Source organism: Urocampus carinirostris, chromosome 5 (genome assembly GCF_059441175.1).
Source record: "Urocampus carinirostris isolate Australia breed hairy pipefish chromosome 5, RoL_Ucar_1.0, whole genome shotgun sequence".
Classification (NCBI taxonomy): domain Eukaryota; kingdom Metazoa; phylum Chordata; class Actinopteri; order Syngnathiformes; family Syngnathidae; genus Urocampus; species Urocampus carinirostris.
In genome coordinates, this window is record NC_142353.1 from 34,379,931 (window position 1) to 34,452,019 (window position 72,089).

The 72,089-nt window shown below is 39.4% G+C and overlaps 2 protein-coding genes across 3 annotated transcripts in view; one reads left to right on the forward strand and one right to left on the reverse strand.

Moving 5' to 3' along the window:
• Positions 1 to 5,309: 5,309 nt before the first annotated feature.
• On the forward strand, positions 5,310 to 41,197 carry scarb2a (scavenger receptor class B, member 2a). Its single transcript, XM_088336550.1, has 13 exons — positions 5,310 to 6,068; positions 16,284 to 16,441; positions 17,784 to 17,931; positions 18,267 to 18,461; positions 21,181 to 21,272; positions 23,550 to 23,669; positions 24,386 to 24,564; positions 26,787 to 26,905; positions 28,180 to 28,253; positions 28,331 to 28,382; positions 28,462 to 28,614; positions 30,786 to 30,833; positions 37,205 to 41,197. Exons 1-13 carry the CDS (start codon positions 5,946 to 5,948, stop codon positions 37,334 to 37,336), a joined length of 1,593 nt encoding a protein of 530 aa, XP_088192676.1. The 5' UTR covers positions 5,310 to 5,945; the 3' UTR covers positions 37,337 to 41,197.
• An 8,403-nt stretch (positions 41,198 to 49,600) lies between these two features.
• The window catches only part of ppef2a (protein phosphatase with EF-hand domain 2a), a 26,701-nt gene continuing 4,212 nt past the window's right edge, over positions 49,601 to 72,089 (reverse strand). The window contains exons 3-17 of one of the 2 annotated variants that reach the window (XM_088336552.1): positions 71,160 to 71,287; positions 71,043 to 71,097; positions 70,800 to 70,975; positions 70,613 to 70,727; positions 70,464 to 70,510; positions 67,764 to 67,930; positions 67,662 to 67,698; positions 66,125 to 66,274; positions 65,719 to 66,054; positions 60,209 to 60,394; positions 59,983 to 60,125; positions 58,416 to 58,522; positions 55,117 to 55,283; positions 54,953 to 55,040; positions 49,601 to 51,821 (exon numbers count right to left, since the gene is read on the reverse strand). In XM_088336552.1, the coding sequence (XP_088192678.1) occupies positions 51,568 to 51,821; positions 54,953 to 55,040; positions 55,117 to 55,283; positions 58,416 to 58,522; positions 59,983 to 60,125; positions 60,209 to 60,394; positions 65,719 to 66,054; positions 66,125 to 66,274; positions 67,662 to 67,698; positions 67,764 to 67,930; positions 70,464 to 70,510; positions 70,613 to 70,727; positions 70,800 to 70,975; positions 71,043 to 71,097; positions 71,160 to 71,287 (2,156 nt within the window). In that variant the 3' untranslated portion in view covers positions 49,601 to 51,567. Of the gene's footprint in view, positions 51,822 to 54,952; positions 55,041 to 55,116; positions 55,284 to 58,415; positions 58,523 to 59,982; positions 60,126 to 60,208; positions 60,395 to 65,718; positions 66,055 to 66,124; positions 66,275 to 67,661; positions 67,699 to 67,763; positions 67,931 to 70,463; positions 70,511 to 70,612; positions 70,728 to 70,799; positions 70,976 to 71,042; positions 71,098 to 71,159; positions 71,288 to 72,089 lie in introns of those variants that run through there. The other variant, XM_088336551.1, reaches the window with a different exon arrangement.

Here is a 72,089-nt window from a genome sequence, read left to right on the forward strand (position 1 = left end):
CCTTGAATCGGCAATCATGACAATAGGTCCTAACAGAGACCTTGGACAGACACCACAGCTAAAGCTCATAAGACTTGGGTTACTGTCACCAATCTGTACATATTAAGATCTCTTTGAGAAATATGATTTTACCTAGTGATGAGCATTCTTTACATTTCATATTGCAGTAACTTTTGATGTATTGTGTCAATCCCTTTCCCCTAAATCTATGAAAACACCGACAGAATATAGCTTGTTGTCTATTTATGGATTATATGTTCTAAAACAGTGTTTCTGGACTGGTGGGTCAGGACCCAAAAGTCGGTTGCAGACCCCTTTTCAGTGGGTCGCGGGCCTTTGCTCTGGCAAACCAATGCCAAGAAGACTGAGGGTCAATGACAATTCTTAACAATAGATGCCTTGCTCAATCTCTTCTTCCTGTTCAGTCAATCGGCGCTGTCCAGATTGTGTTTGAGAAGGACAACATCTCATTTAATTGTGATTTGCTTTTTTTGCCCATTATAATGGGTCCCAAAAATGTTAGTGACAAGGGAAAGAAAGGTAAAAAATAGTGACAACAATTAAGTCAAAGAAGGATATTATAGCAAACTATGAACATGGTGTACGGGTGTCTGCTTTTAGGAACAGTGAATGGTTTCAAAATGTTTTATCTGATCTTTTTTATCTTCATAAATTATTATCGTTGTTTATTACTATTTTGGGTCAACTTTTATTTTAGTGTGTGGCTTTTTTAAAGCAGTTTAAGGGGTCTGCTTTTATGTGATGTGGTATTATATGCTGCAACCACAGAACCATCAGTCTCATCAGTCATGCAAGTTATGGTAAAGGTCCTACTGAACAGACTAAAACCACAGGCTGAAAACATCCTAGCCAAAGAACACGAAGGTTTTAGGGAGGGAAGGAGCACCGCAGAACAGATATTTAATCTGAGCATCCTATGTGAGAAGTTTCAACAACACCAGAGAAACCTCTATCACGTCTTTGTTGATTTCAAGAAAGTATTTGTCAGAGTATGGCAAGTTGCTTTATGGGCCACCAAAGTACCCAAATGGGCCAGACACTTGTTCAGACCATTGCACAACTGTATGCAAATGCCAACAGTGCGGCACTTATCAATGGTACCATTGGCGCGTGGTTTCGAACCCCAGTCGGTAGAAGACAAGGCTGCATTCTCTCTCCAACTTTTTTCAATATCTTCCTGGAGAGACTCACGTCCGAAGATAGGGAGAAACAGGAAGGTACAGTCAGTATTGGGGGAAACAACATCACTTTCCTCGGTTTTGCTGATGATATTGCCGTATTGTTAGGAAACAAACATGAACTCAGAGATCTGGTCAAATGCCTGGACAAATTATCAAGCCAGTATGGGATTAAAATAAGCACAGAAAAAATAATAATAATAATAATCCCCTAAATGGGGCGGCACAGCAGCTGAGTGGTTAGCTCTTCCGCAGCACAGTTCTCAAGTTATGGGTTCTAATCCAGCTACCAGCCTTTCTGTGCAGAGTTTGCATGTTCTTCCCGCGCTTGTGTGGGTTTTCTCCAGGCGCTCCGGTTTCCTTCCACATTCCCAGATGAATTGGCCGGTCCAAATTGTCCCTAAATGTGAATGAGCGAGTAAGTTGTCTGTCACTGTGTGCCCTGCGACTGGCTGGCAACCAGTTCAGGGTGTCCCCTGCACACTGCCGAAGACAGTGGGGATGGGCTCCAGCACCCTGCGACCCTACTGAGGATAAGTGGTGCAGATAACGGATGAATGAATAATCCCCAAGGTATCAACTCAAAGATCACCATCAACCAGAGAACTAGAACCTATCATCAGATTCAAATATATTGGAGCTGTCATATCAAAAGGGGAGTTTAAACCAGAAATCATGGCCAGGATAGCTCAAACCACAGCCGCACTTGCCAAACTCAAACCCATCTGGAGGTACAAGAACATAGCAGTGAAATCAAAGATCAGACTCATACGAGCGCTGGTTACAACCATCTTCCTGTACATTTGCAAGACATGGACTCTCACAGAAAAACTGGAAACGAAAATCCAGGCCATGGAGATGGGATGCTGCAGAAAACTTCTACTTAGCCGATGTGATAAACGAAACGAGAGGACACATTGGACCCTATGGAGAACTGTTGGAAACTGTGGGCAGACGGAAACTTCAGTGGTATGGTAACATCACAAGATCATCAGTATTGACCAAGATGATTCCCCAGGGCACAGTCCAAGGGGGCAGGAGGAGACAAAGACCGATAAAGAACTGGGCCGGCAACATTAAGGAAAAAAACAGACCAGGAACTGTCAACAGTGGAGAAAGCGGTCCAGAGTTGTGTCCTCATTGGTGCCCCCACGAGCCATGCTGTTATAGGATCTGTGAACCGCTTGTATGAGAGTATTTTCAGTACTTAAGGTCGTTTTGATTTTGCTGGTCATTTCATCTACAATCTACTGTCCCTGCTTTAAATTGCATAGTCCTTTCCTTTGATCTATTTTAGAAGTGAAAATGTATTCTTGAATAAATAAAAGTAAATAGGTTTGCATGACTGGCCCTTAAGTCAGACCAGTTGAGAACCACTGTTTTAAAGAGCCGTTGTTATGCCGAGAAATGCATCCCTGCCGAGATTTCCATCCCCTGGCTACTATAACCACTTTTACCTCATTTTATCTCACTTTTATATCACTTTTCGGGAATGTAATGGATAGAGATAGAGAGAGAGATAGTTAGATACTTTATTCATCCTCGTAGGGAAATTCACACTCCAGCAGTCTACCCTGGTGCTTGTAGCGGAGTGGATGACGTCACACGCTAGTCCAAATGTTCGACATCCCTGCGGCAGATGGAAATCTTTTCTTTGTGTCCAGGGATACACCGCCTCGTGTTAGCGAGTCCGCCTCCTCTCCGATTCCCGCAGGCTTTCGTGTCTCTGTATAGCAGCGCTGAAGGCGGATAGCTCCGGGTGGCTACACGTTAGCGTCCGGGGTGCTAAACGTGAGCCACGTTTCCGCAAAACACAGCAACTGCGCTCCCTGTGCGCTTCGATGTTTTCCACCAGCACTCATTGGTCTTATTTGGTAGTGAGTTCACATTTACCATGATTACGGACGGTACCGAAGACTTATAACACCGCTAACCGCTTCGCTAGCTCCGGCTCTTCTTCCACGATAGGCCCCTCATCACGCCGGCACGAGAATTCTTCAGGGCAAGGAGTTGAATCCTCGAATAACTGCATTTTTGTGCGCTAAAACCCATGTCCATAGGATAGAAAGTAATCCAAATGTTTAGTTGTCAAACGGGAAGAAAAACACCGAAGATAGAAGCAGACAATGAAACAATAAATCACAAAAAGTGAGAGATAACAGGGCGAGCTGCTGGAAAGGCAGCCGCTCAGTGGCAGCGCCGCTTTGATCTCAAACATTTTACCAAAACCACTTCGTCTTGCATTTGTTGGGAATGTAATACAACTTAAAGACTGAATCTTTGTATTTGTTGTGAATGTAATCGAACGGTAATGCACACCGTATATAAATCACTTTTGAGCAGCTGACATGTTTATTTTGCCTTTTTCTACTCAAATCACTCGTATTAAAACTGTTGTGCACTCTACCATAAAGCTTATTTCAGCATAATGAGCTTTATGGTAGTGTGCATAACAGTTCTCAAAAGATTACATTCACCACAAATACAAAGATTCCGTCGTTAAGTTGTATTACATTCCCAACAAATGCAAGACAAAGTGGTTTTGGTTAGATGTTCGCCATTACATTCCCGAAAAATGATATAAAAGTGAGATAAAACGAGGTACAAGTGGTTATAGTAGCTAGGGGATGCAAATCTCGGCATAACACCGAACTGTTTATCTCTGAAGCCATAGCCACCAGCTATGAAGCCTTCTAATCATCGTTGATCGTATTTGTTCAAACATTTGGGCGTCATTTTTCAGGGACAAAATAGTTTAGGCCAAATTCACCAACGTGTTTGATGCTTTACAACACGTCGCCACACGTATCGACCAAACTGCAGCTTCCCCTCCCCATCCTCCTCCAGCATCCTCCTCGCAGTTTCCCATTTATTCACTTCCCATACAAGCCGGCGGCCGGATCTTCCCTTTAAATAGCAGCCCCGCCCCGAAATCAGTCGATCAAATTCGACATCGTGCCCACCTGCGTTTAACCAATCAGCGAACCGAGGGGCTGGTGTCGAGACGGTGGTCCGTGCGGACGTCGACAAATGGGGAGCCGAGCTTGGCGCATGCGCGTGTAAAGGACAAAAAGGGGGGTGACGGATGACTGGCGTCAGAAACGTTCGCAGCGAGTGAGGGGAATTTCGGTTCTTTTTAGGAAAACGGCTTTTTTAGCTAGCTCACTAAAAAGAGTCGACTCTTTCGGCTCACAAACGATTCTTCAGATTTTTGTTTGTTTTTAATAAAATATTACTAATAATAATGAAACAGTATGAACCAAATTACTTAATTTCAAAAATGTAACGTGCTACTGTGTCTTACCTTTTATTGTTTGAATATTAAGTACCTAATGTAAACTTTCTAATTATACGAAACAAGCAACACAGAGATGATGCCGCTTATATTGATCAGTCAGTCAAGATAGTGAGAGAGAGAGAGAAAGAGGGAAGAGAGAGAGAGAAGAGAGAGAGAGAAAGTAAAAAAGGCAGTGAGATGTAAAGAGTGAGGGTTAAAGAATGATAAAGAGAGAGAAAGGGTGATGGAGAAAGACAGTGAAAGAGTGGGAGAAAGAGAAAGAGAGAGAACAACAGTGAGAGAAAGAAAGAGCAAGGGAGAGAACGAGAGAGAAAACAAAAAGAGAGGGAAAAAGAGTGAAATATAGAGAAAGATAATGAAAGAAAAAGAAGTAATGGAGGAAGATAGATAGAAAGAAAGAAAGAAGAAAAAAAGAAAGACAGAACGAGGGAAGGAGGGAGGGAGAGAAAGAAAGTGAGAGGAAACAAGATGAAGAAATCGAGAAAGAGAGTGAAAGGTAGAAAGAGAAAAAGAGGGGGAGTGAAGTCAAGTCAAGAAAGAAGGAAAAAAAGAAGGACTTAGGGAGAGAGAAAGGAAAATAGAGAGAAAAGGGGGAGAGAGTAACTGAAGGAGAGAAAAAGAGAAAGACGGGGAGCGTTTTAAAGGAAGCCCTCTTCCTTATTGATGGAGAGTCAGCTCCCGTCGCTTCTCTTCAAAGAGCCGGCTTAAAAAGCCGTTTTGTCCGCGAACGACCTATCACTATGGCCACACAGAACGCAACTCATAATAATCCTAATTTTTCATTGTTTTTCATATGGGGGGCTTTTGTTGATGATAACTTTTTTATACGTAAAATCGGAACGTTAAAGATGTAAAATGTCACCCGTCAACGACTAAGACCCGGCTCTACAGACGAAATTTGACTAAAAGCTTAGCGGGAAGTTTTTTTTAACACTGCCAATTCGCGCAGAATCAAATGATTAATGACTAAAAGAGTGGAATATGTGTGAGTAGTAAAACTCGTTTCGAAGCGTTTATCAATAGTACGACGAGCATCCTTTTTATAAAGAAATTAGTGGGTGTGGGTTTTCTTTTTCTCCAACGGGACGCCCCGCCCCGCTCAACCTCCGAAAACGCGGCGCTCCGCCTCGCCGGCTTCATTCCACTGGAGAGGAACCAAGAGGGGCAGGGAAGCGACCACGGCGGCTCCTCCTCGTCATTAGTCCGCTTCAAAAACTCACTCCAGCCGGCAAAAATCGCCACCTTCTTCCCGGAGCCTTACACGCTACCATTCGGACGAGGGAAACGGAGCAAAAAACAAAGAAAACCGCTCCCTAAAGTAGCTCCTCGGACACTAATCGAACGCACCTCGCTTCAGGGACGTCCTCTCATCTCCGGCACAAGCTTTAAAATCCACCTTTTTTGGTTGTTTTTCCATTTTTCTACAGTTCAGCGTAATTTTTGTCACCATGACCCGGAGATCGTGTGCCATTTACGCCACCGGCATCGTGTGTGCCCACCTCCTCATTGTGGGGATCGCGCTGGTCGTGGCTCAAGTCTTTCAGACCACCATATACAATCGTTTGAAAAAGGTAAGTTTGCATTTATATTTTTTGTAAATGCTGCAAAAAAATCAATGCTTCCATGGTAATTCTTGCACATGGGATCAGACCGGCTGATGCAGAATGACCCACTGACACATTCCCTCGTACTATGACCCTGTCCTCGCTTTTAGATCCTAAAAACATCCCCCATTCAGTTTTCCTCATTGTCCCAAGTTCTCTTAATGAACTTTCATGTTTCCACTCCCTTTTATCCACATATTTGCTCTAGGTACTCGCCTTGGAAATAGGAACTTGTTTTGCAAAATCCTCAGTTTTAACATGACCCCTCAAAGCAAAAGATCCGTTCTGGGGGGTCCAAAGTGGGTGGTAAGACATTTAGCCCACTTATGGTGAGGTTCAAGCCTTTTCAGGGATGCTTAAAATCCTCAAAAGCTCGAATTTTGGTGAAGTAAATAGTAAAATGGTATACGGTCTGCATTTATATAGCGCTTTTCAAGTCAATGAAGACTTCCCAAAGCGCTTCACACTTACCCATTAACACACACACTCACACACCAATAGGGAGTCAGCCATGCAAGGCGCCTACCTTCTTATTGGAGGCATTAGGGTTTCAGTGTCTTGCCCAAGGACACTTCGACATATAATACAGAGGGGCCGGGAATCGAACCTGAAGTGTTTACCAAATGCTAGAAAATGTTGACATTGTACACAACAAGTTTGCTTGAAAATGACACCAACACTGGTCTCTGGTGGCTTTGCTTTGCCATTGCATTTTTCCCTTTTGTTAAACTGCAGCTGGCATTAGTTTGTGCAGCGCTGTCCTAGGAAGCGTCATCGCCCTCTACGGGTCGCACCCAAGAGGACAAGTGCTTGTTACACTTACATAGGGCATTATAAAATGTGTCTTGCGTATCACATCTGAACATTTATTATATGCCATGCAAAAAATTAAGGTAGCATTTCCCAGTGTTAAATTATAACGAGAAGAACTTTCTGCAACGGAAAATATAAGACACAAATTATTACCAAACACTTTTACGGGGTAAAGATTTGTCACAAAAATGTTTACACATGTATTGTTCAGATCCATAAATATATTGGCGATTTACTCAATATCTCAAAATCACATGTCTAGAATATTTTGACGCGCAAGATTAAAAATTGCAGATATATTTGTAGATCCGCAGTAATTCACACCGAATTTCTTCTCTTACTGGTACTGGAGAAATTGAGGAATTTCTTTGAAAAGTGCTTAAATTTGGACCTTGTTTTTTCATTCATTCGCAGTGCTTTTCTTCTGCAACACAAATCAACCTGACGGTGAATTTGTGAAAAATTGTGCTTTTAAAGATATCTGCAAGGAGTTTTTTGTGCATTAAAAAATAGGAACTGGGACACGCACAAGAAAGCTTAGTTTTAGGGTATCAAGTATTTACAGTCTCAGAAAATTTAGAATATTGTGATAAAGTTATATGTTGTAATGTATTAAAAAAAGGAAAATTTATAAATTTTGGGTTTATTATGTAACACTGCAAGTCTTTTATTGTTTTGACATTGCCGATAATGGCAGAAACGGAAATATTCAATCTCAAAATGGTAGAATATCAATAAATGGTATACTAGTAAGCTGTAAGTCAAAAGATAGCAGTTTTGTATAAGGCTTACAGTCCTATGTTATCAGGGTTGTCTCAAATTAGGTATCTTTTTGGTAAAGTTACTTATTTTTCTGTAATGCAATTTAAAAAAAAATGCACCTTGAATGTCATACATTCTGGTTTCATCCATTAACGGAAATACAGCAAGTCTTTTATTGTTGAAATATTGCAAATGATGTAATATAGCTCAAAATATCTGAAAATCGACTAATAACCTATTCTCATTTTTCAAAAAACAAAAGGCTTGCTATATTTGAGTTGATTTCTAATGAATCCAGAATGTATGTACGTTCTTTTTTGTAAATATTTTTAATTTTATTATTAAATTGTAAAATACCCTGTATTTTTAATATTTGTTTTAATTTGTATTCAGTTTTTTAATGATTATTTCATTAGTTTTTTATTTTTTTGTTTATTCCTGATTTTTCAAAAATACGTTGCTTTTTATGTTATTACTTTTGTTTGATTTGCTTTTTTTCTGAGTATTGTAAATTAAAAATATATATTTCTTTCATTTAAAATATATATTTATTTATTTTTAATATTTGATTACTTCATTTTTCAAAATATTTCTGAATGGGTAAGTGTGAAGCACATTGTAAAGTGCTTTGGGAGGTCTTCAAGCGCTATATAAATGCACACCATCTACCATTTATAAATTGAATTACAAAAAAAGTATCACAGTATTCCGATTTTCTGAGTCAGCAATGTTAGTTTGGGCATTGACTTCATGCCTTGTCTTCTTTGACTTTTGAAATGGCTTGTGTGTAGTTTGTCAGATGGCAATTTCTTATTGAAATTACAATGACTGGCTTTATGTATTTATTATTATTTTTTTATGTCTTACCCAGTCGTACCACACACTGACCCACTCGTTAGTTTATTTGCATCCTGTTAGTTCATCTATTGGTGTTTTTTTGTTTTTTTAATGGGAAGAGCACTGAGTCACCATCTCTAAACTATAATTTTCCATGATCTATTAAATATGACCAAGCTGCAAAAGGGAAGGAAACTGAACTGCCACTGTGCAATATTTTCTCTGTTCTAGTGGAAGTTATTCAAATTTGGTATAGGTTTTAGCAGGCTGCAACTTGGAAGAAGTGTTCCTTAAATGAATTTGGACCAAAGAAAGACCAATTCAGTGGAAAAGGATTGAATGGATTGGATTTGTAATGCTGCTTGTAGTGACAGGAGGCGGAGGTGGGACTGCGCTAGGGGAAGGGAGTTCCCGGGTGCAACTTGCTTACCTTTAGTGTTTGTCTAGTTGAGTTTATGCTGACTCGAGTTGAGACTCATTTAGGCAGCAGTTACTTCTTATGCCACTTAGTCAATCACAGCTGTTGGGGCTCTGTGTTAGCTGAGAAAGCTTTCTCTCACTGTGCACAGTGCACAAAAAGCTTCTGGGTAGCACCTGAAATGGTAAATGGTCTGCATTTATATTGCGCTTTTCAAGTCAATGAAGACCTCCCAAAGCGCATGACAATTTTCTTCACACTTACTCATTCACACACACACTCACACGCCAATAGGGAGTCAGCCATGCAAGGCGCTGACCTGCTTATTGGGGGCATTTGGGATTCAGTGTCTTACCCAAGGACACTTCGACATGTAACACGGAAGAGCCGGGAATCGAACCTGAGAGCCCGCGGGCCAGATCATACGCGCTAAGGGATTGAGTCCAGCCCGCGAGACAACACTCAGAGAAGCGCAAGAGAAAAACGAGCTGCAGGTTGAAATATGTCAACTTGATGTTGCCAAAGCCAGGTGCCTCTCACAAAGACACTGTACTTGTATTTATTTATCTCTCTCTCTTTCTTTTCCACCCCTTTTCTCACACTCTGTCTCTGTCTCTTTCACTCTCTGTGTCTCTTTTTCTCTTCCCTTGTTGCTCTTTGTTTCTTTCACGCTGTCTTTTAACCTCTTTAGCTCTAACTTCCTTTTTTCTCTTTTCTCTTTCTCCCTTCATATACTTCGCGCCTTTTCTCTTTTCTCTCCTTCTGTCTTTCTATTTCTCTTTGGATTTCTTCCTTCCTCTCTTTCTTTTCCCCCTATCTCACGACTTTTTCTTATGTTTCTCACGCTCTCTCCCTCTTTCTTGTCCCGCCCTCTCTCCTTTTCCCTCCCTCCCTCCTTTCTCTTATTTCTTTTTTTCTTTCTCTTTAATCTACTAGTCCGGCCCCCAAAAGAATGTTTGTTCTATTTTGTGGCCCCAGAGTTGAAATGAGTTTGACACCCCTGTCCTAGAGTAACAATACTAATGGCTATCAAGTCACAATTCTCGTATGTTCGTCATGGATGACGTGGCATTGGATAGAGAATAAAGAAATGTACATTTAAAAAATAATCCAAAAACGGGATTGGTTCAAAAAACACATATAGACGCACCCCTAAATACAACCATTCAACTTAGGAAAAATGGTAGATACGAGCATTTTCTTATAAATACCCGGACATTGCTGTAAGTTAGATTTTGTATTGTGTGCACCTTTTTCCGAGTACAGGACATTACTGTAGTGCTTCTTTCCGCCACTACCGACGTGTGGCGCTGTGAGAGGTCACCCAGTATCCACCCCGAAGAAGAAATCCGGCTTCCTCTTCCTAGTTCATGTGTAAACATTCTATGCTGTATCTCCAGCGCGCTAAGAACTTTGACATTTTATTGTTTAATATCTCATTCATCCATTCAATATGGTTGGTGTAAAGCTTCAAGAAGAAGCGAGCCGTTTCTTTTGAAATTAAAGTGGAATAAGAAAGCTTGATGCGGTTGAGAAAATGGTTGGATCGCTTTTTTCTGCCACTTTTTACCACGGAGGAGGAAGCCATCTAACTCTTTAAGCCCATCTTCCAAAAATAAGTTAAGATTGACTTTATCTTTATAGAGCATATTATTTGATGAAATGTTTATTTTTTTTAGTACAAAACAATACAGGTTACTACTACAAGCCTTAAACATACTTATATAAACCTTAAACATACAAAATATAACACTGAAGCAACTTATAAACAAATTCAAATTACGAACGATCTCATTTGTAAGTAGAGCAGCGACTGTACTATTTATATTCGGCTTAAATCACCATTCTTGTACCCGCCAATCCAATATGAAGATGTGGGGATTCTTTGGTCAGGCTCGGGCTGGACCCGACTTTAATACCTGCCGGTCGGGCTGGAATTTTTTAAGGCCCAATCTTACCTCTTACTGCTCCCAGCAGAGCCCTGAATCTAATGGTCACAATGGTTAAGGCATTTCCAACTTGTTTTAATTGTCTTCTTCTCTAGCCACTTGTGTTATGTCCGCCTACTGGCTAGGATACACAGATTGCCTGCTCTTGGAATCTTTTACTGGCAATTGTTTGTTGCTCGCAGGGATTAACATCAACTTTCATGTCATGTCGCTGGCTGAAATTATTTCTTGCTCCCACAAGAAAGTATTTTGCAAAGTGCATCATTCGGTCTGGTGTTCTTTCGTCCGATGCACCAGGTCCATTCAAAGTGAAAGTGGCCTCTAGTGCTGAATTATTACACATTGTCTGGGTTATTAAATATATTTCATTGTAGCACTTCATGAGTACATAATTAGTTTTAAGGAGAAAAAATGGTAATCTGTTAATATCTACTGATATGGATAAATCTTGGTTACTCTCCTGATCAATGGGAGAAAGCAAAGATACTGAACGATAGCATCGACAAAATGAGGAGATTTCCTGCAGCACATTAGACAAGGTCTCCTGGCACACTAGTACGCCTCGGCACACTGGATGAAAAACGTTTAACAGCATCTCAGTTGGAGGCCAGCTACTGACATGGTATAGATTGTACCAAGGCACACCCGCCACTGCCTTTTGACCTTTTTAGAATTGTTGGCATTCCTCTTGTCGACATGAATCTATATTTTTTTTCAAGTGTTGTAACACCGTGCCAACTCATCTGGACTACTTAGGGAGGAAGCCAGATAACCGGCTTCACTTTGCTTCTTAGTGTAAATGAAATTTCGGAGTCTCCAAATGAGGAGTTGCTTGGCAGGGGGGAAACTGCTAATCCTCATCTTCCTCTAATAGCAGGTTTTCTGCAAAGTTTTAGTTCAGGATATGATGACCTACTTGAGTCGGATAATATTGTTTTTGTTTTGTTTTCTCCTTTTTTGCTGTTTGAGGAAACTCTTTAAAATAAGACATCTGTATTCATCTTATAAGGATACCTCTTATTGAAAACAGAATACAGTTATTGCAGTTAGTGGTGACCAAAACCCCTCACGAAAAGTGAAAATCCGCAAAGTAGTGTCGTACCTTCATTAAAGCCCCCCGAGGGGCAAAAATTACCTCGAGACGACGTCCCTACCCACTGAGAGCATTTGACTGTACCAATATAATGCATATAGATCTACAAATAAAAGCACTGAACACAGAATTGCAGTCGAAATGGTCTTTATTGTAATTATACAGAAGTACAAGAAAATTGGAAGGATTCTCCTTTCAGTGAAAAAATGGAGATCGCCTGGCTAGCTGCAAGCTACCATCTGTTATCCTCTAGTTAAGCCAGGTCTCTGTGATGATTAGAATAAACAGTCCCAAATGTATGGTTTACCCACGAGTTGTAGCTCCAGGTCAACTGTTTCATGGGTAATGGATCTGGCGTTGGTGAGATACTGGCTCCACAGGGGTAGCTTGTGATGGTTGTTCTGTAGCTTAGCTGTAGCAGTAGGGCAGACCTGCATTCTCTCCCGACGCAGCTTCGGTTCCTTCCCGATAACCATACTCTTTAGTTCCAGTGGCGATCATCATTTCTTTTCGCTCTCGTGACTTTCTTCAATCTCAATTTAATTTATTTTCAATGTAACAAACTGCTTAAAGCTAACCGCCGCCACGCTTCGAAGTTTGTTTTGGTGAACCCATTAACTTGTGCGCCCACCCCTGCTGTTTGCGTGACCGCATACACCGGCCCATTAGTCGCACACACCCAACATAAATGCACACAACCCCCCCTCCGGTTATGGTATTTGCTGTGTGACGTCTGCTCGGAACACTATGCACGATGCGTTCATTTCAATGACAAGAAATGCCATTCACTTAAAAATTTATGTAGTTGTGAACTTGGGATAATTGAAGTTCGAAGTGGCAAGGGTCTATGTATACCTTAAGACGAGGGTTGGGTAGGGTAACTTTAACTTGATTACTTTCAATTACTTTTGGATTACTCAAATACCAAATATGCTAATAAAAGACAAAAGACACTAAATATGAATAAAATGACTAAATTTTGTGCGGGCTTGGGGAGTAACGGAATACATGGAACGGCAAAAATGATGTTGGCAAGCTGTTTGGATTTATTTTCATTTTGTTTCTGTCGCATTTGATGTTAGTTTTGCTGGAGATCAAAGCCAGGAGAGAACGCTTACCACGTGTTGTGAGTCATCATTTTATTCATATTTAGTTTCTTTTGTCTTTTATTAGCATACTTGGTATTGGAGTAATCCAAAAGTAATTGAAAGTAATCAAGTTAAAGTAACCCTACCCAACCCTGCTTAAGACCCCATGTAGCATTGCACACCTATAATGTGTATATATATATATATATATATATATATATATATATACACTGTATTCTGCGGCGTGTGTGTGTATAAGGCGCACTTTCAAATTTCTGGTGAAATGTTTTTTTTTTTTGTTGTTGCGCCATGTCGTCTGAAAAATATCTATACACAAAACTAGTCCTTTCCTTTTAAAATGAAAAAGAATGGGTGGTCCTTGGAGAAAACCCTTGAGAGGTCATCGGACACAAAGAGTCAGAATTCCCGCTTCAGGGCGTGGAAGGAAGCACAAATCTTGTGGGGAATTTCTTGCCTTCTTCAACCCCTAAGGGCGAGATTTTTTCTTCCCTTTAGTCTTAACTGTACTTCAACCAGGAAACTGCAAATGCAGAAGAGTAACTGATTGAGCATAAAAGTATTAAAAAGTCGCGCTTTGTTTGGCCAGGTGTTCTTTCACTTTATTCTCATATTTTTTTTAATTTATTGGGCTAGTTATGATATGTCCTTGTCCAAGTCTACTCATGTCCCTGAGCTACAGTATGTTTCTGTTGGCTTGAGTGATTGCCTCCCTGCTGATAAATGCTGTCCAAATAACAGTTAAAAGCATCAAAGAGGCCTTTAAAATAAAAGGAATGTTTTTACAAATGGTTGGTTGGATCCCTTAACCACTAGGGTCGTAGGGGTACCATTCCCTGTGGTGTATTTTAGGCAAGCACAGGCTGCAGGTACCCTACCTAATAGGACACCCAAAACCCTTTTTTCAGTTTTTAATCCTTATTTGCAGGAGAGCTGTGTTAGTCTTAAACATTTGATTATTTTAAAGAAGACTTTGAACTGCCTTATATTGAATGAAAAGTACTCTCTAATTGATTGGAGTTTTACTTTAGCTCTTCTGATGCAAACATAAAGACCACACATGACTGTTTGAATATCATCGCGTTCCTTATGGCTCAGCATTAAATTTGCTCCTGGCATTTTTTATTGTTGTTTTCATGAGTTGCAATCTCGTGAGAATTTAAGTGAAATATTTGAGGAAGGCAAGAGAGTATTTTAGGTGCACTAACTAGGTGGAAAAACCTAGAATTTCTTTTGTTAAATTAAAAAGCATATATATATATTTAAAATCATTTTTGAGTAAGTGGAAATGTTTTTAATAACAATGGGGGGGGTGTAACTATACAGGGAGAAATTGCAATAATGTATTACAAAATGCACATAATAAAACAATACTTTCTTTAAAAAGCAAGAAAAATCATTTACTTTTAACCATAAAAATGGATCCTCACTGCTATTCTAAAAGACTTGCCTCCATTTTTTTTGTCTTTTTTGTTTTGGCTGAATAGAAATGCAACCTAAGGAGGGGAAAATACTTCAAATTAGTCCTTTCTAAAGCAATTTCTTTAATGTGCATGATACTTTACTGAGAAATAAAGGTCAACATCATTGTGTTAAAAAGTATGAGTTCAATTTTATGAATTTTGACGATTTTCAAGACAATTGAGTGGGAATTCACATTTTCCAATCGGCATAACAATTTCAAAAAAGCTTATTTTTGTCACTAAATGTCAGAGTGTTGCCATCGTCTTTGGAGAATGTAAGCTTTTCCCCTCCTTAGAATGTACAGTAGTAATTTCAGCATTCTTGAACATAAAATCGGCATACTTGGTTTCTCAACTGTGGTTTTGATGTTGCGAGGATACCGGCCAACAAATAACTACGTCCACTGTAAACATCTACCAAGGTTGTAAAGCCTTGACAGGAAACCGCGGTCGCACCTCAATGACAAGTGCTTTATGGTTTATGTACACCAGTGGGAGGGAAATGCAAATACTCAGGTACATTTTCCAGGTATGTGCATTGTAGTTTGTCATTTTTTTATCAGACTTATTTTTAGGGCTGCAACAACAAATCACTGAAATCAATTATAATCAAAATTGCTGAATCAAAATTTTTTCAATGATAATAAAACATTTTATTTCGAACCGCCTTTCAGTACAGCCAAAGTCGCTATACACAGAACATACAATGATATTAATAAATAAAAAACAATAAATACTATATGACAATCAATGGATAATAAAAAAGTGACCATGTGACCTGTATAAGGACATTCAAATCTATGAGTGACTGATTTTAAGTATCTTCAATTTTTTAAAAGAAATGCTCCAGAAATTGTAAATTGAGAACAATATCCTTAATATAAGAAAAATTAACCATTTCAAGAAGATTTCATATTTGGCAGCGTGCTCCTGCCCCTATTTTGTACAGAAAGGATAAACAGAGGGATTTGAATGCACCACAACAGACAGATAATCCCAAATTATATTTTGTCATGTTCAGAGGTGGTTCAGGTGCTTAAAGATGTATTTTCAATGATTGAAAAGTGCTTGGATTTTGGGTGAAGTGCTTGTAAATGATTTAAATTGTTTCTGAACAAGTCTACTTAAAAATGACACACTGTTATTTGGTGAACAACAGCAGTTGGCATTAGTTTGTCGGTCATTGTCCTATAAAGCGTTATCGCCCCCCACAGGACAGAGGCATGCTACATATAAACAGGGCACTATGAAATGTGAATTAGTGCAAGGATTACATATCACTTATAGGTATTTATTAAGGGCCATGCGAAAAAGTTGCGTTTTCTAGTGGTAAATGGTATCTGGAAGAACTTTTTGCAACTGGAAATATAATGTACCGGTACATGTTACGGTCATTTTTACCCAACATCTATATGAGGAGAGGTTTGTTTCAGAAATATTTAACTATGTATTGTTCATATCCTCAAATATATTCGTGATTTACTCAACATCTTAAAATCTTGTCTTGATTAATGGACAAGTAAGATTAAAAATTTGTACGTGCAGATGTTTTTACAGCTCGGAAAAATGTTTCATACTGGATTACTTCTTAAAATGGTACTAGAGAAATTCAAAATCAGGCTTTAAAAGTCCTTAAAACATGATTGAATTTGGCCATGAAGTAAAGGTACACAAACCCTCAATGTTTCACAATCTTCCTTCCTTGCAGTTGCTCTGGATTAAGTGTTGGTTTTTCGTTCAGGAAATAACTCTGACGGAGAAGAGCCAGATGTTCGAGTCGTGGAAGAATCCTCCCCCTCCCGTTTACATGGAGTACTACTTTTTCAACGTCACCAACCCGGAGGTCTTCTTAGCGGGCGGCAGGGCAGCCGTACAGCAGATCGGACCCTACACCTACAGGTAATCAAACGTCCGGGTCCATTCTTGATCCTGAGCCGACTTCTACCCTGCCTTCTGACCACGTCCTGCTGTTATTCAGGCATTAAAATCACTTATCTTTAGGAGAAATTTACTGTTTTGAAGTAAAAAAATGGTGACCTATGTGAATTGTGTAGATCCATGGAGAAAACGTTTTAAGGGGAGTAGGGGGGTTGTGAGATTCCACAGAGAATGAGCTGGGCTTTTAAGGCTGCGTGTTTGTGCAGGTGGGAGTAGTTGCCTGTTTGGCCGTGCAGCTATTGGGTTAAAAGCTAGGATTAGCATCCGTGAAAGATGCAGCACTGGACAATTTAAACCTTCTATCTGCGTTCATAGCCAACCAGGAGAATGGTCAACTGCAGTCCATACATCATGATACATACAGAGGTTAGATAGTAAGAAAAAAGAAGGATGCTAATTGCTAAGATCAATAATTACAGTTCATCGAAAATCCCTAAATCGAAAACTACAACACCAACACACTTTATATGATTAGTTGGAAGCGTTTGTCATATTAATGTCTTGCCACGAGGATCCAGTGAGTACCTTACAATACCAAGTATGTTGCAGTGAGTTGGCGCAGAGTTGCCTGAGGGGCTATTGCACAAAAGTGGAATGAAGAAATCCAGGCTAACTGAGCTCAGCTTAAACTAGTATTTTGCCTGAATCATTTGCTCATTTTAATTTTTGTGCTAGTTTTTATTCGTTTGTTATACTTTGAATGATCCTTCATAAAGAACAAACTTATCCCCCTCTGAGGAGGCAATATATATAATATAGATTTATGATTTTATTACCCTTGTCCAAAACGCCATTGATGCCATTGTTGCGTTTGTGTCACCTTTTAGAATATCCAAAATGGCTATATTAGACATATCTATCAAAGCTTTGTTGCCTTTTGACAAATGTTCTTAATTAGCATAGCAATAAAACGACTGTCGCAATTATTCAGTCAACAGTTTTATGAAATGACATTACAGTAGAACCCACATGTACAATTTTAATGCAGGATACTTAAAATGATGCAAAATGTCACAAAAGTCCATAGGAATGCTATAATTCAATTACATTTGTGATCATAGAAGTGCCAGGTCTGTCTCTGTGGCATAAGGTTAGCATAATTGTTAGAATTAATCTACCGGTACTTGATGATTGAGCCAAGCTAAATTTAACCTGCTTTCATGCAAGCGACTTGAGGCTAAATCCAGCTGAGATAATGAACATGTCAATATTTTGTGGGTTGTACAATATACTGGAACATATGTCCTCCACAGCCGTCTCACCTTTTTAACCACTGACCCATTGTCTCTTACCCACACCACAGGGAGTACCGGCCCAGGGAAAATGTCACTTTTCTTGAGAATGGCACCAAAGTGTACGCCCTCAATCCCAAAACCTTTGTGTTTATCCGGGAGAAGTCGGTGGGCGACCCTGAGGTGGACATTCTCAGGACCATCAATATTCCCTTAGTGGTAAGGAACTGCCTTTTTTGAATACCATGCTGGAGGACATCATTGTCACTAATGGACAATGTTGTTGCTGTTCTTTGATTTGCACATCCTAGAGGCGGATCTTCTTTTGTAACATAGAAGATTTAATAAATGATAAAGGGCTCGGGCAATGGCTTTTAGAACAGGATATAAGTTAATATCTAAGGTTTGGGTCTTCCTGTTCTTCTTACAAATTTAAAACCCATTGATGTTTCCTCTCCTTATTTTGAGTGTCTGTTAATGTATAAACTTTTTCAATTGGAAAAAGTGATTTTCCACGTATTGACCACCTTCTTCCTCTCCTTTTTTCTATCCAGGTGGTGATGAATGAGCTCAACTCGTACTCATTCTTCCTGCGCAGCATCATTTCCATGTACATTAAAGGCCTGGGAGCCGAGCTTTTCACCACCCGAACTGTGCACGAGTACCTTTGGGGCTTCAAAGACCCCATCCTCTCAAAAATCCACTCCATGAAGCCGGACGTGGACGAGTACTTCGGTCTTATGTGGAAGGTAAAGTATTGCGCATTCAGACTTCCTTTTTGGCGTTGCACAACTTCTCCAGTGTGTGTAATGACGCTTTCAGGCCCTCTTATGAGCCTCTTATTTTGGTGACTCACTAAGTGTGTTGACTGGAATTAATGGGACCACCCATACCTATAAACAGACTGCAGTGTGTTTACAGATTTGGGACCTATTTTTTGTTACAATCCAATTCGAACATTTGGGTGGCGAGGATTTTTATTGTATTTATTTTTTTCAACCACAATGGTTACATAAATTTCTACGAAAACCATTCATTTATTTTTATTTTTTACATAAACTGATTTGGTTTAAGTAACATATTGTTCACATAGGGGAGTTGAATCCCATTCAAGTTTTTTTGAGAAATGTTGTGGAAAAACGATCATTGAAGTATGTAACTACAAATAGATTTCAGCTTAACTACTCACAATTTTAGACGTTCAGATTTACATATTTATTGAATAACATAGTGTTTCTGCTGATTTATCATTTCTTTCCAATACCTCATTTTCTGCACTGAAGCACGCCTGATTATAAGGCGCACCCTCAAATTATCCCCCTGTAAGCTATTTTTTTTAATATGTGGTACAACTACTACTAAAAAAACTTATTTCAAAGAACATAAATGAATGAATGAATGAAAACTTTTATTTTGAACATAAAAATAAAAACAGGACAAAAACAATGAGTCAACAACAGAATGTCACATAACATGTTCGAAAAGGGGTAGTCAGAAGCAGATGCTTATTTTTCCTACCCCTTTATCTTCCCTATGAAATACATTTTATAGATAGCTCCTCTTGTGTCCAATACAACAAAATCTCATGGATATACTTATTACATGGGTCAGATATCAATAATTTTTGATAGTTACAATAATAATAATAATCACATATTTTATACACTAATCTTCGCAATACCATCCCTCAACGTCATAATGCGCATAATGTCGCATAATAAATATTAGGAGATCTGATTTCCCAACTAAATGAAGTTGATAGTTTCATAAATGGTTACTGAATGTAGAAGCATTTCAGTCTATTGTTATGCATTTCTTATTTTGTTAACTGTTTCTGGCCTATAAGGCGCGCCGGATTATATATTATTATAATTTTGGGGAAATTTTCTTTTATTAGGTGCTCCTTATTGTCCGGAAAACCGGGTTATATATGGTTGTGAAAAATTGTCTGGACAGTTGAGGGGAGGGGGACATTTTTTTTGTTTTTCTCGATGGTATTATAATGTGGAATTTGAGTTTTTCTATCTGGATGAACAGGGGGAGACCATGAATTGTCAGACAATATGTTTTTTAATTTAGTTTTTTTTAAATAATCATTTACTTTAGATATATAATATAATTTTGGTTTCAATGTAATCTAAATGTTATTTCCGAAACTTATTTTTGAAATTTATTATTATGGAAAGGCTTTTTTGGTATCTTATTATTATGAGATGTCTTAAAAGGAATCAGTTTTCTCTTGGATAAATACTCTATCAATAGTTTCAAATGGTATAAAGCAATTTTTGGTTCAAGCATTTGTATGAATGGCTATTTTAAAGGACATTGTGTATTATTTAGCACCGCCTCATGGTTAGAAATAATATTTCAAAAAACGGTTGATCTGACGATGGCAAAAATGCACGAACCATCATATAAACTTGCATCTACTTATTGAAACATGAATATTTTGTTTGTTTGTTTGTACATGATTCAATTGTTTGTTTGTACATGATTCAAATTGAATCTTTTCTTCCGGCGCCGTCACGAATGGCAGCCACTCCAGCAGCTCCCGTGTTATTTTTGATTGTTCTCGATTGTTCTCAGCTCAGGGATGCTGCTGGAAATGTGAATTTCCCTTCGGGGATGAACAAAGTATCTATCTATCTATCTATCTAGCTATCTTTTTTTAATACTTGTAAGTCAAGGATTTTTTTTTCTTGTTTTACGGGAGTATCTCTTAGGGGGGGAACTGACAGGACTTTTTGCCATTTTGCTGCTACGGGTGCTACAAAAAAAACAAAGGCTCTGCAAAAAAAATGAGAAGGAAAAATAGTGCGGTTTGGGCGCTTTGAGTCTTCATAGTTTCTATTTTTGTCTTTTTAGCACTCGTTTTCGGTTGCGCTACACCATAAGGCAACATTTCATATTTAAAAATTACAAATTGACCTTTTAAAGTGTTTTTGTTATTTGATCAGTATACAATAACTTTCACTGTCATGTAAAAAATGATTTCGGAAATCTGTTTTTGTTTTCTTTATCGAAATCATCACTCAACGCTTTATTAAAGAGATTTTCAAAGTAGTTTTTAACTTTGCTTGCGGTTTGTAACAGTCGTTTTCAATCGCACTACACAATGCAGTGACATCTGGTGGTCACATTTTCCACAATGTCCCGTTTTAAAAAGTAGCTCTTTGTTCAAAAAAAGTCAGTTGCATTATCCCATTGAGTACCCCAGTCCCCAAAACATTTTTGTAAAATAATAATTACTGTACTTTGTCTCCCCCCCAACATCCAATTACGACCGTTCCTTGTGCTCAGTCTGAGGGTTATTGTATTCGACGATTGTGTCCCGTCAGCCAAACACAAAGCGGTGTTTCTTCATGCTGCTCATTATCGCGAAAGGACGCAAACGCGTTCTGACTCGGTGCATAACCAGCATGCGCTCCGTGCCTCAACCTGCCCCTCTTTCGCTTTTCCTTTTTGCAGAAAAACGGAACGCACGAGGGGGAGTTTGTGTTTCACACTGGTGAGCAGGACTACATGGATTATGGCAAAATTGACACGTGGAACGGACTCAGGTAATTTAAGATAGTTTTATAATTTCATTCAATGCCATAACGTATGAATGTTTACAGAAGCATATTCCTTTGAGTGGCAAAATGTGAAAATACCAGGAGGATTTCCCCTTGTGCGGCCCCTTATCAATTTTTCTTCATTTTCCTCATGTTGAGGTTTTTGAGTTTTTCCTTGCCCTCATGTAGGTTTTAGATCATGGGATGGTGTCATAATAGTCTGTGGTTTACAATAATCTGTGGTCTGTGCAGCCTTTTGAGACACCTTGTGATTAGGGCTATACAAATAAACATGACTTGACTTTTATTTTTAAAAACTGTTATAAAGTGTTGGTTGCTGCTCATCAGTAAGTATCAAGCCTCTAGGAATAATTTCAATATGAAAAATCACTGTTAGATGGCAGAGGGGCTTTGATCATATCTTTGTTCACACATTGAGTGACCCCTCACTTCCCAGTCTTGCTTCCTGTATCCAGCCATTAAAGTGTGCATGGCGAGTAGGCGTAGTGAAGTAGTTTGGTCGGAGTAGCAAATCAATGGATAAGTACAGACAGCTAACGCTTCAACAGTCCCAATGACATTGCTTGGTCGAAGAGGGATGACATTTCGTGCACATTATGCAGCATTCATACATCAGTTTAGTGTTCTTGCAATAAAATGATATTTTGCGAGCAAAGTGCCCTTGTGTTTATGGGAAGCATGCTTTAGATATTGAAGGGATCATAAATGCAGCAAAAAAATGCATTCACAAAAAATAAGTAATTTCTAGAAGTCTTTTTGGAAACTTGTTCAATTGATGTTTATTAAACAATGGTAAAATATGGAAACATACATTTTTTTTCTAATGAAACATGATGTTTTTTGGCTATATTTTGTACCTATATAGGAATAGAACATCATTTTCTGTAGGCCTTGGAAAATGAGTCGGCCTCTTCCAATTTAAGGAAAACTGCTGTCAAGGGGTTTTTTTTGTTGTTGTTTTTTAATTTTATTTTGTTTTGAATAGTTCTCCTTCCTCTATCAGTTATGTCCAGTAAGGGTTTTCTCAATATTTGCTCTGTTACACAAGACCTAAGAGGAAAGCCTTTGCTCCCTCCGTTTAAGTAGAGCACGATTGCAAAATGAATGTTTGGCTACCCCATTTGACTTTGTACTACAGATTTGAGGAAGTGTCAATACAACAAGAATTAAAGAAAAAGTAGTATTTGTCCTAGTTTGGAAAGCGTGTAAGAGACATTATCGATGGCAAATTATTGTTAAAAACACATCAGAAGGCATTTATTTATATGTACTGTTAAGTTCTCTTTAAATGTATACCCCCAAATCCAGTAAAATAATCATATTTTAAAGAGAGTTATCTAGTGCAAATAATTTAACTCCTTTTAAATCTTTTTTTTTTTACATTTTATAGAAAAAAACATGTGTTTTATTTTGATATATTTCTCATAATATGTGGGCGGGTGGAGGTTTCCCTTAACCACTAGGGTCGTAGGGGGCACCATTTCCTGTGGTGTGTCTTGGGCAAGTACAGCCTGGTGGCGGCCATCCCTCTCCAGGCCAACAAATGTTTCCCCTGGTCTTGAACCGGGAACCTTTCGTGCATTAGGCGAATGTGTTAACCACCGCATTACGGAAACACTATGATAAAGTATTCTCATTTTATTTAATGTTTTACGTATTTTCGTTTCTTCGTTTTCCTCATGTTGAGGTTTTTGAGTTTTTCCTTGTCCTCATGTAGGTTTTAGATTAGGGGATGGTGTCATAATAGTCTGTGGTTTGCAATAATCTGTGGTCTGTGCAGCCCTTTGAGACTCTTAGTGATTAAGGGCTGATACAAATAAACATGACTTGACTATATCTAAGCAGTAATTTTTTTTTCATTTTAATAAAATAATTTCACTTTCATGTATTAGTGTAATTTCCATTACGGTTTTCTTGTAATAGACATTATATTTTCTTATTTTATGTATTAATATATTTAGTATTAATAAGAATCTTATTAACGGTACTTCTGCAATAACAGATCATTTTAATTTTTTTCTTTATTTGATTTACTTGGAATGAGCAAATTATTATGCCAGGAGTACAATATTTTATTTTTTAAGTGTGATATTGGATGTGCTACTGCATTATATTCGACCATTCAATTAATTTAGTTCCTCATGTCAATCTTGAATTGATGTTTGACGTGTATAGCTGTCAGTGGTTTGTTTATACTGTTTAACGGCTTATCTTTTGTGTCAAACCAAGGTTTTAAAATGTTTTTTTTTTCTTTGTGACTAGGGAGATGACATTTTGGTCATCCAACCAGAGCAACATGATCAACGGCACGGACGGCGCTGTTTTCCACCCTCTCATCAACAGAAACGAGCTTTTGTATATCTTTGCAGCCGATCTCTGCAGGTATGTGTGATCCGATATGTCTTATCCTAAAACCTTAAACAGTGTTTCTCAACTAGTGCGTCGGGACCCAAAAGTGGGTCGCGGACTTGTTTTCAGTGGGTCGCAGGCCTTAATTACAATTATGCTTAGACGAGAAAACTGAGGGTGATTACACACTAGATGGCGTTAATGCCCTGCTCGATCTCTTCTCGCTGCTCAGTCAACTAGTGTCGCTCAATCAGTTTGTGAGGGACCACATTTCATTTTATTGTGATTTTGTTAGTTTTATTTCCTTTTTCTGCCCATAATTAGTCCCAAAATAGTTTGTGAAAATGGGAAGGAAAAGTGGAAAACGGTGACACTAGTACATTGATCTGTATTATCTATACAATTAACTAATTGTTGTTGTTTAGGTATATGTTTTTGTTTTTTAAAAATATATATTTTGGGTTCAAAACTTCTTTTAGTATGTGGCCAATTAATCACTTATATGCTATGTAGGCTTATGTGCAAGGATACTGTATAGGAATATATTTTGCCATCTCTACTTTAAACTTTCATTTGATAGATTTGAGAACAAAATTTTCTTTCTTGATTTTGGTCGCAGCTCGTCATCAGGGCGAAATGGTGAGTCCTCAGGTTAGAGCAGTTCAGAACCACTGCAGTAAAACAAAATAAACTCGAATCGCAGAAATGAGAACACGGGGTTCACAAACTGCCGCTATTTCTTCCTGAAGGTCCATCCATCTCTCGTACGTGAAGGACGTGGAGGTGAAAGGCATCCAAGCGTATCGCTTTGCGCCACCAAATGACGTGCTCATGAGTCCCGTGGACAACCCGGCCAACGAGGGATTCTGCGTGCCCGCTGGAGACTGTTTGGGCACGGGCGTTCTCAAAGTCAGCGTCTGTCGACAAGGTAAGAAAGAAATCGGCTCTTCGAAGATGACGCTGAAAGTCGAGCCTGTCCTGTCGTATTTCTGGCATACGTTTTTATCGATTTCGTGCTGAAAAAGTTCATTTGGCAGAAGCAGTGGACACAAAGACTGACTCCTAGCCAATTATTTTGTGAAACCGGTGTCATTTCCCAAGGCCTGCAAGCAGGCATTTGTTCACCAACTCAGTTTACCAATTCAGATTCCAACAGCTTTATCGTATTATTTTATGCCTATGGGCCTGCACTGCTGATTGTGAGGGCCTTTGAGTATGTTTCTGACCCTAGTTACAAGAAATGGCTGAAATGTGATTGATTTAAATATGAAAGCACACATTTGGAAGCGGCACAACCAGGTGGAAAACAATGAAAGGAAGCTGAACCAATTTAGAATTATTTAATGAGTATTCATGGACAAAATATAGTGAACTACACTTGATTCAGATATTCTTTAGGCCAGCAGAGAAGGCCTGGCAAGCCCCAACAGCCCACTGCTGGAATTTAATGAATTAATCACCTAAAGTTAGCATCTAGGAATATGCTTGACAGTTATCATTGTATATTGTACCTTTTTTAGCTAGTCAGTTTTTCTGCGTTTTACTTTTGATTTATGACCAAGCGTTTCATATTTTCGTTTTAGTTTCTGCCCCAAATTTTCATTTCTGTTCATCCCTCCCCCTTGCAAAGAAAATTATGCGAGCCAGTTATACAGGCAATTTACCTTTTCTTGTTAATCATTGGCTGACTACCAGTTATCAATTGTCCAAATATGTCCACACTCTTCCCCACATTTTCTTTAAAATAAGTCTTTCACTTAACCTGAAAGGACTCCCTTATCCAGCCGATCCGGCAAATCTTGATAGTTTTTAATGATTGACTGTGGCAACGATCGTAGTATTTGAGCATGTTGAGTGGAGAGCTGCCGCCGAGATAAAGAGCGCAAGGAGCATCCCCGACATCGTGCCGCACGCTCACCTCTGGACTTAGCTGTTTGCATTCCTTCAACCATTCATTCTTATCAGACACAAGTGCACCCTGGGTTAACGTATTATATGGATTACAGGGACAAACCATACAAATGAAGGCTTTTAACGATATCATTGTATCAACTGAGGTTGCTATTTCTTTAGTACGATAAACTGTCAAAAAAAAAAATCAAAGTTCACACACATTTTAAATCTAAAATGGAAATTAAACTGCTTCAGTTGTTGGGACCTTTCACTGCCTGATTGGTTTCCTTAAGCAAATATTTTGATAGTGACACAATTTGCTTTTTGAAATGTTCTAAAGAAGTGCTTTGACATCAAACATCGGGAACAGGGGTTACCAGCCTGGTGCTCCAAAGCACTGGGTATCTCAACAAGAACCCCTGATTAACCCACTGACCGCTTCTGATAAGAGCTCACCAGTGATGTTGCATTGTGATTTTCTAGGGAAGTTTGATTTCTTACTGGCATGAAAAACCAGTGACATGATCAATTCCTCCAAAAGTCTTTTTAAAATTAGCCTATATATTATGTTAATCATTCTGTCCCCTTAAAACAAGGCAGATGTTTGAGTGTTTGACAGAACCTATTTACTCTTTTCCTTATAATTACAACCTGGTAATAACGTAGTAACAAAATGTTAATAAGTTATTTTTGAAATGCAAACCAAACTGGTATCCCTTCGCACTAATATATGACATACAAAGAAGCTCTCTGGTTCAAAAAGTTTGACTCCTGATCTGGAACATAAATGGAAAAAAAAACCATTCAGAGGCCATAGCTTTTTCTGTCAATAATCGAAAATGAATCTGGGTGTGGTCTTATGAACCCACCCCGATTCCAACGCAGAAAGACTAGTGAATTGAAGATGTATATGTGGCTCTGCAAAATATATGATTTACACTGGATTTCTTCTTGTATTGGTACTGGAGAAATTGGAAAACTGGCTTTGAAAGTCCTTGAATTTGGCGTACGAAGCCAGTTTAATTCAAGAGTGTGTTTTCATGGTAAAGTTTATTTCCTAATCTCCATGCGACAAGTAATCTAGACTCTGGATGTTTGTGTCACCCGTGTCCTCAAAACACATGCCAGCGCTATCTATAGCTGTACATCAATTATAGCTCCACAAACACGTCTATCTCACGTTCGTGTTTATCTACCTTGAGGAGTTAAAGAGCGACCGTTGACTTGTTTGTGTTCCTTTCGCGCTCTTTCCTCAAGGCGCCCCCATCGTGGTTTCCTTCCCGCACTTCTACCAGGCCGATCCAAAGTACATCAATGCCATCGAAGGCCTCAATCCCAACGAGGAGGAGCACGAGACCTACCTGGACCTGCAGCCGGTAAGGACTCTTTAAAACTCCTTAGATTCTGCACATATGGTAGTGTGTTGGTGTCAGAAATCTAACAACAAATCATTCTTGTTTTTACATCAGTCCATCATTTAGAAGGAAAAATAATACTCGTGCTATAAATTTTCCAATTATCCATCCATACATCCATTATCTGCACCGCTTATTCTCAATAGGGTCGCGGGGGTGCTGGAGCCCATCTAGGCTGTCTTTGGGCAGGGGACACCGTGAACTGGTTGCTAGCCAGTCACAGGGCACAAAGGGACAGACAATTCACTCACTCACACATACCTCGGGACAAGTTGGACCTGCATTGTTTTGGAATGTGAGAGGGAACCCATGCAAGCACGGGGAGAACATGCAAACTCCACACAGGAGGTCCCATCTCATGACCTCAGAACTCTGCCGCACACGCGCTAACCACTGCGTAGCCATGCTGCCCAATTTTCCAATTATTTCAGAAATATAACGTATTAAAGAGCAGGAAAAATAATGATTTCGTGTTTAGTTTAAAGTCGAGCTCCAAATGGGTGTCAATAGATATTCTAAGACTCTTTAGTAACCACAGAATTCTAAACCAGATTTGCTAGTGCTAATGCCGTTAAAGCAAAATGGAACATTCAGGGAACTTTTATGTCTGTTTTTTTTTTTTTTGGGGGGGGGGGGGGTGGGGGGGTGGGGGGGGGGTGGGGTTTAATGACATTATAAAATAGTTGTTTATTTTAATCAACATCCTAATAATTGGTGAAAATGGGAAACTACAGTTTAGCTTTAGCTTTTAAAATGTGACTGCTAAAATGATTTAATTAATTTGCGTTTTTAAATTTGAATAAAAACGTAAAAGGCAGGGAATTTGAAACTTTAATTGAAATCACTCAAAGCTGGTATTGATTTTTAAGCTTTTGAGCAAGTACCATAACTTCTCAAGCAAATATTTATATTTTACAGTCTGGAAATTGCAGTATTTCCAATATATAGCAATTCTTAATTGAGGCTAGGGAAATGTTATAAACATGAGGGGTTTTTTTGCACAAAACTGTGAAGGTAAAGTTGTGTTAAAACGAATATACAGGTTATTGTCAATGTTTTGCACAGGATGATTTTTTTTAACTTAATTTAAGAGCAATTTTTAGGGTTGAGTGTATCATTTTTGTTTAAAATGACCTTAAATTAACCTAATATTATACTCCAGTCCCATTTTAGTCGTAAGCTCTCTTAAATCTTGGTTTTTGATCTTTTAACCAGTTACATTATCTTATTTACAGACAACTGGGGTTCCTATTCGGGCCTGCAAGCGCGCTCAGCTCAACGTCATCCTGAAAAGAATCACAGGTTTCCCGTAAGTCGCTTTCTGCAGATTTGGTTTCCCATATCTTTCCTTCGTCCTTTTCTAAAGTGCCCTCTATTATATTCCAGTGACACAAAGTTCCTCAACGAAACCATTTTCCCCATCATGTATGTGAATGAGGTGAGAATGACCGCTGCTGGTAAACTTTAGGACTCTTAACCTGAAATTTTTCATCACGTGAATTTTTCTCCTGCAATAGACGGCAACAGTGGACGACGATTCAGCCGCCCAGATGAGGACATTGCTCCTTATCGTCACATTAGTGTCTAATTTCCCTTTACTGATCGTGGGCATGGGCCTCATTCTGCTGATGGTCCTCGTGGTCTTGTTCTGCCGAAATCGCCAGAAGAAGGTGAGTACCCCGCAAAAAAACCAATGTGGTTTAACCCCTCTGTAGTAATGATAATGTAATAATCTGTAGTTGCCAGTAGTGTAGTTTTAGTGTTGTTGATGCTAAAACAGGCATGCCAAATATTCAGCCCACGGGCCAGATCCAGCCCGTCCTAAATTTGAGTATGTTGATAAAAGGCAAGTCTCTACATCATTTATATCAAAAATTATGATTTTTTTTTTTTTTTTAAATAAATAGAAACCAACTGCCCCTTCCCACCGCTGGAGTGCAGTAAAAGCGTAAAAAACGTCCAGTCTGGTCTCATGTTCAGTGTTTTCTCAGCTTCAGTCAGCCCAGACTAGTAGTATATCTGACATATAGCCCGTTCACTTCCAAAACTGTTAATTTGTAGGTTTGTTTTACAATTCATCTCAAAGCAATGACAATTGAGGCAAGCACTTTTTTTATTCATAGCTCCCACTTGTTTTATGTTTGTGGTGAGTTGGTTCAGATGTAAAGCTGCAATTATATGTTAAAATAAACAATTTGTTAACACATTCTTTCCAGAGTTTATGAATGAATGTGCTTAAAAAAGATCCATTATCATTTGTGATTAGAATTTGAAGGGTAGGGTCCAAATTTAACTGAATGGTTAAGCATAGTACTGAAAAAGAAATCTGAATATTTGGCGTCGATATTTTTTTTTTTTTAACTGATCCGGTCCCCTGAGAAAGTCTGGATCCGACCCCTAAGCTGAGTTTGACATGCCTGTTCTAAACGAAACGCTAGATTTAGATTTGGTGAAATGTTTTAAGCAGTAAACCTGGGGCATGATAACTAACAAATTGCACGCTTCCTTAACAGCAAAACTAGCATGACTAGTTTCCTTTATTTATAAATGAATGCATCTTTTTGGGTAATATGCTGTCTTTCTTTAAGTAACTTCTTTCTCAAATGTTAAATTGTGTTGGTTTAAAGGTGGGGTACGTAGTTTGAGGTGTCCTCGATTAAGTATGTGCTAACAATGCCCAAGAGCCCTTGTGCTTTGTTTTCCATTGCGCCTATCTATTTTCATCTTGCTTTTGTTTGGCTTGTTCGGGGCGGAACAAACCCCTAAAAGATGAAAAAAGATGAGCGAGTCTAAGAAATATAATATATCTGCACGCAGATCGTGTTACTCTGCTGCCATGATTTCAGCCTTAAGTGTTCAAATGGCGCACCCCATCTTTTAATCGAGAAACTTCATTTAATTTATCGTAACGATCCTAAAAATCAGAATATTAAAAGAAAACACACTTGCATTTTATTGAAACTATTCCCCAAATTGTGAATATAAATGGTTTGCTTTCTTAGCATGCTAGGCTATTACCCTGGTTAACTGAATCGGCTAGTTTTATTTTCCCAACAAATAATTAATAATTAAATCCCCTACATTTTTGGGAACTTTCAATTTTAGGACATTTCTTAGACTTAAGCCAACATTAGAGAAAATGAAGTCTGTTTTTATTTACATTTCCACGTACTAATTATGAAGTAAAAGTACAAATATGTCTTAAAATGAAGACAAAGGGAGGTTTTTAAATCAGACTGGATTTTAAGCCAAAGTTACCTCAGTTTGACTATCTACTCTTTAAAAGGGCTACTTTATTTTTATAAACACTTAGGCTAGCTTCCAGACAAACTAGCTTGATAAGCTACATTCAACAAGATATTTGTCACTATTTGTTTGTATTCAGAAATGTTCCCAAAATTGTGACTAATAGCAAGATATTTGATATTTGCATCTTTTGCATGCTAAGCCATTAGCCTAGTAACTGAATCCACTAGCTCTTTGACATCCTTGTCTGCAAAAGCATATATTGAAGCATTTGTAGTTCGTTTAACAAAAAAAAATGTGGAGAAACGTAATTATATATAACAAGTGTATTTTTGTCCAGGTGCTAGCCTAAAAAGCTGCATTCACTAAGCCAACTCAAAATGGTTGAGGTTGTTTGTAAGCTAAGCGTGCTAAGCTAACAAATTAAACTTGACGTATCACTATTTATATGAAGAAGTTTAAATATGTTTCTGGTTTAGCATGGTGATATTTTTTGAAGATGCCTTTATTGTTATGTGAAGCCTTTTTTGTTGTGTATTAACCCTGTTTGAATTTTCAGTAACCCTGCCTTTTTGTCCCCCTTTTTCTGTTTTAGAACGAAGTAAAACGCATTGATTTTACTGAGGCTTTTCATTCTTTTGCTGTAAGTCTTTTTCAATTTTTTTGTTGCCTTGTTTGCCATGTTTTCTGTTTTTGTTTGCCATCTTTCCTTATTTTTAATTCCCATTTGGGTCTTAATTGGTTTTTCACTCGGTGCCTTTGCTTTGAGTCTGTTTCAATACTGGTGTATTTTATATAAGGGCTCCACATTTAACGTATTTCCTCAAGAAGTCCTAAAAGGAGACTTTTGAAGTTTAACATTTTTGGGTCTTTTCTATTGTATTTGGTTTAAAACGCTAATTTTGCTGGATACTTTCAAAGGAAATGCCTAAAAGAGTAAACTTTGTGATAATATAGGTACTATTTTTATATCAAGGTTGCATGAATATCATGTATACATACCGTAAATTCCGGACTATAGAGCGCACCTGATTATAAGCCGCACCCACCACATTTTAAGAGGATAACCGCTTTTGTACTTACACAAGCCGCACCTGTTTATAAGCTGCATGCGCCCACATTAAAACATGTGACACTATCTCAAAATTGACCCAAATCCTACTTTGAGTCCCTCGATTTTAACTGAACATAAAATAAACAGTTCGAAAACCACAGCCGGCTAAATTACGGAAAATGATACCGGTGCTTAAAATTGAATGCAGACCTGCAAGTCCAGGTCCCATTAAAAGTAATCCAAGGAAAAAAAGTGTATATTTCTAAAGGCAAGGATGGGGAAAAATATATATCCATTATTGTCTGCCGTGTCCACAGACACTCACCTTTACCGGTCCCCACTTCCCGTCATCCCCCGCGTCTGTTACGCCCCTTCTTTTTAATTGGTCAGTGCAAGACTTATCAGAATAAGTGTCCAAAATAAATACATTACAAAAATATACAGTTGCAAATACATATTATACATGGTTACACATATTTACAAAGAAAGACGGTACACCGAGAGAGTTTTCAAAGCTTTAATAATAATATTATAACTTTCATCCCAAACCGTGCCTGTGAAGGGTAGCAACACGCTACTAACAACACGCTCGCAATACATTTAACGGGTCTGTTGCAGGGGTCAGCAATAAATGATTGGTGAAAAATTAATGCCATTAATTGCGAACAATTAATGGAATGGTTGCTTAAACTCATAAATCCATTTATTGCAAAATTTAAATAATTATCAATTATTGCAACCCATTAATTGCGAAAATATTCGGGTTTTTTGTTAGTCAACAAACGTGCAAATTTTCACGCCGCGCAAGCATTTCGTATGCGGTCAAGGTCACATACACGCACAATCGGGACAGTGCATGCATACGCGTAAGCTACCGTGTTTCCCCCATTACAGTATAAGACCCACCCTGAATATAAGGCCCAGCTTTTTATGAGAAATGAAATTCAACCTTCCTGCAAATAAGAGGCTCATATTACCTATGAAAACCGTAGATATCAACGTTATTTAACAACGGCAATGCTTTTCTAAGAAATTTTTAGCGAAAATTTATTACTTTTGCACATATTTTTATTTCAAACCCCAATTTTTGACGATGATTTTGAAGTAAGGCCGGCCTTTATTCGGGGAAACACGGTAGCTGTACGTACGTAGTGTGGTTGCAAAGCAGCTTTTTATTGGTCGGGACAAAATCGGGCTTGTTGATTGGCTCACGTTTTGCCTCAAGCACGTACGTCGTGGATGCACATACGCACACGTTGTACACTACTACTACGCTGTATTGATTGTAATCTTCGCACAGGAAAAAATGGTTAGAGAGTACTTCACGCAGATTGATGTCGTCAATCAATTGAATCAATTGATGTCGTTATTTGGAATGCAATCTAGGTCCGCCACTTTCATTTGTATTTCGCTCCGTTGATTCTGCGGTTCTCCAGTACAGCTAACACATGAATAAAAACAAGCCCCAACAATACGGTAGCTGATGTGATCACCAATAACTCAGAAGATATTTTTTGTACTAAAAGTAAAGATTAGAGGGACCAGTTTGTTCGACCATATTGACACGGCTAGTATACCATTAAATTACCAATTAATGGCTAGAAATCCAATAAATACCCATTAATTGGCCTTGCCGCGAAAAAATTAACATTAATTTTTTCGCACTTAAATATTTATTTTTTTCCCAAAAATCAATTACTGATGACCCCTGGTCTGTTGATAAAAATATACCGTGCATGTAGAAATCACGGTAAACCGTTCTCATCTTCCTCCCTATAATTGACGTCATCAAAGTTGTTCCCCCCTTTAGTATGGGAGAGAGACTTTATTTGAATTGGTACACTAACATTAGCAATCCAACCTGCTATGTTTTAGACACCTGCTCCTCCCTGTAAATTGATATAGGCACTGAATGAGGAAATGCGGTATTAATAGGAGCCTTTTTTTCCATCTACGAAGTTTCTAAACATTGACGTAATGTGAGGAATCATTTCTGACCTTGTATCTTCAAAGCATGTTTTGTTTTTAATGTTGGGACCAAAGGTAAAGGGTTAGACAAATTGGCATAGATCAGGGGTCTCCGATATGGTGCCCCCTAAGAACAGCACAGGTACCCACAGACCTATTTCGAAAATAGCTCACTGATGCTGAGTCTGTGTGAATTGCCTGTAAGATTATTTTTTCTGTTGACTGAGTATTTAATCCTACTTCCAATAATTTGACCTGGTAATAACACAGTAAAAATATAGTAATAACATAAGGTTTTTTAGAAATGCATATCAAACTGTGTGCCTTTGCGTTAATTATTGACAAAAAGTAACTCTCAACTTCTAGAGGTTGAAGACCCCTGGCATAGACGTGCATTTAATTTTTAAGGAGGTGCGACTGAGATTGCATACCTGTCAATTTAGACATTTTTGCATGTATTTTATACGTGTTTTGAGCATTTCAAATTGTGAGTGCTGTATAACAATTTTTACACAGTATTTAGTAATTTTTTAATTGAAGACTCAGGAGGTAGAGCACTCGTCTGGGGATCATGAGATCACAGGTTCGAATCCCGGCTCCTCCGTGTTACATGTCGAAGTGTCCTTGGGCAAGACACTGAACCCCTAAAGCCCCCAATAAGCAGGTTAGCGCCTTACATGGCTGCACGGCCGCTATTGGGCAATGTGAAGCACACTGTAAAGCGCTTTGGGAAGTCATTGACTTGAAAAGCGCTATATAAATGCAAATCATTTCATTTCATTGATGCGCACTTACTGTACACCTTAAATTAAAGTTACTGTAACTTTAAATAGATATACACACAAAAATTTACTGCACTTTTTCTGCTTTAATTGGTATTGTTGAAATAACTGGTAGCAGATAACAATATCATCGTGGATTGTGAATATTGCCACAGTATTTTACGTAGTCTATCTTGCTATGGGTGCTACTTTGTGTTTATTAGGTTTGTTATTGCTAAATTATGGGAAATCTAACCAATAATACAGGGAGCAATTGGCTGAGGTTGAACGGTATGAGACTGTTGATGATGCGCAAGCACTTACTGTACACTTAAAGTTACAGTAGCTTTAATTTTAAGTAAACATACACACAATAATTTACGGCACTTTTTCGGCTTTAATTAGTATCGTCTTGGTCACTGGTGGCAGATGACACCATCATAGATTGCTAAAATTATCACGGTATTCTACATAGTCTATCTTGTTTTGAGTAAATAGGTGCCGCACTGTGTTTATAAGGTTTATTGCTTAATTAGGCAAATTCTAACCATTAATAGAGCAATCGGCTGAGGTTGGCAGGTATGCGACTGTTGATGACGCCCAAACACTTACTGTACACTTAAAATGTCTAAGGAATTCTGTTGATCGTGAGGAAAATTTGAGGTATCACTAAATGAGTTATACATGTTGGCAAAGTGTTTATACAATTCTCACCGATTTCTACATATTGTAGTATTAAAATATCGTTACTACTATAACTTGGATTTGCAACATTCTTTGAATCCACGAGAAAGTAATGATTTTTACTATGAGCTGCAGTCTTGGAGTTATTGAGATTGAGGAAAATGGAGTTGTTAGCATCTACTCGTTAGCAGTATTCCCTCTAAGCTGCGCGCGTGCGCAATTGCGCACTACTCGCACATTTTCGGCGCACAAGAAAATCTAGCCAGCGCACTAAAATGAGGGCTCAAAATTACTTATTAAGAAGCGACTTAAGTCAAAGTTACAGTGCATGAAGGTAAAAATACACGGGTTCCCCTGACGTTGTGTCCTAAATGCGGTATTTTGAAGTTGAGTCGAACGAAGTTGAGTAAAGTTAGTAGAGTTTGTCGAGAACCGGCTTCCTCAGCTCGGCTCACTAAAAGGGTCCTAAACGGCTCTTCAGGTTGTTTTTGCTTCTTTAATCCCAACATGACCAAATATTATGTAAAATTATGCACAAAATGACTTAAAGGAAGGGGGGAATATAACAAAAAAGAAAAAATACCAAAATGAAAAAGTAGTGAAAAGCTGAAGAAAAAAAAAAGAAACAAAAGGAAAAGAAAAAGAGAAGGAAACATTTTGAAAAAAGCCAGAAAAAAAGAAAGATGTAGGAAAAAAGTAAATAGAAAACAAAAAGAAAAAAGTAACAGCTCGGAAAAAATGAACACAATGAGATTTTTTTAAAAAAGTAGAAAAAAAAACACGGAAAAAAGAAGAAAGTTTGTGTTGCATTCAAATAATTTCCAATTATATCAAGTGAATCTTGTTGCCAACATTGTACTTCCACTAAAAAATGTGATTAAATACAGTTGTGTATCGTGCAACCGACCAAGTAATTCCCCAAAAATGTTAGTATTATGCGACAAACAATACCAGAAAAAAAAAAGAAATGGAAATCTTGTGAAAAAATTGTTGTAAAAACAAATGACGTTTGTAGGCCGTGCAACCTTTGCAATCGTACATGAGTCAATTTATTCAAAAGAGAAAAATAATTTTGCATTGCCGGAAACTCAGCGAAATGTAACTTGATGTCAAGTTTTGGACATGTTTTATAATGATTTAGTTGCCACGCTTGGGATTGCTGTTGCTCACTGTTGTTTCAAGCGTTGCTCACCGACTTTGTGTGAACGCTCAGACCCGTGGAAAATTACAGGGAACATTGCTCGTTAGCATCTGGTGCAGGGTTCTCCAACCATACTCAAGCTGAGAACTACCTCTTGTTACTAATTAGCGCAAATGGCACCCTGTTTGAAATGCATTTGTAATATAACAACTTACCATGTTTTTAATAGGTCGTTATTACCAGGTTAATTATTGTCTAAGGGAAAAGTGTGAAGCACATTGTAAAGCGCTTTGGCAGGTCTTCATTGACTTGAAAAACACTATATAAATGTAGACTATTTACATTTATTTAAAATGAAAGTTCCTGTAACTTTAAATAGATGTACACACAAGAATTTGCAGCACTTTTAGTAGTTTGCATGGGCCAACTGGAAACCAGCTGGCTGTGAGCAGTCGCTATTGGTCGCCTAAGACTGCTCGTGATGTGGATTTCCTGTGGAATAGCGAGCAAGATATTTTGGTCCAAATAAAACTACCGTAAATTCCGGACTATAGAGCGCACCTGATTATAAGCAGCACCCACCACATTTTAAGAGGAAAACCGATTTTGTACATACACAAGCCGCACCTGTATATAAGCCGCATGCGCTCACATTTAAACATGTAACACAAAATTAACCCAAACCCGACTTCAAGTCCCGCAATTGAAACTAAATGGCCCTCATTAAAGTCCACAGTCTAAAAATCACAGCCGGAACAATGAATGGAAAAAAAAAAGGAAAATACTTAAGGTTTGATGCAGACCTGCAGAGTCCAGGTCCCGTTGAAAGTACTTCAAGGAAAAAAAGTGTATATTTCCAAAGGTAAGGGTGGGAAAAATATATCAGATGAACAATTACTCGCGCAACTCCTTTTCCTTTAACCAACTTTTTACCCCCTCTTCTTTCCTTGTCCGTCCCTCACCTTTAGCGGCACCCCGCGTTTGTTCCGCCCCTCATTTTTCATTCACCCGTGCAAAACATATCAGAATAAGTGTCTAAAATAAATACATTACAAATATATACAGTTGCCAATACATATTACATATGGGTTACACATATTTACAAAGAAAGACGGTACACCGAGAGAGTTTTCAAAGCTTTAATAATAATATAGTTTTGACAGGGCAGTTAATGGTAGCAACACTGGAGCGCCGCTAGCGGCCGTTAGAAAAATTACATGAATTGGCCGCATCACTGAATAAGTCGCAGGGTTGAAAGTTAGGGAAAAAAGTAGCGGCTTATAGTCCGGAATTTATGGTAGTATTAATCGTTTCGGCCCTCTTTGCCACGCCAGTTGTCTTCTAAGTCCTGTTTCGGCACCTTTTTCCACCATTTGACGCTAACCGAATTCACTTTCTCCCTCCAGACGGCCAAAGACGAGACGGCGTACACGCAAGTTAGCGACAAAACGGACGAATCGCCCGAAGCTCCTGCCGCTCAGCCCATGAGAAACGGATCCTACATTGCCATGTCTCCCGTGGAGGCCCAAAAGTGTTGATGTGATGCCCCCTTCTCTCTTTCCCTGCCCACATCCCAGGCTGAAGCTCAGGGAGGGAGCAACAAAATGGGGGGTTCTTCCGGAGATATCGGGATAGGAATGCTCCCTGAGCCACTTTAGGACTATCTATTCACCGCCCAGAGTCAAAAAGGAGAGAATTTTTTTCTCTTCTCCTGATTGACCCCCTTCCACCCTCCAAATGAAGGACTTAACCAAGTGCTGTTTTTCGATCCAACAGGGATGCAGCGCCCCCCACCTGTGGGAACAGCCTTGTCATATTAACACCGAATATTACATAAGGAAAACAACACAGACTGAGCCAAACTTTTTTTTTTCCTTGCCTTTTGTCTCACACACTAGCTGGTTGTGAAAGTGTGTGCGATCACTTTATCTTTGACCCTTCGTAACACTACACTTTTCCTCGCGGTTCCGTTTTTTTTTTTTTTCTCGAACGGGGAACAAAAAAAAAAAGCACCAGATGGGCTCACAAAAAAGACTCGAACTCGCCCTCTCTGCCTTAGCGCCACGACGGTCCGCCCGTCTACACTGTTACGCAAGCACAATTTGGACCACCGGGGGTCCTCGGCGAGCCTCGCGGGTCTTCTTCATCTCTTTTTCTTTCTCTTTTTATAAGAGTCAAAGACACTGTCAGTGTTACTGTGCAAAACACAGCACTTAAATCACTCGTTGTCTTCGAATTTCAAAACAAAAGCCCCCCCCCGTCCCTACTCTCCATGCGTACTTATTTTGCCTGGAGTGTGACATTTTGTTTTGCCTGCACCAGGTGGTCTGCCCGTTCATTTCAAGACCCCCGTTGGGGGTCTTCTGTTGTCCAACTTAGTATGTCAGCTTGAAATCTGACAAAGGAGAAAGACGACGCGTTAAATTTGTGCCACGTGTGAAGAAAACACACTTTGATGGTCTATTTAGTGACTCGAAACTTGTTTTTTTCCCCAACTGTGAAGTTTGACATTTCTAGCTACTTGCTAGCTAGCTACTTAGCCACGATGCTAGGTCTGGAATGTCGCCACTTTTGTAACTGATATCAGAAAACAACAACAAAATGTTCGTGACCTTTCAACTTTTTCTTTTCGGGTCATTTCAAAGTAGTCTTGTTCATTTCAGGCTAGGTTTGTAGCATATGCTAGCCCCTAGTTGTGTCAATATCGTAACTGTAAACATTTTCAAATATTACTTTGGAGTCATGGCACAATTAAATATAACTTTGACGTATACAACCAACCCTCTTTGGCACTCGATGAGATGAGGACACCACAAAAAATATTGCTACATGTTAGGAATCTAATTTCAAAGCGATAAGTTCCATTTCTGTGCCGAGTTCGTTTCATGCTAGCTACGTAACCACGATGCTAAGTCTGCAGTTGCGACGTTTTTCATAACCTGTTATCATAAATCGCCCAAAACATCACCGATTCAGTGTGTTAGCTAATCTTTTGTCATTTTGAAGCGGTCGTGTCCATTTCTGTTCCGAGTTCATTTCATTTCTGGCTAGCTACGTGATCACGATGCTAGGTCTGAGTTTCAACGGTCTTCGTAACTGATATCAGAATGTGGAAATTGTTTCATGAAACTTTTTGGGTCATTTTGAAACAGTAACACGCATTTTGGTGCAAAGTTTGTCATTTCAGGCAAGCTACGTAGCCGTAACGCTAGCCTGGAGTTGCGACATTTTTCGTAAGTGATAACAGAAACCGCAAAAAAAAAAACTAAGCGTCTATCCTTTAATATTCAATCGGCACTCAAATAGTAATTTTGGGACTTGTTTCAAGTATTTATTATTTTGAAGTGTTCATGTCCATCTGTGCGGAGTTCAATTCAGGCTAGCCTAGAGTTGCGACATTTTTCGTAACTGATATCGGATAACACAAAAATATTGTTCTTCTAAACTCTTTTGTGTCATTTCGAAGTATCCTTCTTCATTCCTGTGCCGAGTATTAAGATGGCTACTTAGCCAAGATACTGAGTTTCAGTTGTGCCATTTTTCATAACTGGTATCCGATAACACAAAAATTTAGTTTAGTGATCTTTGGAGACCTTTTTTGTAATTTACAAGTGATCACGTTTATTTCAATGCTTAATTCATTTCAGACTGGCTATGTAGCCATGATGCTAAGTCTGGAGTTACAAAATTTTGGGAATCGGATAGTGCCATAAAACAAAATCACGAGTCCACCTTCTATAGCCAATCGGCACCCCAATAAAACGGTTGTTGTGACATTGTTATCTCCGTTTCCGTAACTAGTACATTTCATTTCAGGCTAGCTATGTAGCCGTGATACTAGTCTGTATTATTTCGTTTATCGTAACGGACTGGATAACACAAACAATTCTTTCTTTTTTCGTCATTTCATAGTAGTCATGTCATTTCTGTGAGTACAATTCAGGCTAGCTACGTAGCCATGATGCTAAGTCTGGAGTTGAGACGTTTATCGTAACCGATATAAAAAAATCACAAAAGAACAAAGTGTATTTACACCACCTTTTTTTTCGTTTTTTGTTTTTTCATTTTGTAGTGGTTATGTCAATTTCTGTGCCATTTTCATTTCAGGCTAGCTACTTAGCCACGATGCTAGGTCTGGAATGTCGACACTTTTGTGACTGATATCAGAAAACAACAACAAAATGTTCGTGACCTTTCAACTTTTTCTTTTCGTGTCATTTCAAAGTAGTCTTGTTCATTTCAGGCTAGCTTTGTAGCATGTGCTAGCCCCTAGTTGTGTCAATATCGTAACTGTAATCACACAAGACAGAAATGATTTCGTAACCCGCGGAAACCTTTTTTGTCTGTCATTTCGAAGTAGTCATGCCAGTTTCCATGCAAAGTTCATTTTATTTTAGGCTAGCTACCTAGTCAAGATGCTAGTTTGGATTTTTTTCGTAACAGATATCAGAAATTGCAAAAATAGAAAATGTCCACCTTCACTAGCCAATCGGCACTCCAGTATAACGGTTGTTTTGGGACCCTTTTTCTTAAAAAATTGTAAAAAAAAAAAAAAAAAATCTGGTTACCAATGAAACAACTGTTTAAAAAGAAAAAAGCGGGAAAAAAAATTACATTTTCGAGACCTTAATATCCCTTTTTTGGAGACCTTTCGTCCCCCCTGTGACCAAAGACGTCCCTGACTTAGCTCCTCGTGCCACAAACCGACACCGCCTACCGTATTTTTACCACCCGCCCCCCTCGTGCCATTCGCTGCTGTGCCTTCTCGACATCAAGGCGGAAAAACACTTTGGCGTGAAATCTCAGTATTATCGTCATTATTATGATGTAAGATAAAAGCAATATGGAGTTGTGTGTACATTAATGACATGGCTGTGTATTTATGTTTTGTTTTTTGGGTTTCCCCCCCCCCCCCCCCCCTTTATTTTCTTGTATGTGTATTTTGTTTTGTACTGCTTGGGTCCAAGTTGACGAACACACAAATGCTAACGTAGCATGCTAGCGTCGTAAAACTGGAAGGCTTTGACGGCCAGGCTGATTATCTTGATGTGATGAATAAGATTTATGACGCCCCCTCCCTCCTCCTCTTCCTTACTCTTCAGGGACCAGAATTTGTGCCATAAACTTATCCGGGTTCCCGACGCAGTCCCCGCACACCCCCTCTTTTTGCCTTTCTTCAACGACATACGTGTCACTGGTTTGACGGTGGTTGTTTTTGGTTTTCCGAATGACAATCTCCCCCACCTTTTGTCACGAAAAGTGCAAAAAAAACAAAATTCCAAGTACTCCTTGTTTTTAGTTTTGATAATTTCCAATGCACACACACCTTTCTTACTGTGCTTTTGTAAACATTTCTAGTGTATTTGCAAGAAAATAAAGCTTGCAAACAAGTGCAAAAATGGTGTGTTGCTCTTTCATTCGGATGATTGTTTACTGTTTGTTCTAGGGCTTTGGTCTCTTCACTCTTTCACCGATATCAAAATTAGTTGGTGCTGGTGCTGTGCTTACAGCACTCGTGGTAACGAGTGCTGTTGAAGCCGCATTAACAATGAATGGGTTTGAGATTTTCCCATCCGTAATGCATGGGCCCATTCATTTCAATGGGTCACTATGGTAACCAGGGAGTTTCCAGAGGTGGCATGAGTAGGTCACTGACCAACATTAAATTTAACCATGGACAAATGGTAGATGCTAATAAGTGTAAGCTAACGGGTGCATGCTCCATTCAGGCCCCGATGTTGCCCTTAATTTTCCTCATGTTGAGGTTTTTGAGTTTTTTCCTTCCCCTCATGTAAGTTTTAGATCAGGGGATGCTGTAATAATAGTCTGGTTTGCAAAGCCAGCCCAAATGTTATTTCAAGCTAGCTGTAAACACTCAGCCTAATTATTAGCTTAGTTATTAGCTCAAGCTAGCTGTAAACACTGTCTGGCTATGCCAGAACACTTATTAGCTGAGAGAAGCTGATGCTATGCTAATTCATTGCTATCAATGCTGTCAGCACAGTGGAAAAGTGTTGGTCTAGCTTTGCCAGCCCAAATATTAGCTCAAGCTAGCTGTAAACACTGTCGGCAATGAGCTGACGAGTCATAATAACAGCTAAATGCTAATGGATTCATGCTAACTTTATGCTGATGGATATATGTCAACAATTAATGTTAACAGCTACATGCTAACGACTAAATGCCAACGCGTTATGCTAACGGCTACATGGTAATGGATAAAGAAACCGACTTTCACAATTGCCTTGGGAATTGTCTAGTTGTAAAATTTGATGATATCTTGATTTCTTTGTCAATTTGATTTGTTTACAGTGGTATCTTTAATCGCAAACTTTAATTGTTTATCTGATTTAATTGTGGTTCTCTATAGCCTCAATGGGTAATATTTGACCACTAGATGGCACTGTGTCGTCTGGTTTGAGTGAAGGCTAGTGATACACGGCACAGTGTGGCGAGATCTTGCGGGACGAACAAAGCGCCGACTTAAGTGGGGATTTCAAGTTGTGAAAAATAAAAATTTATCTGATTTTACTTTTAATTTCTAAATAAATATTCGTATAAAGTCAATGTTTGTTTTTTATTGGATGAGTTTTTTTTTGTACCCCTGGAATCAGCTAATTATTATACATTGTCCCTTTAAGTCGAAGTCTTTAAGAGCTTAAGAGAAGGAAATACAAATTTTTCTTTCGCATACATTTTCAGCTATATCAGTCTCATTATAATCATAACATTATTACTTTGATAATCACATTATTCATTCAGTCAGCCTTTATCATACGACCTTCAGAATCCAGGTGGGTGTAGTTTTAACAAAGGTCTCTTGTGAAGATGCGAGTTCCTTTCTTTGCCTGGTTAAGTTTAATTTTCTATTTCGTAAAATCGATGCCTCTCTTTGATAAGACGTGGAGAGCCAGTTTTCAATTATTTCATTCTGTCACCGGCCCAGGGTATACAGTTTTATTTTATAACTTTTTTTAAAAAACTTCTCAACTGAACTGCTCTCTCCAGCTTATTTTTTTTCCCCGTCCAAATACTCGGTCTGAATCCAAGAGACCTGAATTGTCAACGCCAACAGCACGCATAGCAAGTACAGTATGTAATATACAGGGATCAGAATTTTCCGCGGATCCGCGGATTTCCGCTGTTTTTGAACCCCAAAGGCATTCCGACTTTTTCACTTTTTCTCTTGCGTAGCAGACAGATTCAAAATCCGACTGTCTCACTCTTTCCTTTATTGCTCTGGCGCACCCTGGCGGCCGTTAGAAAAATTGGCCGCATTGTCGCACAAGCTGCAGGGACTGAACTGCATTTGAACTTATCTTGCAGTATTTACAAAAAAATCAGTTATGTGGGCAAATTATTTTAATCTTCTAAAAATGTTACTTAAATGATAAATATAAGCATGGTTTTGGACAAGTAAATTGCGTAAAACCAAGTTTTGGAGGGGGGGGGGGGGGGGGGGGGGTTTGTGCTCCGCCCTGGTTTATTCCTGGACGCTGGCTATTTCAGCTGAAAATGAAAATCTCCATTCTGATCCCTGAATATATTGCGTCGCTGACTGGAAAAATTAAAGAGAAGAGAAACTGCATAATGGGAGGTAATTCAGCCAATAGCTTATCGTCTTTATGCTGTGAAGCAAACCTAAAGCATACCAGCTTTTTATATGACAAGCATCTAAGAAGGGTAATTCTTGCAAGGCAAGAACATCGCAAAGAATTTGATGTTGATGTCAAAGTATGTAAAGAGGGGTCCTTAAAACATCTTATTCCACACCCTGGAGTAAAAACGTCATAACGCGGGGTCTACAGCGTTTGTCAGTATGGAAGAGGAAGCGTTCCATTTAAAAAAGGTCAATGACCGCCGCTACAGATTCAACATGACCGGCCATCTCGTGATTTATGTTTTATGACCCTCCTTCAAAGTGTCTCTTGTGTTTTGAAACACCATTCGTCACTTGATACGAGTTTTGAGCCGACACTTCCCTGAAATAGGCCACGGCAAACGTGGGACTTCTCCGTCAGAAATAATATGAGTTAGTCGTGGATGTGCAGTGAAATATTAAATATTGAAAGTATGTATACAGATTTGGATGTTGGAATATCTGCTGTATTTGTCATGACCAGAAAGGAAACAGGACCCAATTGCGTGACGTATACCACAAGTTTTAATGAAGGAAAGAGGTGTTCGCTGGAGGCGGGAAGAAAATCGCTCTCGTACTCAAATTGTGATCCGAACACGGAAGTGGATCTTCCGTAGCGAGCGATGGCGGACTCAGGCAGAGAAAACCGTTGGATTGTGGGGACAGGAGAGCAAAAACGTGGTCGGGATCAAAAAACGGGTCGTAAGTCGGGACGGGAGAGCAGACGTGGTCGGGATCAAAAACAGGTCGTAGCCGGAGACAAACGGGAGCAAAAACGGGACAGGCGGGAGTCAGGGGTCGAAAAAAGGGCTTGCCTTAAAAAACAGAGGTGCGCAGACGGACTGACAACAGGGGATTGACAGGAGTGGGTTCAAATAGTGACAGGGAGCCAATCAGAACCCGCGGCGGGTAGCGCCGAAAGAGCGGGCACAGCTGAGTCACATCAGTATTCATGACAATATTTTTTATATATCATGTTTTATAACACAGGGGTGTCAAACAGGCGGGCCACGGGCCAGATCAGGCCCATTAAGGGAATGAATCCGGCCCGCGAGACAACGCTCGGAGTAGCGCAGGCGAAAAACGAGCTGCAGGTTGAAATATGTCCACTTGGTGTTTTCAAAGCCAGGTTCCTCTCACAAAGACGCTGTACTTGTCTTTCTTTCCTTTTCTCTCTCCTTCTCTCTTTCTCTCTCTCTTTTGCTTTTCCTCCCTTTTGTCTCACTTTGTGTCACTTTCTGTCTCTCTCTCTTTCCTCCCACTCACTCTGTCTTTTTCTCTTTCTTTTTTCCTCTTTGTCTCTTTCTCTCTGTCTGTCTTTTTATCTTCTTCTGCTCTCTCTTCCCTTTATTTGCTATATTTGGGTTGCGGCCTTCTTAGCAAACAATTGAGCGCATTTCCCATCACTCGGCTTCACGAAGCTTTTCACCGACGTCGACTTTAACTCGCGTGCGTCTTTTTTTTTCTCATTTCGCTGACTTCACTTGAACTCGAGACCGAGTCCTTTTCCTCTTTTCCGACTCGCAAAGTTCGATGACCTTCGAAAACTGCTGAGCTCAATTACTGTATGACACCAAGAAGAGTCATATTTATTTGTATAGCCCTTAAACACAAGGAGTATCAAAGGCTTCACAGATCATTGCAAACCATAGACTATTATGACACCATCCCCTGATCTAAAACCTACATGAGGGCAAGGAAAAACTCAAAAAGTGTTTTTCTTCTCTTCTTTCTAGAAGTGCTCAGACTGCACTGCAGCATGGCAGTGTTTCTCAACTGGTGGGTCAGGAACCAAAAGTGGGTCACAGCAGAGGTAAGATCTTGGGCCCAGGCCCGAAACCGACGGCTAAGTTTGGGTCAACCGGGCTTCTTTCTCGCCATTTTTTTTCTCCCTTGGTGGAGGATCTACACAGCATGCACTTACTCAAGTAATTATTTAGATAAAGATAATGCTTACCAAACTATCGGTTTAACTCCAAATCACTAAATCTGAAGAAATTTGAATCCTCTCTGTCGGGTTAAAAGACGCGCGCCTTCCTCCTTCCACCTCCCTTACGTCAGATGTCATTTCTGCTTCTCGCCAATCGCTTACAAGCTTTACAAACTTTCTTTCTGTTTTTTGGCCAAATCTTTCACTATTTGCAGGTTGTAATCTCCTGAATAGGATTTATTTTTCAGTGCCATTACGTTCGGTCTACTTTCGTTCGCTGCAAGTTGCCAAAATAGGCACTTCAGCTCCAAACCGAGTGCAGGGCCAAATTAAAGCTTCGGGTTTATTTTGGGGTCGGTTGTCAAATCAAGTTAACCTGTCGGGTTTGGCCGGGTTCGGGTACATACACCTGAGAATCCGGTCAGGTCGAGCTGAAATCTTTTAGGCACGATCCTACCTCTATGTCACGGGGCTTGACCTTGGCAAAATAAGGCTAAGCAGAAGAAAAACGAAGGGTCAATCACACTCTTTACCAGTAGATGGCGATAATGCCCTCCTCAATCTAGTCAGGTCGCATTTATTTGCATAGCCCTTAATCACAAAATGTCTCAAAAGACTGCACAGGCCACAATTACAACATCCCCTGATCTAAAACCAACTTGAGGGCAAGGTAAAACTCAAAAACATCAGCATGGGGAAAACCTTGAAAAGGGGCCACTTGGGTTTTAATAGATGTTGCATTGGGTAACAATACATAAAACATAGTCAATATTAATATCAGAGGGTTTAAGAGGGACTACATTTTATTGTGATTTTCTTGCTTAAATTCCCCTTTTCTGACCAAAATATGTAACAACCAGGGTTACTTTAACCACTACCCAACCCTGTCCACCCGCGCCTTTTGCTGACCACCACAAAGGTAAGAAATCGTATTCATAATTCTTTTCTTCATCCTTTTTTTTTAATTTTTACACGTTCATGTTAGCGTAATCTTTCGTACGGAAGATTACAATAACACGAACGTACGATTAGCCTGGGTTAGCTTTATGTTTACGTTGAACATTCAAGGTAAACATTTAGGGTGTTGGGACGGAACCCAACATTCAGGGTGTTGGAACGCAGCCCCCTTTCCAATGAACCGCTCACCACTTGTTGTGGAGACCCGGGTGCTAAATGACTTGTAAACCACCTGATTTTTTTTTTTTACACGTTCATGTTAGCGTAATCTTTCGTACGGAAGAGTACGATAACGCGGACGTACGATTAGCCTGGGTTAGCTTTAGGTTTTTGTTAAACATTCATGGTAAACATTCAGGGTGCTGGAACGGATTAAAACGATTTACATTATTTTTAATGGGAAAAATGATTTCGGTGATCGACCAAATCGGTTTTCGAACAGGGTTATGGAACGGATTATGGTCGAGAACCGAGGTTCCGCTGTATATGATATAAGGAAACATATGTACAATATAACATGTTAAACTACATAAATAAACATGTTTGAAAAAAAAGGGTTGTTTTTGTATTTTGTAAGGGAAAATACGACAGTTTGTAAGGGCATGGAGCACACTAAATTTTGGGGACCCATAGATTTTTGAGCATGCGAGTCCCCGGTACCCATCACTTTTCAGAGTCCAAGGGGCCAAATAGTTTCGCAAGCCACTGTATATTCTACTATCTGGAATTTTTTTCTTGATCTGGGTCGCATCTTGTCGTCAGGGTGGATCCTGAAGTCAGACCAGTTGAGAATGTCCTATAGTGCACTGGTGAGAGTAACCCGTGATGCAATAGTGAGCGGCTGCACTCGTAACCTTCTGCTCAGCACACTTGTATCAATGCAAACAAGATGTTTGTGTCTGTGTGATTATCTAGGTCATTTTAGCACATCTAGGACAAAGATCACCCCACCCCCAGATGATCCTCCAATTCCACATGATTGTATCTGCACTGTGGAACACCACCTATTTGGAAATAGTACTTCTCTACTTCCAGGGTTGGGTAGGGTTACTTTAACTTGATTACTTTCAATTACTTTTGGATTACTCCAATACCAAATATGCTAATAAAAGACAAAAGAAACTCAATATCAATAAAATGATGACTCACAACACGTGGTAAGCTTTATCTGCTGGCTTTGATCTCTTTGATCTCCGGCAAAACTAACATAAAATGCGACAGAAACAAAATGAAAATAAATCCAAATAGCTTGCAACATCATTTTTGCCGTTCCATGTATTCCGTTACTCCCCAAGCCTGGACAAAATGTAGTCATTTTATTCATCAAAATGGACGCAAGAAGGTGCCTCTAGCTGTATCGTCTTCCTTTAATGTTTCGTTCTGTTAAGGCTAGTTAGAGTTCCAGCAGAAAAAATAAAGTCTGATTGTAATGGCCCTCAAGTTGTTCAATTCATATGTGTGAATACCTCTTGTGTCTTCTTATTTCACGTTTTGTTCTGTTAAAGCTAGTTGTTATTCATACATAACCCGACATCATCTTCAATTCATGTTTTGTTCAGTTATACCAAGTTAGTGTTCCAGATATATACTTCATGGTCATATGTAGTTGTTCTGTACAGGTGTGAGAATATCTTGTGTTGTCTTTTTTCATGTATTGTTCAGTTAGAACTAGCAGGTGTTCCAATATAATATTGTTCTGTCTCTCTTTCATGTTTTGTTCATTTAGAGCCAGTTATTTTTCTAACATTTTATTTCATTTATTTATTTTCATCTTGGTACTCTCGTTATTGTTCTATCAACGTGTGAGTAAAAACCCTGTGTTGTCTTCCTTCCATATTTTGTCCTGTTAGCGGTAGTTAAAGTTCTAGCAAAATATTTTAAAGTCTGATTGTCAGGGCCCTCAAGTTGTTCAATCCATATGTGTGAATACCTCTTGTGTCTTCTTATTTCATGTTTTGTTCTGTTAAAGCTAGTTGTTATTTATACATAACCCGATACCATCTTCAATTCATGTTTTGTTCAGTTAGAGCAAGTTAGTGTTCCAGATATATACTTCATGGTCACGTTGCCGTGGCCCTGTAGTTGTTCTTTATCTTGGGTTCTCTTAATTTCATGTTTTGTTCTGTTAGAACTTGTAGGTGTTCCAATATAATCGTGTACTGTCTCCTATTTATGTTTTGTTCAATTAGAGCTACTTTGTGTTCCAACATATCCTTCTTCTTCCCCTTGATGTTCATTTAGATCAAGTTAGTGTTCCAAAATTATGTTGCAGGGATTCGTACTCGAGGATTTGTTGTCTTAAAATTCTGAACATCCTAGTAAACTCAGGTGATGTTTTTTTGGGAAATATTGTTTTTTTTTTTTTATTAAAAAAAAACATTTTTAACATCTTGTTTTGTATCCCTATTCATGGGATCCACTTCGCCGACCACTTTAGCTCAAGTCAATGTATTTTAAAAATTATGAAACCTGACCTTATTTTAAGACCTTCATTTACTAACTGTAATTCAAAATCGTAATTCATTTTCCAAACTTAACCTTATTTTAAAAGTGATATTTAAAAAGCTTTATGACTATGAAATCTAATTAAAATATATTTTTTGCATCGTATTTTTGTTTCATAATGACATGGCAACACAGATATTTAAACCCTATTTCAGATTGAAAATCGGAAGAAAACGAATTTATGGAGCCTTACTTTTGGCACGATCTCCATTTTTAATTTGTACTAAACGGCCTCTAGCGCCTTCTTGCGTCCATTTTGAGATATTGCATTTAGTCGCATTTATTGTAGTTTGGAAACATGTTGTTCATAAAAAAAGGATTTATATTATAATTTTCTTAGTGAATACGTGTACGTATAAAGGACGTAGGAATTCCCTCCAAAAGATTTTTGTCTTACTTTATCTAGTCAACGGAATTAGACGTTGATTAATAAACCGAACATATTTGTGGCCCTACATGTAAAATATATGAAATTGTAGTTTTTCAAAGCCCAGGTAAAATATCTAACAAAGCATTCCAGCATTAGTTTCCAATATCAAAACACATCGTATTTTTTACTTTTGAATAATTATCATCTAACTGTATAAAATAAATAAAACCTGCTGTTTATAATATATGAACTTAGCACTTCGTTTTTAAGAAATATAATAGAAAACTACGTTTCTAACTATATTTAACATAAAATACTCACAAATTAGTTTTTTTGTTTAGTTTCCAGTCAACAAATCAAGACAACACAGAAGAATGCATTAAAAAATAACGTGTTTTTAATACATTTGTGCAATATCATTAAAACACATAAACTAAGCCCACGCTTACCACACAATTAACACAAAATGTTTACACACCTTTCTTCAAATTTGTACATCTGGGGCTCCTAAAATTAGGAATGAACATGTAAATTCACGGTTGCCATGGCGCCCAATTGTCCCCGCCCGTGTGGCGCCAACCGCGGCTCATTGACAGATTGGCTTTCCGTCTATTTAAGCTCAGTGTTCTAACTCCTCCTTTGTCAGTCTGTCAACGAACCACTGCGCCGCGAAACGTGGGTTTTTACTCGGTCCTGTTTCCTGTTGGTATTTCCTGTCCGGTATTGTTCCAGTTTATTTTGTCCTCTTTAATATCGGTTTCGTGTTTCGTTCCCGTCTAGTTTGTCCTGTTTATTTTCGATATCCTGTTTTGATATCAATCCTGTCTGTCCTGTTGTTCAATAGCGATTTCCAGTTTCGTTCCCTTCTAGTTTGTCCTGTTTATTTTCGATTTCCGGTTTTAAAATCAATTCCGTCTGTCCCGTCCTGTCCGGTATCGACCCCATCTGTCCGATATCTGCTCTGGCAATCGGTATCGATCTCATCGGCCTCTGGCTTCCTATCATTCCACGCCAGACTGCTGCCTAACGTGCATGACTTCCCATTTCCCGTAAAATAAAAGGCTTGTGTGAGAAACTTCACGCATTTGGGTCCTGCTCCTGTTCCGGTTCATGACAGAAAATGAGAAACCCTATCAAGATTTTTCACACACAAAAAATTATTAAAAATTGCATACTTCTGCACATCCTCATATTCAGACTCATTTTAAAGGGAATGTTTACAAACACGAGTTTGATTAAAAAGCATAAAACACACGAAATGGGTGCACTATGTACGTGTTATTTGTTGAGTTCCCTTTCTTGGTCCAGGTGGAAATGCTTGGCACAGAGAAAAAGTGCTCGCTTCAGACTCCAAAGGAAATGTTACATACTTTGAAGGCACAGCTTGAGTGCATACTTTTTGTGCAATTTCTTTATAAAAAAATACTACAAAACACACACAATTTGTGACAACATGAACAACAGTGCATGTTTTTGTGCATTTTCTTCCTTTTCATTCGAAAGAAGACAATGCATAAAATGAGGTTTAACAGTTTTAGGCTGTCTTTTTCTTTTCTTTTTTTTAAATAATGTCACTCCGATTTAAGCCTAAACTAGGATTTTAAAAACAAAAAATATATAAATGGATAAAATAGTTACAATTAAACTGCACATGTTCGTAGTTTAAAAATAATAATGAATTATTTTCTGGAAAAAATGAGGGACTTTTTGTAAATCATATTTTAAGATATGCTATTTTCCTATTCAAATATTCTCACCCAAAATGAAATTCACAATTGGCTTTTCATTTTTGTTTGAATAAACTATATATGTGTTAAGTAAATATACAAACATAATCATAGGTTTTTAAATCATATTTCTTCACCTGTTGACCAAATTGGTTTGAGGTTTTAATTGAAAAAAAAAATTTAGATGCCATTTCGTTATTTTGACTGTTATACTTCAATGCTGTTTGTTCTGGTTTACTACTATGCTCTTTCTACATTATTGTCACCATGGGACGATAATGTTGCAGTTCTTTAACCCTCTACACACCTTACAGCAGATCTGCTTTTTGTAACCTTGGAGACTTGGTTTGGGTCCTGTACGCCAGCAGAGGGCGCCAACCGGTTTAGTCATTGCCAGTGGTGTTGAGTAGTAGAGTTTTTTTGTTGTTGTTGCCTCCTGTTTACTGGCCTCACCCACGGGCAGTACTGTTCACTATGGTCTACTGCCGTCCGTTATGGCGTCGCCACGTGATTTAGGTCACGTGTGTGCAAAGGGTCACTAAACTTATCTGATGCTGTCCAGTAGAAAACCTGACAAGAGAATTAACTCTCGAAGTTACTTCATTTAGAGGGTCCCCCGCTTCCTTCCCCAAAAATCCAGGTCATATGTTGTCGTCCAGGTCGAGGTCGGTGAGGTCCTTGGCGGTGGCCATGAACATGCTTCGTCCTCTCTCCAGACGACTTTTCTTGTCGGTGAGGCGAAAAGCTTCCATGAACTCATCGATATCGATGGCTCCGTCTCGATTACTGTCGATGGCGACCACCAGCTCCGAGATGGCCTCGTCCGTGATTTCCATCTTCAGGTACACGCTGAGAAGCTTCCACGTCTGGCGAAAGTCGGACGGCGAGATGAAGCCTGGGGAAAAACATGACCTCATTAAAACACACGTGTCAGACAAACGGCCCTCGGCCAAATGTGGTCCACTGTTTCATCTTCTGTGGTCTGCCAGAAAATGCTGAGAGAAGCACAGGAGACAAATAAGCTGCATCTCATCAAACCATGACTTACAGTTTCAAACATGTCCACCGGATGTCACCAAAGCCAGACACTACTCTCAAAGCACCCACTATAGCTGTATTTGCTGTATATTGTTAATCACCCCAAAAACATTGAGGAAACCCATCCCGATGTTATCTGACTTAAAAAAATCAAGGACGCTGATTAAAGTTGGTGTTCGCAATTTGACATTTTCAACTTTCTGCTGCCATCTCCTGGTTTAAAGTTATGATCACAGCCTGCGTAAGCTAAATCCTCGATTACTAATGAACTCTTATTGTTTCATCCTTTTTGGGGGTTTGGACTGCAGTGGTACCACTACTTAAATATGTCTCCACAAACAAAAGTTTCAGGTTACAAAGTACCTAAACAGGAAAATATTGCCTCTAGTTACAAAGTACGCGCTGCCATTAGCCGCTCTCAGAGTTCCACCTGGCCACTCAGTGCGTATGCGTGAATCTCGTCATGCTCTCCGTGTCCCCTTCCTGCTCTGTTAACAGTCTACTGTATGGAACATCTACGAAGAGCTATCGTTCACAACCGACCCCACGAAAGACATGCAGGAAAGTGGACAAGAAGAAAAGAAGAGGAAGAGACTTTGTCTGGCCATCAAAACAAAGCAAGATATATATACTAGAAAGGTCAAAACACACACAGCCCTGCAGGAAGAGGAATGTAACCAAATTAAAGAACTTTTTGCTAAATTCCATGTAGTCTCAGAATTTGTGGAAAGGAAACACCCGGAAAAAGTGTTGACAGGTCGGGCTATCGCTTATTATAATGACGTCTGCAACGCGCATTTCGAAGGATCGTCAAAAGCCGGCCAAAGCAGACGTTATTGGATCAGTTTGTCCAGAAATACGAGGCAAAAAACACTGCTGAGGACCGTTAAACGTTTAAAGGTAAATAAATGTTTTATTATTTCCTTTTTTCTTTGTTTTTTGTTTTTTTACATGACATTTTATGTTTATTACCAAGTGATCTACATTTAATATGTATTTGTTTTATGTTCTGATGCTCTTTTATAATACATTGAAAAAATATCATACTTTTGCGGAGCTTTGAATGTATTTATATTGATAAGACGTCTTTACTAGTGTTTTAGGCTACAAAGCTATATCCAGAACGAATTGAATTCGTAAGTAGAGATACCACTGAATATTTGTAACAGGTTTTTTTTTTTTACTTTTACCGTTTTTAGGCTACAGTGAGAAAAAAAACCCAGGGATGAGCATAAAATCGATTTAATGTACTCATGAAAAGAGCCACTCCTGGCTCACAAACCATATAATCCCAATCCCTACGATAAATAACACGCAACATCCCTTTTTTATTACGTTTATCCTAACGTGCCACGTTTAATCTCGTTTAAAGTATGTTTTTTTGAATGACAATAAAGACAGTTCTAAGTTAAAAAAAATATTTTTTTTATTTCGTTTTTCTGCTGTGATTCTTACGAACAGGAAATTTGAAAAGTGTCTTTGTGGAGGGAGTGAAGAACAGTAGATCAGTGGGTTAATCTCTGTTTTAATCTGAGGTTTCCAGATGACGTCACCGGGCGGATTACTGCGTCACAAAATGGTGTAAATACCAGGTCACGTGACACGCGGATGCGGAAGCTGTCACAGGTACGTGCAGATATATTCCTAAATGCCTAATTCATAAGTAAAAACGTTTATTTCATTGCCTTTCAATGTGAAGAAAAACATTAAATGATACCTATAAAGCTTTCACAGAACCAGATGGCCATTAAAACACATTTTATGTTACTTTCTGTTTCCCCCTGGCATGTTTTATTTAAATGTTTTTTTCTAATTTTTTAAATCTTTTTCTTGATTAGTATTTTGATTTGTTGTACAGTTTGAATGTATTGTTTACGCAACACTGTGGTAAGATGTTTGTATGGAAATGTGTTAGTACACTAAAACATTAAAATAATGTATGGGTGGTATGGAAGCCCAAGGGTGCCAAAATTAATCATCTAAAAACGACCTGATGGAATAAAGGATTTATTTTAAATAGCTGGCAAACATGTACTATAAACGTTATCCAAATAGGGTTTTGATGAATTAATTATTTCCATGGTTTTATTTAAAAGAAAACATAACTTTGACTTTTATAACAGAAGGAAAGAAAGATATAGTGCATGTAAAATGGTTCAACCTTGTATTGAGATAAAGCAACTTTCCGTGTTTTGAATTTGTCATGACTTACAAGTAATAAATGAAATTAATTACACAGTTTGAGTTTTTGTTGTAGTGACAAAAAAAGGAAATCCTTTTTTCTTTCTTTAAAGGGACAGTGTGTATTATTTGACCACTAGATTTTGGTGTAGTGCAACAATAAACAGATGCTAAAAAGCAAAAGGATAAAACAAATTACAGAGACTCAAAGACACGAAAATGGACCATTGTACTTCTCATTTTTATGCCCAGCTTTTTTGAGGTTTTTGGGTACCCGTAGCAGCAAGATTGTGGATAAATATACCATAAAGGACCTTAAGGTAAGAGTCATAGTTTATGTAAAATGAATAATAATTTTTCGACCGCGAGTATTATTTATTATATGATTTTTAACTTGCAAATGTCAATAGATGGCCAAAACCAAATCAAGTTTGGGAGTGGGGGAGCGGGGATAACAGGGGCGGTTGTGAAGCACTGGCTTGATGGAATTGAAAATACAGCTACAGGACACTTTGCAAAAACATGCCATCAAGTTTCATAAGGCATACAATATTGTGGAGTATTTTCTCATCTTTGTTGTCAAAGTTAAAGCTTTAACTTGAGTTAACTCAAATTGAAATTCAATCTTAAACTCAACAGGACACAAAAGTTCCCAACAAATACAATCCAAAAGTAATTGAAAGTAATCCGGTTAAAGTAACCCTAACCAACCCTGTTTACAATAGATAGTTTATAATTATTGAACTTGAATAAACTGGGTTAAAAATGAATGAATACATATGAACAGAGGACGCATTGACAACTCACCTGAGTTGTCCGTATCGACGATCCTGAAGATGGTCTCCAAGGTGGAGCGATGTCGGTACAAGGTCTCCAGCAGACCCTGGTCGATATGCTACAAGAAATAGAAACGGAACACGTCTTATTGTGAAGCGAGGAGACGCGACCGCGTGGTGCTTTCAGGCGCTCACGTCAGCGTCGGCCCCTTTGATGGCCAGCTCGTCCAGCCACTGCAGGTAGTCGATGAGGCCGTCCCCGCGCTTGCTGCTGACCAATTGCGAGCGCAGCATTCGCCAGGGTAGACCCAAACGCATCACGCTCTCCACAGCCGTGGCCCATTCGTCCGGCGACACCACGCCTGTGAAATTGGGATCGTTTGTTTGCGACTATTCAATGAGATAGTAGATGAAATAAACCAACAGGAAGCTTTGCAAAACCTTCATATCAGAATATAAGTTTTGGGCACTATTTTCAAATCAGTGAAGTTAAAGTTAAAGTGCGGTCATGTCATGATTACTGATGCAACTCAGCTGTGCCTGCTCCTTTGGCGCCAACTGCCGCGGGCTCTGATTGGCTACCGATCAGTACTTGTACCCAGTCCTGTCTGTCCCCTTTGGTCAGTCCGTCTGCAAACCTCAGTGAACACTAGGCAAGCCTTTTTCGACCCTGAATCCTACCTTTCCCGTTTTTTGCTCCAGTCTGTTCCCCGGCTTCGACCCGTTTTTGATCCTGACCACGTCTACTCTTCCGTCTTGGCTTTCGACCTCTTTTTGTCCCCGACCACATCTTCTGTCCTTTTCTAGTTAATACTCGCTTCCGACCCCGACCACGTTTTGGCTCTCCTTTCCCGGCTACTGACCCATTTTCCGTCCCCGACATGGCCATCACTCGCCACGGAAGATACACTTTCGCGTTCGGAGCACAATCCGAGTATCAGAGCGACCTGCTTCCCGCGTCCAGCAATCACCGGATCGTGGGCACAACTTTTTCTCTTTCTTCCAATAAAACTTGTGAGAAACGCAACGCAAGTGGGTCCTGTCTCCGTTCTGGTCCTGACAGGTGAATGTTAAAGTTTTAACTAGAGTTAATTCTATTTGACATTAAAGCTTTAACTCGTCAATGGCTACACCAAATGGTGTTTATCCAAAAAAAGAGCTGGATTGGTAAAATAAACTATAACAGAATTTTTTTTACGATACTATACTATACTGTATTTTTCACTGTAACAAAATAAATGCAGTGAATGTTACAGCTTTAACTCAAGTTAATTCTATTTGACATTAGAGCTTTAACTCGTCAAGGGCTAAACCAAATAGTGTTAATCCAAAAAAGAGCTGAATTGGTAAAATTAATCGTTACACCAAGAGGATATGTTGGAAAACTGAAAATAAATCCTGTCAAAGTTAAAGCTTTAACTTGGTATTAACTAACTGACATTCAATTTTAATTGGCCAACAACAGATGGAGTTAATCGGACAAATCGCTGGATTGGTCAAATAAACTATTACAGCAACAAGATATTTTTGAAAACTTGCAATCAGAATTTTAAACAAATATTTTTAACTATTTCAAAATGAGTCCAGTTAAAGTTAAATCTTTTTATTAACTGTAACTGACATTAAAGCTTTAACTCGGCAAAGGCAAGTGAACGGCACAAACCGAATCATGTTTATCTTTAAAAAATGAAAAACATTTTTAAAAAGTGCTGGATTATTAAAAATGAAACGTTACAGCAAATTGGCAAAACTTGACATTCAATTTTTAAAGAAATACTTGGAAAAAAAAATAGTGCAGTAAAAATAAAGCTTTAACTCAAGTTAACTTATAATGACGTTCGAGCTTTAACCAATAGTAAGTGAATGGCCAAAACCGAAGCATGTTAATTTTAGAATTTTTTTGGGATCAGTAGAAATAAAACACTAAAGCAACTTTGTAAAACCTGCCATTACATTTTAAAAGAATAATATTCGACACAAAATCTCGCAGTCCGAGTTAAAGCTTTAACTCAAGTTAACTCTTATCCACATTAAAGTTTTCACACGCCAATGGCAAGTCACTGGCCAAAACAAAGAAGGTTAACTTTTGGAGAAAATGCAGGACTGGTCTAATTAATCATACAACAAAAGGGACACACAAAGTCAAATGCTTTAAGAAATATTTTTGTCTATTTCTAATTGAGTACTGTCGAAGTTAAACCTGAGTTAACTAGGATTTTACCTAAATCTTTAAATCCCCAATGGCAAATAAATGACCAAAACCTGATCAAGTTAATTTTGGAAAAAGTGCTGGATTAGTAAAAATAAAATTTGGCAAAACTTACCATTAGATATATTAAAAAAACTTTTTGACTATTTCAAAATTAGTGCAAAGTTAAAGCTTTGACTCAAGTAACTTCCAATTGACATTAAAACCCCAGTGTGTAATATTTGACCACTAGATAGCACTTGATTGTCTAATACCAACGAAAACCAGTGCCACAGATCACAGGGTCGCAGCAAGATCCCAGACAAACATGGCAACGACCTCTAGGCTGGAATTCCACTCTGTAAAAGAAATATAAATTTCTCAACCTATGATTTTTTTTTTTAATAAAAATTAACATGGGTATGATAGTTTATGTATTTTTTGCCAACTATTCAAATCGATGTTTTTGTTGTTTTCTTTTGACTGAAAGAATTTTTGTACCACAAGGAGGCACTAAACATTACACACTGTCCCTTTAAGGCTTTACTCCCAACGGCAAATCAAGGTTGATTTAGGAAAAAGTGCCGGTGTAGTAAAATGAAACATTACAGCAACGTCACCAGGACAATTAGCAAGACATGCAATTCAAATTTGAAGAAATACTCAAAATGAATGCAGTCAAAGTTAAAGCTTTAACTCAAGTTAACTCTAATTGTAATGAATGTTTAAACCTACCAAAGTAACGCCAATGGCCATTCACTTTCTGAAGTGAAGTCAATGGCTACTGTCAAAATATACGTATCTTGAAAGTTTTAACACGACTTAATTTAACTCAAATTAACTCTGATCGCACTGGTAGAAATAATCTAGGACTTTTTTGGTTCTAGGGGGGTTTTACTCTGTTTTCCCAGGGTGTTAGTAGAATTTTGTGGTTATTTTCTTTCTAATGGATTGAAGTAGGCGCCGATATATGCAAATTTGGGGATGTACAAGTCAAGTCAGACCCGATCCCCAGTGGCCCTCGACTTTAAAGATTAAATAAACGAAGAAAACAGAACAATGGTCGATTAATCGTTTTTATTTAAAACTTTCTCCGCAATGCCGATCGTGAAGTCCTAATAATGAGATCCAAAGTTCATGTTTTGTGCAATACAACCGAGAAAGGCCAAACATTTCCCAGACTGCAATTTCTGGGCGTGGCAGTTCATCATTCACAGTACCAAGTACAAAAGGTTGAGCTCGTATAACTCGGACAGGAAGACCACACCCGAGAAATCGAAACCTGATCCCGTTTGGCGAAACTCACCTTTATTGTTGCTGTCGAAACGTTTGAAGGCACTAATGAGGTCCGTCTTGTGCGAAAAGAGCTGCTCCCGAAGGACTTTGAGGGCCGAGCGCTCCGTCTGCCCCACTCTGTAACACAGGCCAATTTCAATTCATAAGTACTAGCGCTTCCCCACCCAAAAAACATCCCTTTTTGGACTAATTCTGGCAAATTATCTGGTTTAGAGAGACATGGTATACCTTGTATGGTCAAAACTAACCTGTTTGGGTAAAAAATTGGGCTGACTGAATACTTTTGTCAATTTGACCCAATTTTTGAGCAAGGAATTTTTCAGACAAGAGTATTTTTGTTTAAAAGAAAAACAAAATTGGTTCTATACCTTACAGTCAAGGCCATTTTATTTAAAACAAAACAAAAAAAAACCAACAACAATTGGGCTGATTTATGTATAACGATGCAAAAAAAATGGTCAAATTCACCCAAGTATAAGGTTGGTCCAGTGTTTTAAAAAGAGGCGCTCTCAATTGTTTTTTGTAAAAGTCAGGGTCATTTTCTTTAGATCAACCCAAACAAAAAGGGTGTAAGAAAATAACCCCAGCAAATTTGGATCAATCCAATACTTGCATTGATTTAACCAAACTTTGACAAAATGTTTACATCAACCCAAACAATTGAGTCGTTTTGTGCAAAAACAACCCAGAAAATTTGTAAAATTGACTCAAGTGTTGGGTTGGTTCCATTTTTGACTCAAGTTTTTTTTAGACCATGCTCTTCACTTATTTCAATATTAGTCTGGGTCATTTTTTTTTCAGATTGACACAAACAATTGGGTCGCTTTTCTGTAAAAACGATTCAGAAAAATTATTCCAAATATAGGGTTGGTCTACAGCTTGCTCTCCATCTTTTTTATATCAGTCTTGGCCAACCAAAACAATTGGGTCATTTTATTTAAAACAGCCCCAAAAATGTGTCAAATTGCCCCAAGTATTGGTTTTGTCCTATTTTGACCCAAGTTTTTTTCAAATCAGGCTTTCCATTTTTTGTAACTGTCTGGATTATATTGTTTGGATCAACCCAAACAATTAGGTCATTTTATGCAGAAACCTCCAGAAAAATGGGTTGACAATAACCCAAGTTCGGCCAAAAATGGACCAGCCCACTTCCTGACTTGACCCAAGGTCCTGTGTAGTTTTGCATATCTATCCCAAACAATCGGGCTGTTTTGTGGAAAAATGACCCAGAAAAATATGATTATTTTAGTGTCAAAAATAACCCAAGGTTGGGGTTCTCCCATTTTGACCCGTGGGTTTTTAAAACAGGCTCTGTTTTTTTTGTATTTGTCTGTTTCATTTTGTTTGGATAAACCCAAACAATTATGTGCAAAACAACGCTTAAAAATGAATGATAAGTAACCCAAGTTTGGGTCAAGAAAGGACCAACCCAATACTTGATTGATTCGACCAAACATTTTCTGTTGTTTTGCAGAAACAACCCAAACATCTAGGTTGTTTTGAGTAAAACGACCCAGAAAAATGTGTTCAATATTGGGGTTGGTCCCATTTTTGACCCGGGTGTTTTTATAGCATACGTTTGTCGGGCTGTGAGTTCTCTCGTCATGCTGCTGGCCTGGTACTGAACCACGTGAGGCACAAGATTGGGTCCCAACTTGACGTAGGCCCCTCGGTTGCTCCCCACGTCGTAGTAATTGGAGGCGGAGAAGACTGTCAGGACCTAAGTTGCATTCAACAACAACAACAACAACAAAATTGTTTTTTTTTTGCATTTCAACCTAAAGGACAAGTATCGGCGTTCACCTTGCGGTTGTGGCAGAACTCGTAGCCGTCCTGCTTGCACTCGTGCGAGCGCACTATGAGCTGCATGTTGTGCTTGGCCAGGAAGTCCTCGGTCACGTCGGGGCCCCAGTAGCAACCGCCGCCCCGAAGCTCGTTAGGGAGGCTGCCTTCGTGCGGCATGGGGTCGCTCCATAGCAGGTCAAGGATCTAGAAAAGGATAGAATTAATTAACTAAATCGATAGATATTATCCTTATCTTATACCAGAGCCGTGTCCCCCCTAGTGGGAGGTGGCTAGACTCTTTCTGGGAAATCGATACAGAGGAGGGGATTCCCAGCCCCCTAGCCCAACCCAACTGATGTGTTGGGAGTCATTAGGTGACCAAACCCCCCAATTCGAACCCCTAATGCCGAACGCCAAGCAGGGAGGCAATGAGATGAGTACCAATGTTGTAAGTTTTAGGTATAACCCGGCCGAGGCTTGAACCAGCGACCTCCCAGTCTCAGGGCGGGCGCCCTACCCAAAGGCCACCGAGCTGGTCAGATATTATCCTACAAAGCAAAATAAATACAGTGCAGAGCGAAAGTATTGGCTGCTACCACCATGTTTGACAGGGGTGGTGGTGTTTTCAGGGTAATGCGCACTATTACTCTTACACCAAACGTAACGCTTTAGCCCTAAAAGTTCATTTTAGGTCTCATCTGACCAGAGCACCTTGTTCCACATGTTATTTGTGCCTCCCATGTGGCTTTTTGTAAATACCCAACAGGCCTTTTTATGGTATTCTTTTAGAAAGGGCTTTCTTCTTGCCACTTTATGAAGAATAAAAATAATAGATGTCTTATGCACAGACTGTCCTAGTAGTGTATGCCCTGCAGGTCATGCAATGTGATTATGGGCCTCTTGATTGCTTCTCTGATTAGTTTTCTCCTTATTTGGGTCAAAGGTTTAGAGGGAAGACCAGGCCTCAGTAGGTTTGCAGAGGTTTTATGCTCTCTCTAGTTTTATAATATTGCTTGCACAGTGCTTTGGGGGATCTGTTTGTTGCGATATCATCTTGTAGCCCATTCCTTTGACCTTTTTGACAACAGCGAATAAATAAAAAATATATATAATGCACCACTGACTTTTTTTTTAATAAGTCTTATCATTCCTATTAGTAAAAAAATCATTAAAAGTAAAAGAAAACTATTCGCCATCTCAATCTAATATTATTTTGTTAGTTTTAAAGAGACAGTATGTAGTATTTAATGCCTCCTAGTGGTAAAAAAACTTTCATTCAGCAAAAAACAAACTCATTGTCATGATTACCGATATGCTTCACCTGTGCCCTCTCCTTTGGCGCAAACTGCCTCGGACTCTGATTGTCTCTCTGTCCCTATTTAAACCCACTCCTATCCGTCCCCTGTTGTCAGTCCGTCTGCGAACCTCAGTTTACACTAGGCAAGCCTTTTTTGACCATGACTCCAACATGTTTTTTGCTCGTTGCTGTCCCCCGGCTTCGACACGTTTTTGCTCCTGACCATGTCTACTCTCCTTTCCTGGCTTCCGACTCGCTTCCGAACCGACCACGTTTTTGCTCTCCTGTCCCGGCTACTGACCAGTTTTACCGTTCCCGACACCACCATCGCTCGCCACGGTTGTCCCACTTCCGCGTTCAGAGCAACCTGCTTCCCGTGGCCAGCGATCACTGTATCATGGGGGCAACCCTTTCCTTTCTTCCAATAAAACTGAGAGAAACGTAACGCAAGTGGGTCCCGTCTCCGTTCTGGTCCTGAAACTCATATTTGTATACTAGGCAAAAATACAAGAACTATCATACCAATGGTAATTTCTATCATGAAAAACACAGGTCGATAAATTTGTATTTCTTCTACACAGTGGAATCCACACTTAGGTTGCCGCCATGTTTTTCCGGCATCCATCTGCCACTCTGTGCCACCGGCCCTCGCCCGTACCAGACAAAACAGTGCCATCTATCGGTCAAATGTTACACATCGGGGCTTTAGGAATCATTGCACGTGTTTTACTCAAGAAATTGTTTTACGTTATGTAAACATTATTTTGTTTCTTATTTTACAAAACAAAAAATTTTGAGCATTTTGTTTTGTGCCGGAGAAATACTTTTTGCAAAATTCCCTTGAACAAAAACTAACACCAGGAGGAGGTTGTTTCTGCAAAAATACACAATGCTTTTGTTAAAATCATTCCAAGTATTAGGTTGGTCCTTTTTTTGACCCAATTTGGTGTTATTTTGACTTTTCTTAGAGTGCAGACTGATCAATAGGTTGGTTTATGAGCTTCTGAGGGTACGTGTATTAAGGGCGGTTTTTGCATTCTGGGAGTCAACCAAACTCCAAAGAGAAATGGAGATTTAAGATCTAAACCAGGGGTGGCGAACACGCGGCTCTAGGCCAATAAGAATGCGGCTCTTTGCCTCATATTTTCCATATACTATGGCTCTTTGCCTCGTTTCATGTTTAGTTTTGTTTCCCCTCTTAAAACACACTTGAATCCATCAGAGTTAATAACAAATAATAAATAATATTTTGAAATTAATTTGGCAGATTTGTTGTTTTATGTTGCTCCGGACAAATAACTGACAGCCAATCATCTGTGTAGGCTACGTCTAATGCCGGCCAGTGTGTGGTGTGGCTCTTTGACTCTTAACAGTTAAAAATTTAGGCTCTTTGTGTCAAACTTTTCAAGCCTCTTAGAACTTTCACATGTTAGATCTTTCCATGAGCGTCACCAAGTACCCCCCTCAATTAGAGCATTTTTTAAAACTCTCTTTTCCTTAATAAAGAACAGGATAGGGTTTACTATAATGAAAAACGCTGGCTAATTATGAAGAGTAAAAAAAAAAATGTGAAGAAAACAGCGTCGAAAATACTCCACTGCCTTAAAAAGGTTCAGTCCATTTGATACCTAGGACCGCCCTCTCTTGCGACATAGCGGCGGAGTCTGTGGAGGCTCCTGTGTATTTCGCTGAGAGTATGTTATTATGGGAGCCCAAGAGTGTCATTATTAATTTAAAAAAGGAAGATTCAATTTTCGAAAAAGGCCTTAAAATGAATGTTAAATCGATAAAACCCGCCTTTTAAAAAAAGCCTTTAGCAAAATATTTTCATTAAAATGTTATTATAAGTGAATTTTACATATATATACTGTATATATCCAGCCAGACACTCTGGGTGCTCAGAACCCCTTAAACTCTGAACCTAAAATCGCCCATGGATGTGTCGGCCCACTTTTGCAGCCTCTTACTTAAAGCCATGACGGGGAGGCGGAAAAGCAGATTGAGTCCGGGGAAGCTTAATGACGCTGGGATTAGCGCATCTGAAAGCCAGAATGGGCCGGCACCTGCCGCTCCAGGGGTAATTACTGATCGTGAGCATGGTTAGTCCACTCCAGCCTATGACGTCATGACGACAGCTCCGGGATATTGACCACCATGTGGGAAACCTGTCCACGAGGATCCGCTAAATAATAGGGCTGCAACAATTAATCGAATTTGCCGACAGAAATCCATAATGGAAGTACATGGGAACCTTGGTTTTCGAACGCCTCTCAGTTCGAACAAATCGGAGTCCGACCAAAAATTTCGAGAAATTCTTGCTTCGCTATTCGGTCAAAAATTCGGAGTTCGACCGGTAATGCGTGAGTGCCTACGCTAGGGTGCCATGCTGAGCGGCGTACGGGTGTAGATCGTGTAGATCGCCTCCCACCCCTCGTGACCAACTGTTATCACGTGCGCACTTGCCTCTTTTTGCTTTCGCTTTTAACATCGGTGAACGGAGTGTTTTAGCCCCTAACTATGCCTCCGAAGAAGGTCGGTGCAAGCAGGACAGGTGAAAAAAAGAAAAGTTGTTCGTGCAACTATTGCCTTTAAGAAAGAGATAATAGCTAAATATGAAAGAGGTGTGCAAGTTTCCGATCTTGCTAGGGAATACAGCATGCGCCTTCTGCTGACCACCACAAAGGTAAGAAATCCTATTCATAATTCTTTTCTTTATCTTTTTTTTTTTTTTTTTTACACGTTCGTGTTAGCGTAATCTTTCATACGGAAGATTACGATAACGCGAACGTACGATTAGCCTGGGTTAGTTTATGTTTACAGGTAAACATTCAGGGTGTTGGAACTGAGCCCAAAATTCAGGGTGTTGGAACGGAGCCCCCTTTCCAATGAAGCGCTAGCCATTTATGGTGCTCAATGACTTGTAAACGACCTGATGTTTTTATTTTTACACGTTCATGTTAGCGTAATCTTTCGTACGGAAGATTACGATGACGCGAACGTACGATTAGCCTGGGTTAGCTTCATATTTACGTTAAACATTCATGGTAAACATTCAGGGTGTTGGAACGGATTAAAACGATTTACATTATTTCGGTGATTGAACAAATCGGTTCTCGAACAGGGTTCTGGAACGTTACAGACTTTGCAGTTAAACACTGAATGTACGTCACAGAATGCACACGTTTGTTTTATTTACTGTTTTACTGCTGTTCTTGGTTTATTGGGATAAATAAGGAATACTAGGGTTGTAACCAACAATTAATTTCATAATTGATGAATTGTTCCATTATTTTTTTGATGAATCGGATTTCTAAGTTCCCTCCTATTGATTCAAATATAGAAGTTTTAGACAAAAGTGAACAAAATAAAAGATTCTATGATGTAAAACAAGTGTTAATTAACTTGATAATTTAAAAAATGCATAGAAATGTATGCTATACACCTGCAAATATGTAAGATGCTCTTTTCCTACCACCTTATCCAAATATCATATTAAATTTGGACTTATCATACAAAACAAGAAAGAAAAAGCAATACATTTCAATTTGTGCAGATTTTTTATATCCACAAAATAAATATAAACAAACCCACTTTTCAAAATGTTGTCAACAAATTTGTTTTTCTCTGTATTTCTGTTTGTTCCCTTGAAAATTATTTCATGATGAAACAGTTTCAACTACTAAGTTGAAACTTTCATGTCAATTTTGATCGTAAATGATGCAATATTCAAAATGTAGTATTTAAAAAAATTCACATAACTTTTTAAAAAAAAAGAACTGTCTTGGCACCCTCTGCTGGACTAAAGCGGTATTACAATTCCCAGCGTCACAACGAAATGGTGTGCGCTCTAATTTGCATTGATTTAATGTTCACGGTGGCTCATAAATCACGTGATACAACGACTCGATCTAATTAGTTGCCAACGCTTTTATTCATCGATTTTAATCAATTTGTCGATTTGTTGTTGCAGCACTAATGTATACATTATTTTAATATATTATTTCTTTGCCATTCTATAAAAACTGGAGAGAGGTTTATCAAAGGAGTTATATCTTTAATGGGCGGCAGGCGGCTGAGTGGTTAGCGCGTCTGCGGCACAGTTCTGAGATCAAATCCAGCTACCAGCCCTCCTGTGTGGAGTTTGCATGTTCTCCCTGTGCTTACGGGCAGAGTCCGTGTACTAACATCTATTCTATAATAGTTGTTAGTTGCAGCCCTATTGAAAACTCACCTGCTTCCACTCTTCCTTGGTGTTGTCGCTAGCCACCAAGTCAAAGGACTCCTGGGTTTCCTTTTGCGCTGCAAAGCTGCCTAAACGGACTAGCGCCGCCTTCTGCTGGCAGCGTTTGACGTCATCCTCCACGGATCCCTTGATCCGATCGGAAAAGTCCTGCAGGGAGCGGTTGAGGAAGCCGTCCCGGCTCACCACGGGTTTAGGGAACGTGAGGGAAACCCGTCGCTGGAAAAGTCTATTATTGGACAAATCGTCGTCCACCTCTGAGTCGAGGGATGTCCCCGTGGAGCTCTGGAGCCTCTTCTTCTTGGGAGGCCGAAGCGCCGAAACGTACTGCGATCACGCGGATGAATGAATGAGTAAGCGGTCAAGGTCAGAGCTTTTGGTGAACCCGTTTACTCACAGTGTGTCGGTCCACTCGAGCTAGCACGCCGAGGTCCGTGGAATCCGAAATGCCGCCGTGCAAGACCAGGACTTTTTGGTCGATGACTGTCGCCAGTGGCAACCAGCTGAAGATCTTCTGGAGAAGCTTTAGGATCCGTTTGCCGTGCATCTGCGTGAAAAATGAATGGCTTTATCTCCTGATCCTGGTCCTAAATTCCTGGTCCTCTACTATTTTGGCAACTGATATGGATTTTTGAGGTTGATGCCTTTTTAACATTAGAAATAATCGGATGGACAATTATTTTTAAAAAATATATGTGATGAAACAACTGGGCAGTATGCCATAAAAATAAAAACTTTTGCAATCATTCTCAGTGAATTCCGTTTCAATTATATAATCACTCAAATGGTAAATGGTCTGCATTTCTATAGCGCTTTTCAAGTCAATGAAGACCTCACAAAGTGCTTTACAATGTGCTTCACACTTACCCGTTTACACACCAATAGGGAGTCAGCAATGCAAGGCGCCTAAATACTATTTCTTCATCCACCAAGCATTTTAACAAATACACGCTTACATGATAGTTCATATATTTTTTCTTATCATTTAAATACATTTTTTTTTTCAAATGGAAGTTTTTTTTAGCGCTGAGAGCTGCTAAATTAATAGACGCTGTCCCTTTAAGTGAAATGGACTCCGACTGCTCTGGTATTTACTGTCTGTCAGGGGACAATTCGGGAAAGACTCTCCAATATTTGTTGATGACTCAAAGCTTGAAAATGTGCAACAAAACCTGGGCAACAAACAAACCAAAAAAATATCCTTAGTAAAATTTTCAAACAACAGAGTAGGATTTAAAATACTGTTGCCATTACATGACAAAGACATACTATATCTTATTTTGTCTTTTTTAGCATTAAAAAAGACAGAGATGCAAAAAAAAGTAATGCAAAAATGTGTGCTGCTTACAAACTTTGAACCGTGTTTATTGACTAGTTCTATTATTAATACTTGCTTCTGATTGGTAGGCGCTTTTAAAACTCGAACATTAACAATTGTGGTTGGCCAAAACTCCATCACTCACTACAAAACCTTGAGAAAAACAGCAGTGCTTTGCGGTTTCACAACCGCACTACGTACAAACTTCTGACTCCGATTTTGGACTGCCGCCCCCAGATCTTTCCACCGCCCCCAGGGGTACCGCCCGCTTTGGGAACCACTGGGCGAGCATATAAATTCTTGTTGAACCTTTCCTGTACTTGTGAGCAGAGCTTCTGACTTCAACTTCGGACTGCCGCCCCCCTACTGCCCCCTTCCGCCCCTAACGCCCCTACAGCCCCCTTCTTCCTCACCGCCCCCAGATCTTTCCATTGCCCCCAGGGGGGCGGTACCGCCCACTTTGGGAACGACTGGGCTAGCATATAAAATCCTGTTGAGCCTTTCCTGTACTTGCATGTGAGCAGAGCCGCCGGACAGCCGCCACACTGGCAGTACCAATTTTAGTCCCCCTTTAGCCCAACAATGAAAAAAGACGGCGACAAACGAGCAAATTTACCTTGTACTTGGTCAACACCTCCTTAGTGAAGCCATACCTGCAATAGTCACAAAAAATAGAAATGCTTGAACTGTTTTCACATGGAAGCTGTTGCTCCCTTACCTCAGGTTGATGATGTGGTCCTCGTGGTTGCCTCGGTTCAGGTGCACCTCGGTGGGGTAGACCAGCAGGAAGGCGAAGAGGACGAGCAAGATCTCAATGGAGTCTTTGCCCCGGTCCACAAAATCTCCGTTAAATACATAAGGCTTCTCCAACGACGGCATCCCGTTCTGTGAGGAAAAAGAACCCATATATAATCAGGCAAGGATGATTGTTTTCATATTGTCAGTAATAAACAAAACATTTAATATGTACAAATGCTTCATTGAGATTTTATTTATGTTCCTGAAACTTGGTGGATACAATTTTTTTTTCTATTGATTGGCCACTTTTAGATAAGATATTCTTATGGGGTGGTAATGCACCAAAATGATAGCGCCAACTGCCGTTAAACTTGAAGAAGATTCAGAATAAGGTGGTTTTGTCACCATTGTGTCTATCCTTTTCTTATCAAAGAAGTATTATTTCCATTTTTTTTAGGATGGATGGATTATTTAATGGATGGATGGATTGATGATTCATTTGATGGTTGAAGGAAAGTTTGGGGGTGGATGATAGCTGGATGGATGGATGAATTAATGATTTAATGGATGAATAAGGAAGGATTTAATGGTTGAAATGATAGTTTGGAGGATGGATGAAAGGATGAATTGATAGACGGATAGATATAGAATTTGATTGTTTGAAGGATGGATGGAAGGATACATAGATTGTGCTTGCTAGGTATAATTAGAGAGAAAAAATGTTAGCTTAGCTTAATAGCATCATATATATGTATATATATATAAGTACATATATTTATACATATATTTATCTGTCATAATTACCGATGTGAGTCAGCTGTGCCCGCTCTTTGGGCGCCAACTACCGCGGGTTCTGATCGGCTCCCTGTCAGTATTTGAACCCAGTCCTGTCAGTTCCCTGTTGTCGTCAGTCTGTCTGCGAACCCCAGTGAACACTAGCCAAGCCTTTTTCGACCCTGACTCCCACTTGTCCCGGTTTTTTGCTCCCGTCTGTCCCAGGCTTCGACCCGTATTTGATCCTAACCACGTCTGCTCTACCGTCCCGGCTTCCGACCTCTTCTTGTCCCCAACTACGTCTTCTCTCCTTTTCTGGCTTACGACTCGCTTCCGACCCCGACCACGTTTTTGCTCTCCTGTCCTGGCTACCGACCCGCTTTTTCCGTCCCTGACACCACTATTGCTCGCCATGGAAGATCCACAATCGGGGTACCAGAGTGACTTGCCTCACACGTCCAGCAAACACCGGATTGTGGGCACAGCCTTTTCTCTTCCTTCCAATACAAACTTGTGAGAAACGCAACACAAGTAGGTCCTGTCTTTGCCTCTGTCTCTCTCTCTCTCTCTCTCTCTCTCTCTCTCTCTCTCTCTCTCTATTTATATATATATATATATATATATATATAGAGAGAGAGAAAACGAGAGGGAAGGAGAGTGAGCCTTCTGCTAGTTTTACTCGTTTGTCATAGAAAGAAAACTTGAAATACCTTGCTATGGAAGAATAGATAGATGGATGATGAGAGATATACTTTGATCAAATGAACTTGCTGGATAGGTAGAATGATAGATTCAGTGCCATGATCTAGCGTGCCACATTTCATGAAGTATCACCCCACCTGCATGTCCATTACCCAATGCCCCCCAATAAATGGACAACCCTGAAAATCGTATTTGTCAGATCATTGCGCTTCAAGCTGTTTTGCCTGCCAAAGTTTTCACTCTTTGCCTTCGGTCCCGTCCCAAAAAAAGACTGCTTTCATTCCTCGTGTGTCAGTGTTTGGGTTCAGCTGCCGTACCTAACATTATGCTGATTATTGCTATTGAAGGATTTTATACATTTTACTATAAAGGATTTTATACGATTAAATACAAGTTACATTTATCGAATGAAATGAAGATTTTTACTGGGTAGGCTGAAGTTCAATGACAGGTCACGCTGATCCGAATGCGGAATGTTTTGGCTGGGGAATTTTGATAACAGGACTCTGACGGGGGGACAGCAGGCGATGTTTGGAGAACAAGGCCCTGATGACGTAGAAACGCTCTCCTGTTTTGAGTTTCTCCAGACATCGAGGCGAGAGGGTGGACCCCACGTGGGGACTTTCATTGGCACGCCCATGGGAGGAGCCAGCACACTAGCTTGCGGAGAGACGTGAAAAAAGGCAGAAGATCGAGAGAGGCGGCTTGACAGAGACTCGAGCGACACTAATTCGACAATAATTTGGCTAAATTCGATGGAATTCACTTAATAATAAATTAAGAAAATAAATCTGCCCCCGTGTGGAAATGCCGGTCTCTTGTTCATTTTTCCATCAAGAAACAAGCACGCATTCTTAGGAGAATGTAAGTTGTGTTTGGTCAATGGAGTCAGTTAACTATTTCGAACAATTTGGTAAACGGTACATTTTAATATTTAATTCCTAACACTAGACAGAACTATAGATTTAGCTTGCTATCTACAGATAGACAGACAAAGCTAGTTTCGCTTGCTCACTACAGATAGAATGATTGAGATAGCTTGCTATGGATTGTTGGGTTGTTGATTGGTTAGTTGGTTGGTTGTTTAGTAGAAGGTACAGACTGATGGTTGGATGCAAAGTTTTATGCATGGATAGATGGATGCTCAGATGGATGGATAGAACCATAGTTAATACAGACACACAGACATCACTTTTAAGTTCACCTTGTAGAAAATCAACAGCAGATCTTCCAGCTGCCCGTGCAAATCACCTATCAAGAAGATCAAAAACAATCTCATCAACATCAGTGAACCTACATTGGTCACTTATTTTGTTGTCTATATAAAATCCAGACCCGGGAGTCTCTACTCACCACAAATTGTGATTTCTTTGCTGTGGCAGGTAGAAATGCGGCTGATGTTAGGCAACATGCGCAGTAGCTTCCAAGTCTCCAGCAAGAGCTGCAGGACGTAACGCGAGTGCAATTGCTGTTGGGGGGGAAACAGAGACGAGGCAGGGATTGGAGGCTGAAAAACCCAAAGTCTATTTCGGTTCCATACTTTCTTATTCCTGAAGGCCTCTACCAGGCAGACGGCCTGCTCAGCGGTCAGAGGGAAGCACAGACGAGGTCCAGAGTAGATCTCTGGCACCTCGATGCTCTCGTAGGAGAAGTGACGCTCCCACTCAGCATCGCGGCAAACCTCGTTCTCGCGGAAGATGTGCGAGATCAAGTTTCCTGACAAAAAAAAAGAAATAAGCTGACGGAACAATGCAAAGTGCAAAAACATCCAAGTGGAGCTCACGTTCGTTGCTTGACGGCGTGAAGTTATCCATGAGGTAGCCCAAGAAGTTATACAACTGCCGAGAAGATGGTTTTGAGAAATCTTGTCCCGGATGGAGTTCTGATTCTGGGTTCTCACCTTGATCTGAGCTTGCTCGCCTGAGTATTCGATGGACTGAAAGATGTGCCAAGTGTAGCGCCTCCTCATCTCCATGCGTGCCACGTACTGACGGTACCATTGCTGGATCAGCACGGCCGCTTTTATCGCTGCGGATGCAAAGCATGCCGAAAAGGGGAAGCTTTTATTCTTCCTTTGTTTGTTTCTGTAATTATTCTTCCCGAGTTGTTTAGCATTCTAGCAAGCAGGGAATAATTTCATCTAGTTCTTTTGTACACAACCGAAGCTAAACCGAATGTACAGCAAGGTTCATCAACAGAGTGTCCACGGGCACCAAGTAGCCTGGCATGGCATGTGGACTGGTTATGAAAATAGTTTACAAGTGATGGGTCATTGTGATTGTCTGACATTTTATTTCTAACTGGCATAATGTTTTAGTGTCACGGTTGCCATGGCGCCCAATTGGCACACCCAATTGGCCCCACCCGTGTGGCACCAGCTGCGGCTTGTTGACAGATTGGCTTCCCTTCTATTTAAGCACAGTGCTCTCACTCAACCTTTGTCAGTCCGTCAACAAACCTCTGCCCTGCAAGACGTGGGTTTTGACTCTGTCCGGTTTCCTGCCTGTGTTTCCTGTCGGGTATCGTTCCCGTCTATTTTTGTCCTGTTTAATTTCGATATCCTGTTTTGATATCAATCCTGTCTGTCCCGTCCTGTCCGGTATCGACCCCATCTGTCCGATATCTGCTTGGGCAATTGGTATCGATCTCGTCGGCCTCTGGCTTCCTGTCATTCCACGCCAGACTGCTGCCTAACGTGCATGACTGCCCCATTTCCCGTAAAATAAAAGGCTTGTGTGAGAGACGTCACACATTTGGGTTCTCATCCAATTCCGGTTCATGACATTTAGTGGTTGACCAAGCCTAATCAAACTCTACTTGTAAAAATAAC

Excerpts from the sequence above, each read along its gene's own strand:
- scarb2a (XM_088336550.1), top strand. The coding sequence starts at position 5,946 with ATGACCCGGAGATCGTGTGCCATTTACGCCACCGGCATCGTGTGTGCC. Across the intron at positions 24,565-26,786 it reads AGTCAGCGTCTGTCGACAAG|GCGCCCCCATCGTGGTTTCC; the intron begins GTAAGAAAGAAA and ends TCTTTCCTCAAG. Across the intron at positions 26,906-28,179 it reads CCTACCTGGACCTGCAGCCG|ACAACTGGGGTTCCTATTCG; the intron begins GTAAGGACTCTT and ends TCTTATTTACAG.